General features: G+C 44.5%; 1 protein-coding gene across 1 annotated transcript; it reads left to right on the top strand.

Annotated features, from left to right (window-relative positions):
- The first annotated feature begins 31,914 nt into the window (after positions 1 to 31,914).
- HIF1AN (hypoxia inducible factor 1 subunit alpha inhibitor) lies at positions 31,915 to 66,186 on the top strand. Its single transcript, XM_040437156.1, has 8 exons — positions 31,915 to 32,181; positions 42,803 to 43,053; positions 46,941 to 47,089; positions 49,603 to 49,748; positions 60,887 to 60,993; positions 62,275 to 62,338; positions 63,419 to 63,529; positions 65,437 to 66,186. Exons 1-8 carry the CDS (start codon positions 31,996 to 31,998, stop codon positions 65,479 to 65,481), a joined length of 1,059 nt encoding a protein of 352 aa, XP_040293090.1. The 5' UTR covers positions 31,915 to 31,995; the 3' UTR covers positions 65,482 to 66,186.
- The last annotated feature ends 5,903 nt before the right edge of the window (positions 66,187 to 72,089 follow it).

The raw sequence follows: 72,089 nt of genomic DNA, 5'->3' as shown, positions 1-72,089 counted from the left end.
TGTGTGTATGTGGAGACTGGCCTGCGAGCTTCAATTGGCTGATAAGGGTCATGTGACTAGGCTTCTATTGGCTAATGCATGTTTTGGGAATATCTCAGGAACAGTACGTCCTAGAGAGCTGAGACCCATTCTAAAACCTTCCCGGACACCTGATGTACCTGTGTGCCAAATTTTGTGATTGTAAATGCGACGGTGCGGATTCCTTTAGCGGACATACATACACATACACTCAGCTTTATATATTAAATTTTCTATAGCTTCTATTGACCCATAACATTTATCAAGTATTTCCCACACCATCTTTAGGCCTTTGCCCGGATAGTTTATGTTAATGTCTCTGATTCTTTAAGCGTGTTCAGCAGACTCGCTTCCAAGCCACTTTACCAAGAGATCTACTCCTATAGGAAAGATCTAAGTCCCTTATGGCGTTCTGGAAGGAGGCTCGCCATGCCCTGTAGTTCTAGGGGCGATCGGTGAACTTTAAAAGTACTTTGGTAACCAGCTCCCGTTTAGCAAAAAACTTAGTAAAGTCCATGGCGGCCTGGTTAGCGTCAATACTACCCGGTGTCTTGTTATGCTGCATGTGTGGTGTATCACCAGACCTTTTAGTTTTTTTTTTCTGGCTTAGGGCAGTCTGTATAGTACCGTTCTGATGCAAAGGGTATCCCTTTAAGTGGAAGCGAAGGTTGTAGGGCGGTAGTTGTGGTCAGCATCGCCTTGTAGTATACCGTCCTGCTTGAGGTACTGTGGTTCAAGGTAGGAACTTTGGCACTCTGTATAAGCTGGCTGATATACTGGATCACAGTTCTCATCTGTCTTGGGATGCTGATGGACATATATTCTGAGACGAGCTGTGCTGGATCTTGTTCATCTAGGTCTGGCCCAAGTACTTGGCTGTGTTTCTCGGATTCAGGGAACTCCTTGGCTTCTAGGAACTCTGCTTTAGCCACTGCGGCTGCCGCTTCTTTCTCTGTGTCTAGTTTTTCCAGTGACGATTGCATGCATGCTGTCTCTTCTTCCAGTGCTGCTTTCAGGCGTACTCTCTCTTCTTCCTGCGCCGCTTGCAGGCATGCTCTCTCTTCTTCCCGCGCCGCTTGAAGGCATGCTCTCTCTTTTTTCCCTTAACGCTCTCTTTCTTTAGTTGCATATCTTGTGCAGAAAAGGACGACCTTAGTTTTGCAGCCTCAGCTTCTGCATGGGTGAGAGCAGCCTTTTCTTTTATTAAGGACTTGCTAGAGCAGCTTGCTTGTGATCTGGTCCTGTATGATGATGCCTGGCTAGCGGACATTGTGTGCCTTTTGCTGGCTGCTTAATGTCTCTGTGCAGAATCAGTCTATGTAGAAACGGACTTCAGCGTGGTCTGGATCGTGGTGCACTTGCTGGCGGCTGCACTCTCACTTTTTGTGACTGTATGGCAGCCACTGCAATCTTATACGCAGGACCGCGTGTCTGATGGTGGCTCAGTGTAGTCAGATCCACTATCGCTGTTGACTAGCATCTGTTTTTTCCCCTCAAATCTATTTATTGTTTTATCACAAATATAATAGATGGATACAGTTCGGCATAACTGACATCAAGGATGGAGAATCATAGATATCAAATAATAATGACATCAAGAACAAAGTCCCCTTCCCACCCCCCCGCCTAATTCAAAAACATAACACCCTGGGAGAACCTCAACTGCTAGCCAAGACTTGAATTGGTGTGCGCCCATGAAGAACTTTGTACAAATACCATGTAGTGTGCTCAAAATATGAGATGAGTTTAGATTTGATGGAGGTGGAAAGATTTTAAAAAATAAAGATTATTTTTCAAAAAAACTTTGGTCAGTTTTTCTTTATCTGATAAAGTGAATATACAATCCATATTAAACAGAAAGGTTATTTTAGCTTGAATGAAGGGGATAGAGGCTTTTTCTAGTAGCCGCCGCCCAAATGTGAAGTAAAGCTTTATCTCGTCTAGCAAAACCGTGTTGTTCTTTAGATAAGATGTTAAAAATAGCCCACTGAGGAGTAGCAGTAAAGGTTATATTGTAAGTTATCATTAAGTGAGATCGAACTTGCTCCCAAAGATCTCTTACTCGTTTGCAACCCCACAAATGATTGTATAAATCTGTATTGGGCTCATTACATTTAGAGCAGGAGTAGGTACCATCAGGAGACATCCTATTTTTAATGCTTGGTGTTATATACGGTCTATGAAATATCATAAGAGCCATATCCGTATAGCTGCTAAACGGGAGTGTATTTTCAACGTGGCCTCTAGTAATGTTTTGACTTCCAAGTGTGGGAAGTCTTTGATCCATTACCCCGGACCTGTGGTGGCTACATCCCAATCTATTAGAGGTCTGAGAAATCTGTAGATAGTACTAGTGGAGGAGATCTGAGATCGAACTCTTTTAAGGAAAGTGTTTAGGCAAGCCCCTCTCGAGTCTCCCGGAATATTCTACGAGTTTGTAGATATATAAATTGGTTATGATTAAATGCCGGGAACTGTTGGGAGGATTCCGTAAACAAGATTATAGAGTGGTTAGAGTTTAACATATCAAGGATCCAAATACTTCCCTGTGATTCTAGGGTGGTATACACTCACCTAAAGAAATATTAGGAACACCATACTAATATGGTGTTGGACCCCCTTTTGCCTTCAGAACTGCCTTAATTCTACGTGGCATTGATTCAACAAGGTGCTGATCGCATTCTTTAGAAATGTTGGCCCATATTGATAGGATAGCATCTTACAGTTGATGGAGATTTGAGGGATGCACATCCAGGGCACGAAGCTCCCGTTCCACCACATCCCAAAGATGCTCTATTGGGTTGAGATCTGGTGACTGTGGGGGCCATTTTAGTACAGTGAACTCATTGTCATGTTCAAGAAACCAATTTGAAATTATTCGAGCTATGTGACATGGTGCATTATCCTGCTAGAAGTAGCCATCAGAGGATGGATACATGTTCTCATTCTGTTTACGCCAAATTCGGACTCTACCATTTGAATGTCTCAAACAGAAATCGAGACTCATCAGACCAGGCAACATTTTTCCAGTCTTCAACAGTCCAATTTTGGTGAGCTCGTGCAAATTGTAGCCTCTTTTTCCTATTTGTAGTGGAGATGAGTGGTACCCGGTGGGGTCTTCTGCTGTTGTAGCCCATCCGCCTCAAGGTTGTGCGTGTTGTGGCTTCACAAATGCTTTGCTGCATACCTCGGTTGTAACGAATGGTTATTTCAGTCAACGTTGCTCTTCTATCAGCTTGAATCAGTCGGCCCATTCTCCTCTGACCTCTAGCATCCACAAGGCATTTTTGCCCACAGGACTGCTGCATACTGGATGTTTTTCCCTTTTCACACCATTCTTTGTAAACCCTAGAAATGGTTGTGCGTGAAAATCCCAGTAACTGAGCAGATTGTGAAATACTCAGACCGACCCGTCTCGCACCAACAACCATGTCACGCTCAAAATTGCTTAAATCACCTTTCTTTCCCATTCTGACATTCAGTTTGGAGTTCAGGAGATTGTCTTGACCAGGACCACACCCCTAAATGCATTGAAGCAACTGACATGTGATTGGTTGACTAGATAATTGCATTAATGAGAAATAGAACAGGTGTGCCTAATAATTCTTTAGGTGAGTGTATATCCTAGGTGGTTTACCCACTAGAAATCCTGGATGACCCAAAAAGGGTTAAAAGAATGTGTATGTACCATCTAATTTGCTAAATTTCCATACTTTGTGCCAGGCCTGTATAGTCTTCCATAGAACATGGAAATCTCTTATATTTGGAGGAAGCACAGCTTTGGAGTGTGCATGAGTGCCAAAAGGGAGATTTGAGGAAAAAAATTGTTTTTCCATACCTACATTAGCAAAATGGGATTTACCTCGCATCCAATCAATAACGTTTCTAAAATTGGCAGCCAAGTTGTATAGTGAAATGTCTGGGAAGTTTAGACCTCCCAATATTCGAGGTTGTTGTAGTTTGTAAAGGCTAATAGGATTTCTCAATGAAGAATTCCAAATAAATCATCTAAAAGTTCTTTGGAGAAGTTTAATATCTGATGCGTGGAGTAGTAGGGGGAGAGTTTGAATCAAATAGAGTAGTTTAGGGAAGGACACCATTTTAAGAAGGTGACAGCGACCAGAAAGGGATAGTGTAAAATGTTGCCCGGATTGATTTAAGGATGTGATTGACGCAATGAGAGGACGGTAGTTCAGCTTATATAACTGTGCTGGGTTGGCTATCAATTTCACCCCTAGGTAAGTAATGGATTCAGGATGCCATTGAAATGGGAATGAGTTAACCCAATGGTTTCTTGCAGTGCGAAAGATGGGAAGCGCTTCTGATTTATGGAAATTAACTTTAAATGCGGAGATAGCACCAAAAGATTCATGGGTTTGAGATGAATAATAGTATGTCAACAGCAAAAGCTAGTAGTTTAGTTTCAACTATTCTTGTATAAATACCATGAAAGGAAAGAAGAGATTGTAGGACTCGGATTAAAGGGTCTAGGGCTATAATAAATAGTAGTGGAGATAATGGGCATCCTTGCCGTGTTCCCCTGCCCACTTCAAATGAAGAGGAGCAAACAGAGTTGACCCAAATTGTCGAGCGAGGGTTAATACATTATCCGAACAGAAGTGCAGAACATGGGGCCAAAAAGTCGTAGCTGAAGGATTTCCTGGAGATATCCCCATGACACTCGATCAAAAGCCTTGTCACCATCCAGGCAGACTAGGATATTCTTAGTTTGTCGATGTGCTCTGCTTGATTATATCGCCCCAATTGCTGTTCGGATGTTGTAAGTAATAGATCTCCCTAACATAAAGCCAGTTTGTGAAGGATAAATGATCTCTGAGAGGATTGTTTGAAGTCTGTTAGCCAAAATTTTGTGAATATTTAAAAATCTGTATTTAAAAGCGAAATGGGACGGTAAGACTCTACCAGTAGGTGATCTTTACCCGGTTTAGGGATGACCCCGTTATGCAGGCATCATTAAATCTATCAGGAATATTGCTCGAAGTGGTAATGTGGTTATACAGTGAGCAGAGGTGTGGGCTCAGGGTTGTATTTAGTATTTTATAATATTCATTCTCAAAGCCATCGGGCCAGGCGCTTTAGAATGTTTGAAAGATTTAATAGTGGCTGTAATTTCATCGTGCTAATAGGGGCGTTTAAAATTAGTCGATGGTCATCTGACAGGGCGGGCAAAAGATTAGTGTTTAGAAAAGGGGACCCTGGAGGAATATCGTCTGAGGGTGTATAAACATTCAAAGAAAGATTTAAATTGTTCTCCAATTTCCATAGGATGAGATATTAAAGAGCCCGTATTTAACTTCAATTTGGAAATTCTGGTAGCAGTACGAAAGTGTTTGGTGAGGGAAGCTAACAATCTGCCAGGTTTATTACCCCAACAGAAACATCTTTGTTTTTGGTCATTTACATCTTCAGAGTGAAATAGGTAGGAAGGAAAGCGCCATTTTTTGGAAAGAGGGATAGGTGTAGTTAGGGTTGATTCAAAAATGACCGGTGCATGGTCTGAGATATAGATATTCATAATTCTGGCTGATTTCAAAAGGTGTAAATATGTATGTGGGATCTAGAGTTGTTGCGATACCAAATTTTTTATTCGATTTCAATACCATAAAAAAGTATTGTGATACTCAATACCATTCAATACCATGGAAAAAAAAAAGCCACGTGCATTACGCATTTTAAAAAATCGCGCAGTTTTTATTTATTCTTTTTCTGTTCCGGCGTTCACCGCATAGATTTTTTTTATATTTTAATAGTTCGGGTTGTGGCGATATGTGATATGTTTATTTATTTATTGTTTATATATTTTATATGTCAAATTGGGAAAGGGGGTGATTTATACTTGTGTGTTTTTTTTTTTTTACAGTTTATTTAATAACTATTTCCCCCCTTAGGGGCTAGAACCTGGGATCTTTTGATCCCTTGTCCTATTCACCCTAATATATCTCTATTAGTGTGAATAGGACCTCACACTCTCCCTGCTGCTCTGTGCATAGTACACACAGCAGCAGGGAGAGTCCCAGGATTACACTGCTGGGGCTCCAATCAGAAGCTGCCACTGCCACCAATGAGGGGAAGAGGAGGGGACCCTGTGGCCACTGCCACTAATGAGAAGGAGAGGGGACCCTGTGGCCACTGCCACCAATGATTTTAATACTGGGGGGGTTAAGGGGGGCGGGCGCACTGTGCCACCAATAATAATTAACCTTTAATACAGGAGGCGGGTACTGGCAGAAGATCAGAGGCAGTTAACCCCTCAGGTGCCACACCTGAGGGGTTAACCGCCGCTGATCGCAGCACCCTGTCAGAGGCAGGGTGCCGTCTATGCGATTCTGCTGCCGGCACCTGCCTCCTGTATTAAAAAGTTAAAGGCGACCTTTCATGAGTAGGCTACATAGAGCGGCGCCCAGGGATCTCCCTGCACTCACTAATATTCCTAGGCGCCGCACCGTTCGCCCGCTCTGCCACAGTTACCGTCTTCTGCTCAGTATGCTAATTATTACTATCAGAGCAATGGGCAGGAGATATCAGCTTCTCTCCTGGGCGTTCCTTCTCCCTGGCTGTAACGTTCTGCGCTGCGATTGGACATCGCTACAGTCAGGGAGAAGGAACGCCCAGGAGAGAAGCTGATGTCTCCTGCCCATTGCTCCGATAGTAATAATTAGCATACGGAGCAGGAGACGGTAACTGGGGCACAGCGGGCGAACAGAGCTGTGCCCAGATATAATAGAAAGTGCAGGGAGATCCCTGGGCGCCGCTCTATGTAGCCTGGTAACTTAAAGTCCGGACCCATTTAAAGTCCTGCTATCATTGGTGGTGTAGTGCGCCTCCTCATTGGTGGCAGCAGCAGCAGCGGCACAGGGGGAGGGAGAGACTGCTTCCTTCTCCCCTGTGCTGCTAAGGGAACATGAGCGCACTCATGTTCTGTGATACTAGACTGTGCAGCAGTGCAGTCCAGTATCGAAAAAATGGAAATCCCGGTATCGTATCGATACCGGGACAAAAGTATCGATTGGGTATCGAAATTTCGATACCCGCAACAACCCTAGTGGGATCAACCAATAATCAATTCTTGCATGGGAGTTATGGACATGTGAGTAATGCATGTAATCAGTATCTGTGGGATGTAGCAATCGCCAAGGGTCTACTAGATCTAAATAATCCATGAGTGATTGGATAGCACTAGTAACAGTAGTGGGAGAAGAGGTATGCTGCTGAGATCTATCTAGTAAAGCTTCATGAACATCATTGAAATCTCCCCCCCACTATGACGTTACTTACATCCCAGCTGGCTATAGCCATCAGCAGTGATGTAAAGGCCCTATTGGAAGTATTGGGTGCATACACATTTACCAGACAGTAAATTATACTTTCAACAATGACCTTTACTAGGAGGTACCTGCACGCTGGGTCCTCAATAGTCTCTAGTATTTTGTGTTGAATTAGAGAGCTGAATAAGATGGCCACGCCCCTCATTTTCCTAGAGAAGGAAGCTTCAAGTAGGGAATCTTTTTGTCACGACTATGACTGATCCAGACAGGTCTGGGAGGAGAAGGTCGCAGCGACTTGCTACTCGCGATAGCTTGGGAGTTTGCTCCGTGGTTCAGGGTATGTTATCGGGGTTTTGCCTTGTGCACCTTTTTGTCCTGACTGGGAGTTTGTAGGCATCATTCTCAGGTGAGTCCTGTCTGCCACTCCCAGCTACTATATTAGTTTCAGTTTCACTTACAGTCATTGCCAGATATAGTCCTTACTTCCAGTGCTATTCTGACCTTTGAAGGAGATCGTTGGATGGTATTGCTGTGGAGCTCTTGTCTGGCGTGGACTGTCGTCATTGGGATCACCTTCTTTGCTCGTGACTGGATAAGTCTATCTCTGCTATAGATTGTTTGTTTGTTTGTTTGTTTGTTGCTGTCTTCCCCTGTTGTTCTCCTAGACACGAGTGATGGTGACTAGTGCTCCCATCTGCCTTTCCCCAGTCTAGTCTTGTTAGGGTGACTGAGGGTTTAGGCATACTGCTCGCCGCACGGGTTCACACCCCGTCTAGGGTATCAGGGCAGACAGGTGCCAGCTTAGGGTTAGTCAGGGGTGGCCGTTCTATTCCCCATCCGTAGATAGGGGTCCCCCTTCCCCTCCGTCTGGTGCAACACGACTGCTGCTGGGATAGCAGTCGTGACACTTTTGTTACGTATAGGGGGATGTCCCCCTTTAACCCAGTGAATTTCCTACAAAAATACAATGTGTGATGTGAGTTTATGTAAATGGTTTAACACTTTTTTACGCTTAATTCGTGTATTGAGGCCATTAACATTCCAGGTACACCAGGTTAAGGTTGAATTAGTGCACGCAGTGACATTGGTAGTACTGGTCATTTAACCAATTCCAAGAAGCGGCCAGAATTGGTATAAATATAATGAGAAGGAGAGGGAATAACACCCGTCCCAGCAAGCAGGTATCCCCCCCCAGAAACTTATGAGGTTCCCCTAAAGTAAAGCGCATTCCCCTCTGAATGCCCAATCAAAAAACAACAAACTATCACCGCGTTGAACTTGCAGGAGCAGCACCGTGGTAACAGATAACAAAACATACAGTATTACCGACTCCATAATTGGAGTGTAGATTAGATAACTTAGATAAAACAGGCAAAATATTAACTTTGCTTCAAAAGTCCCTTATGACCCCGCTCAGGTAGGTGCGGTAGGAGAAGCAGGTATAGCTCGACCTGAGGTATGGATGTGGGCGAGAGCCTTCTGGGGGTCGTTAAACACCCACATCTTGTCGCCCATGGAGAAACGGAGGGTGGCAGGATATTGAAGGTTGAATCGAATTGATTTATCCAGTAGCAGCTTACAGACCTGATTGAAAGCCCTGCGTTTTTCTGCCACTGTTGAAGAAAAGTCCTGAAATAGGAGAAGTTTGGAATTTTTGTAGCTAAATGTAGATGCTTGGCGGAAGGCTGCCATAATTCTAATTTTATCCTGATAGTTGAGGATCTGAAAAATGACAGGTCTTGGTTTTGAGGAGTTGTCATCACGTGGGGGGCCCACTCTGTGGGCGTGTTCCACCGGTATTTTAAATGAGGAGCCTCCCAAATTAAGTTCCTGAGGTAGCCATTCAGATGTGAACCATAAGAGTTGGTTGGGATGTACAGATTCAGGAACTCCAATAAGGTGCAAATTGTTACGCTGAGATCGTCTTTCAAGGTCGTCCACCTTGTGTTGTAGGGTAACAAGCAGTTGTTCCTTTTCCTCCAGTTGTTCACAACAAGCATGGACATGTCCTCTAAGTCAAAGACTCTCTGTTCAACTTCGGATAGGTAAGTGTTATGAGCCGTTACTCGAGATACAATAAGGTCCAGAGAAGACTAGAAGGCCGCCAGCCTAGTATCAATAGTTGGCATTAGTAGTTCAGAGATAGCTTGGGCTTTCGCCTTTGAAGTATCCATAATAGGGTCTGGAGTGATATGTACTGGAGAGGACGGAGTTTGACTGAGGGTTAGAGTCCGAGAACCTTTAGTAGTAGCTGAATTTTTCCCTACGAACTTATCCATGTGTCCACAGAGTAGCGAATACTCGCTGTAGAGGTCGAGCTTTAATGTGAAAAAAATCCGGTGGAGTCGCGGGATCAATTGTATTACATGAGAAATCGAACAAAAGCCCCAAGAGCGAGAGGTTGGGGTGCTGAGTACATAATGTTAATGAATGATGCAGGTAATTCCCTCAAAAAGAGAATCTAAGAATGGGCATGGTAGTTAAGTCACTTTGATTTGTAATATGCTGATAAATAAGCCCCACTATAATGTCAGAAGGGTTTAATGTAGTTGGTTTCTAGTTTAGTGGGAGATCGTAGTGGTGCAGATTCTGCCAGTGTAGTGCCAGTATAATGTAGGTTATAGGCAACCCTTGGCTGTATATACAAATGAAAGGAATATAGAACAGGGACTATTTCTGTAGCGCTGCTGTAGATAAGAACTCCTTAAACTGCGTGCAGATGAAAAATAGCGCTAAAGTGGGAGCATGTATTTCAAACCGTCCACTTGAGTTATGAAGAGATTATAAGTCCCCACTAAACTTTGAACTCTCCTCCTGACTTGCTGTAAAGCTGTCCTGTGAGGAGGAAAATGCAGCAGCGCTGGAGAGTATGGGCAGAGACTGTTGTAAGCACCTGCTGCTGTGCGCTGCCGCCACGAGGTAATGGCGGGCGGGTCGGCGTGGGCCGCTGTAATATAGATGGCTTCTGGAGCTTCCAGGGACGAAGGAGAGCCAGGTGAGATGTTGCCCACCCTTGTCCTACCCTTATCCGGACTTGAATCGCCTCCGATGTCAGGCAGGGATAGCTTGAGGCAGTCCTCTTTAGACTGAAGGTCCGGAGCTCTGCTAAGATGCGGCCATTGCGAAGCGCCGCCTCCCGGAAGTCTCCAACTAGCTTGTGTATGTTCTGTCTTCATACACGTCCACAAAGTGTGCAGTCTGACATTCAGCATAAACCATTCCTGTCTTTCAAATAAGAGGACTGTTCTTTGTAGTCTAACTTGTTTATTGATAAAACAGGAGTATTTGATGATTGATCAATTGTGGTAAAACTATAAGAATACAAATAATATGAATAAGTATATAGCATAGCATGTACTGTAACATTTGCATAACACTGAAGCACATGGTAAAATGGCTGCCTAACATAGATTGCATGTCTAACATCTAACAGTATAACAACTTCCCTGAGACAATGATAACTGGCTGAACAGCTCTGCATAACATAATGTCCCTGAAACAAAGGTAGATCTCTCACCAGATATGCTTTTACCAGGATGGTGGAGTTTAAGAAGGAGATATGCAAGAGGACAGCTCTGTACTGTGTCCTGGAGACTTCTATTTCCCAGGATGCTTTGCACTCCCACAATGCTTTGCACCACCCACAATGCAGCAGTCTTTGAAACAAGAAAAACAAGGTACAATACAATTTAACACCGCTAGATGGTGCTATTACCACATTAATCACTACAGGAATACTAAAACCTGGCTGACGTGAAATATAATCATTTTCCCCAACTCTAAAGCGCAGGACAGTGAATAACCCTAATTTTGATAATCTTTCTGGGTGCTGTAGTCTCCCCCATTCCAGTTATTACTTTAGTTGCCCTCCTCTGAACCCTCTCCAGCTCTGCTATATCTGCCTTGTTCACAGGAACCCAGAAATGTACACAATACTCCATGTGTGGTCTGGCAGTGATTTGTAAAGTGGCAGGACTATGTTCTCATCACCTCCATCTACAGGTGAAACTCGAAAAAATAGAATAATGTGCAAAAGTTCATTTATTTCAGTAATGCAACTTAAAATGAGTTGCATTAATGCAACTTAAAATTTGAATATTGTGAAAAGGTTCAATATTCTAGGCTCAGAGTGTCACACTCTAGTCAGCTAATTAATCCATCCCCCTGAGCAAAGGGGACCTGAGATTGTGACTTTGGGGTTTCATAAGCTGTAAGCCATAATCATCCAAATTATAACAAATAAAGGCTTGAAATATCTTGCTTTGCATGTAATGAGTCTATCTCATATATTAGTTTCACCTTTTAAGTTGCATTACTGAAATAAATGAACTTTGCACAATATTAAAAATTTTCAAGTTTCACCTGTATGCCCCTTTTGATGCTACCCTTTATCTTATTGCCCTTGGCAGCAGCTGCCTGACTCTGGTTTCTACAGTTTAGTTTAGTGTTCACTAAAATTCCTAAGTCCTTTTCCATGTCAGTGTTACCCAGTGTTTTAACATTTAGTATGTATTGGTGACATGTATTTTTCCTTCCCATGTGCATAGCCTTACATTTTTCAGTGTTAACCCCTTAAGGACTCAGCCCTATTTCACCTTAAGGACCAGACCATTTTTTGCAAATCTGACCAGTGTCACTTTAAGTGCTGATAACTTTAAAAAGCTTTGACTTATCCAGGCCATTCTGAGATTGTTTTTTTCCGTCACATATTGTACTTCATGACACTGGTAAAATGAAGTCCAAAAATTTCATTTTTATTTATAAAAAAATACCAAATTTACCAAAAATTTGTAGAAAATTGCAAATTTCCAAGTTTCAATTTCTCTACTTCTATAATACATAAGGCATTGTGTCTTATGTTCACGTTGGTTCCCCCACTCCTCCCCTTGTGTGATGCGAGCACGCGTCATCCGGTGCCGCCTCACGCCCGAGCGTCCTTACGTCGGGGTCGCCCGATCATGTGCTTAGTCACATGGTGTGGGCGTGCCGGTGGGACGCCGGCCGTGGGGCGGCTGGATGCGGCTTCCTGGATTTTCGCATGCCGTCGGTCATACACACCTGGGGATGAGTAAGTATTGCTCTTATTGGTTGAGAGAAACTTCTTATACCCGATTCACAGTGATGGCGCTACCCCCTGACGAAGGTACGCTGAAACGCGCGTTGGGGTAGCGCCACCCTGGGTTTCTTTGCACTCGATTCGTCCTAGGTGAGCTCTGGTCCCCTCTCACTCCCCTCTGGCTACATGACCTTGCGGTTTATTACGCCGGGTCTCCCACTGGTTGTTTTGCAGTATATTTCCAGCTAGCATTCGCTTCTGCATACCGTCTATCGCCATGTAGGAGTGTCTGTGTTGACCACTGTCTCACCTGGCATTCATTGTTTCCATTATTCCACTGCATGGGTCGGGTACTGTACCCAATATTTTTTCCCATGTTTTATAGATACATTGTGTATATTTTTTTGAACTGTGTTCTCTTTCCCAGGGTGGCGCTTTTTCTTGTCTGTCCTCTGCTAGCATTTATTCTTGTTTCTGGCATCATATCTATTTGTCTTTTTTATTTTATGTAATTTTAATCATGCTTGAATAAATTATATTATTACTTTGGTACTATGAGCTCCTTTTCTTTGTGTTTCTACTGTCGTACTCGGGAGCTTGTGCCGAGTTATTCGCTTGGTGTTTCCCTTGGGGTTGTACTGGGTGGGCACTGTCCTTTACCCTTCCCTGGGACACGCTGGATCATTTTCTTTGTTCTCCTTCTATAATACATAGTCATACCTCCAAAAATAGTTATTACTTTACATTCCCCATATGTCTACTTCATGTTTGGATCATTTTGGGAATGATATTTTTGGGGGGATGTTACAAGGCGTAGAAGCAAATCATGAAACTTTTCAGAAATTTTCAAAAACCCAATTTTTAGGGACCAGTTCAGGTCTGAAGTCACTTTGCGAGGCTTACATAATAGAAACCACCCCAAAATGACCCCATTCTATAAACTACACCCCTCAAGGTATTCAAAACTGATTTTAAAAACTTTGTTTATCCCTTTAGGTGTTCCACAAGAATTAATGGAAAATAGAGATACAATTTAAAAATTTCACTTTTTTGGCAGATTTTCCATTTTAATAATTTTTTTCCAGTTACAAAGCAAAGGTTAACAGCCAAACCAAACTCAATATTTATGGCCCTGATTCTATAGTTTACAGAAACACCCCATATGTGGTCGTAAACCGCTGTACGGGCACACGGCAGGGCGCAGAAGGAAAGGAATGCCATACGGTTTTTGGAAGGCAGATTTTGCTGGACTGTTTTTTTTTTACACCATGTCCCATTTGAAGCCCCCCTGATGCACCCCTAGAGTAGAAACTCCAAAAAAGTGGCCCCATTTTAGAAACTATGGGATAGGGTGGCAGTATTGTTGGTACTAGTTTAGAGTACATATGATTTTTGGTTGCTCTATATTACACTTTTTGTGAGGCAAGATGTTTTGGCACCGTTTTTATTTTTTGTTATTTACAACATTCATCTGACAGGTGAGATCATGTGATATTTTTATAGACCAGGTTGTCACGGATGCGGCGATACCTAATATGTATACTTTTTATTTTATTTATGTAAGTTTTACACAATGATTTCATTTTTGAAGCAAAAAAAAATCATGTTTTAGGCCCCTTTCACACGGGCGAGTTTTCCGCACTGAATCAGGACCCATTCATTTCTATGGGGCTGTTCACATGAGCGGTGATTTTCACGCATCACTTGTGCGTTGCGTGAAAATCGCAGCAAGCTCTATTTTGTGCATTTTTCACGCAACGCAGGCCCCATAGAAGTGAATGGGGCTGCGTGAAAATCGCAAGCATCCGCAAGCAAATGCGGATGCGGTGCGATTTTCACGCACGGTTGCTAGGAGACGATTGAGATGGAGACCCGATCATTATTATTTTCCTTTATAACATGGTTATAAGGGAAAATAATAGCATTCTGAATACAGAATGCATAGTACAATAGTGCTGGAGGGGTTAAGAAAAAAAAAAAAAAAAATTAACTCACCTTAATCCACTTGCTCGCGCAGCCCGGCTTCTCTTTTGGCTTCTTTTTTGCTGTGTGCAGGAAAAGGACCTGTGGTGATGTCACTCCAGTCATCACATGGTCCGTCACATGATCTTTTACCATGGGTATGGATCATGTGATGGACCATGTGATGACCGGAGTGACGTCATCAAAGGTCCTTTTCCTGCACATAGCAAAAAAGAAGCCAGAAGAGATGCCGGGCTGCGCGAGCAAGTGGATTAAGGTGAGTTAAATAATATTTTTTTTTTTTTTAACCCCTCCAGCGCTATTGTACTATGCATTCTGTATTCAAAATGCTATTATTTTCCCTTTTAACCATGTTATAAGGGAAAATAATACAATCTACAGAACACCGATCCCAAACCCGAACTTCTGTGAAGAAGTTCGGGTTTGGGTACCAAACATGAGCGATTTTTCTCACGCGAGTGCAAATCGCGCATGTTCCCGCAACGCACCTTCACCTTTTCCAGCAACACCCGTGTAACATAGTAACATAGTACATAAGGCCGAAAAAAGACATTTGTCCATCCAGTTCGGCCTGTTATCCTGCAAGTTGATCCAGAGGAAGGCAAAAAAACAAAAACCCTGTGAGGTAGAAGCCAATTTTTCCCACTTTAGGGGAATAAAAAATTCCTTCCCGACTCCAATCAGGCAATCAGAATAACTCCCTGGATCAACGACCCCTCTCTAGTAGCTATAGCCTATAATATTATTACGCTCCAGAAATACATCCAGGCCCCTCTTGAATTCCTTTATTGTGTGAAAGAGGCCTTAGTGTTTCCATAATCTGAGAGCCATAATTTTTTCGGTTTTTGGGCGATTACCTTGGGTAGGGTATGATTTTTGCGGGATGAGATGACGGTTTTATTGGCACTATTTTGGGGTGCGTGTGACTTTTTGATCGCTTGCTATTACAATTTTTGTGATGTAAGGTGACAATAAATGGTTTATTTAGCACAGTTTTTATTTTACATTTTTTACGGTGTTCATCTGAGGGGTTAGGTCATGTGATATTTTTATAGAGCCGGTCGATACGGATGCGGCAATACCTAATATGTATACATTTTTTTTATTTATGTAAGTTTTACACAATTATATAATTTTTGAAACAAAAAAAAAAATCATGTTTTAGTGTCTCCATATTCTGAGAGCCATAGTTTTTTCAGTTTTTGGGCGATTATCTTAGGTAGGATCTCATTTTTTGATTGGCACTATTTTGGGGTGCATATGACTTTTTGATCGCTTGCTATTACACTTTTTGTGATGTAAGGTGACAAAATAAATTGTTTATTTAGCTCAGTTTTTATTTTTTACGCTGTTCATCTGAGAGGTTAGTTCATGTGATATTTTTATAGAGCCGGTCGATACGAACGTGGAGATACCAAATATGTATACTTTTTTTTATTTATGTAAGTTTTACACATTAACAGCTTTTTTCAAACAAAGAAAATTATGTTTTAGTGTCTCCATATTCTGAGCCATAGTTTTTTTATTTTTTGGGCGATTGTCTCAGGTAGGGCTCATTTTGTGCAAGATGAGGTGACGGTGAGATTGGTACAATTTGGGGGGCAAACGCCTTTTTGATCGCTTGCTGTTGTACTTTTTGTGATGTAAGGTGACAAAGAAATGGTTTATTTAGCACAGTGACCCCCCCGTATCGGCGATCGCAGAAAACTGCAGGTCAATTCAGACCTGCGGTTTGCGGTCCATTCGGAAATCACAGTCCGAACATTTGGAGAGGCGGTGCTGGCCATGGTTCTGATACCTGCTGTCCAGGGTGCTGATTGGTGCAGGGAGAGAGGCGCGAGATTCAAACTTCCTGTGCTCCTCTCTCCCCTCCTCTTCCTGTTCAGCACCTGCACCCTGCAGCACCGTCCTCACCAGGCTCCTGCGATCCCCCCCCAATCGGCACCCATCACCCTTCTGCACCCATCACCCTCCAGGTAGGTTAGGGTCAGTGAGGGAGAGGCACCGTTAGGCAGGGATAGAAGGTAAAATTTAGTTAGGAAAAAAAAAACACTTTATCTAAACTTTTTATTTTCTAGCTTTGAGACCCTAGACCCCCCTGCCACTTGACTCAGTTTCCGCCAATACATTCCCACTAAACGGGCGAGGTATGGCGTGAAGCTGTACAAAATTTGTGAGAGTACCTCAGGGTACACTTACAAATTTTGTGTGTACGAGGGGCGAGATTCCCGTATTCAACCCCGAGAATGTCCCCCCCACTCTGGGTGTTAGCGGGAAACTCGTGTGGGACCTTATGTACCCACTGCTAGATAAGGGTTACCACTTGTACGTGGATAACTTTTATACTAGCATTCACTTGTTCAGGTCCCTTGCCGCCAGATCCACGTTCGCTTGTGGGACCGTGCGGAAAAATCTGCGCGGCCTCCCTGCCCACCCCCTCCAGGTACCTATCCCCAGGGGTGAGACCCGTGCCCTTACTAGTGGAAATCTGTTGCTGTTCAGGTATGACAAGAGGGATGTCCTTGTACTGTCCACAATCCACGGTAACAGCACCACCCCCGTCTCTGTGCGAGGTACAAGCCATATAATGCCATGCGCAAAACCCGGGCATGGTACAAAAAAGTTGCGGTCTACTTGGTACAGGTTGCCTTGTACAACTCTTTTGTACTATCCCGAAACGCTGGCAGCACAGGGACATTCCTCCAATTCTATGAGGCCGTCCTCAAAGACCAGATTTTTTCAGACCAGCAAAGAGCAGGCCGGAGTACCTCGGGAATTGGAGGCGCCCGGATCGTCCCTGGCCAACATTTTCTAGGTGTGGTCCCCCATACTGGAAAGAAGGGACGAACCCAAAAAAGATGCAGAGTGTGTCACAGGAGGGGGATACGGAAGGACACCACCACTCAATGTGACCCTTTCCCCATGATCATCCGGGCCTCTGCGTTATCGATTGCTTCAGGGAGTATCACACTTCCATGGAGTACAACATTTTTATAATCCCCAACAGTCCCCTAGAGAACATAAAAAACTATGGCTCTCAGACTTTGGAGACACGGAAACAATTTTTTTCCCCCAAAAAATATTAGTTTTAGTGCAGGCATCCTCAAACTGCGGCCCTCCAGATGTTGTAAAACTATAACTCCAAGCATGCCCAGACAACATACAGCCATCAGCAGGGCATGGTGGGAATTGTAGTTTTACAACATCTGGAGGGCCGCAGTTTGAGGATGCCTGCTTAGTGTCTCCAAAGTCTGATAGCCATACATATTGGGCATCGCCGCGTCCATAAAAATCTTCTCTATAAAAATAACATTTAACCCAACCCCCCCGGATGAACAGCGTTAAAAAAAGAAAAAAAAACGTGTAATAAAAAGCCATTTTTCGTCACCTAACATCACAAAAAGTGTAATAGCGAGCGATCAAAATGTCATATGCACCCCCAATTAGTGCCAATAAAACCGCCATCTTATCCCGCAAAAAATGAGCCCCTACATTAGATAGTCGCCCAACCAAAAAAAAAAAACTGTAGCTCCCAGGCTATGGAGATACTAAAATAATTTTTTGGGGTTCCTAAAATGATAATATAGTGTAAAATCAAAATAAATTTTAAAATGTAGACATATTAGGTATCGCCGCGTCCTTAAGAATCTTCCCTATAAAAATAACATTTGACCAAACCCCTCGGATGAACAGCGTTAAAAATATAAAATAAAAACTGTGCCAAAACACCCATTTTTTGCCAAAATTTCCATTTGAATCCTTTTTTTCCGGTAATAAAGCAAGGGTTAACAGCCAAACAAAACTAAATATTTATTGCCCTGATTCTGTCGTTTGCAGAAACACCCCATATGTGGTCGTAAATGGCTATATAGCCACACGGCAGGGCATAGAACGAAGGGAACGCCATATGGTTTCTGGAAGGCAGATTTTGATGGACTGTTTTTTTTTACACCATGTCCCATTAGAAGCCCCCCCTGATGTAGCCTAGACTAGAAACTCCAAAAAAGTGACCCCCATCTAAGAAGCTACACCCCTCAAGGTATTCAAAAGTTACTTTACAAACTTTGTTAACCCTTTAGGTGTTCCACAAAACTAAATAGCGAATGTAGAAACAATTTTAGAATTTAAATTTTTTGTTACCTTGCCTCAAAAAAGTGTAATATAGAGCAACCAAAAATCATATTTACCCTAAAATAGTCCCAAAACAACAACCACCTTATCCCGTAGTTTCCTAGATGGGGTCACTTTTATGGAGTTTCTACTCTAGGGGTGCATCAGGGGGCTTGAAAGGGTACATGGTGTAAATAAACCAATCTGCCTTCCAAAAACCATATGGTGTTCCCCTTCTTCTATGTCCTCCCGTTTGGCCAAACAGTAGTTTACGACCACATATGGGGTGTTTCTGCAAACGACAGAATCAGGGCAACCCATATTGAGTTTTGTTTGGCTGTTAACCCATTTTTTCCAGTAATAAAGTAAGGGTTAAAATGGAAAATTTTCCAAAAAATAGAAATTCCAAAATTGTTTCTCCATCTGCCATTAACTCTTGTGGAACACCTAAAGGGTTAATAAAGTTTGTAAACCCAGTTTTGAATACCTTGAGGAGTGTACTTTCTTAGATGGAGTCACTTTTTTGGAATTTCTATTCTAGGGGTGCAACGGGGGGCTTGAAATGGGATATGGTATAAACAAAACCAGTCCTGCAAAATCTGCCTTCCAAAACCCATATGGCGTTCCCCTCTTTCTATGTCCTCCCGTTTGGCCAAACAGTAGTTTACGACCACATATGGGGTGTTTTTGCAAACTACAGAATCAGGGCAACCCATATTGAGTTTTGTTTGGCAGTTAACCCTTACTTTATTACTGGAAAAAATGGGTTAAAATGGAAAATTTTCCCCAAAATTTAAATTTCTAAATTGTTTCTCCATCTGCCATTAACTCTTGTGGAACACCTAAAGGGTTAAAAAAAACTTTGTAAACCCAGTTTTGAATACCTTGAGGTGTGTACTTTCTTAGATGGAGTCACTTTTTTGGAATTTCTATTCTAGGGGTGCAAGGGGGGGGGCTTGAAATGGGACATTGTATAAACAAAACGAGTCCTGCAAAATCTGCCTTGCAAAAACAATATGGCGTTCCCCTCCTTCTATGTCCTCCCGTTTGGCCAAACAGTAGTTTACGACCACATATGGGGTGTTTCTGCAAACTACAGAATCAGGGCAACCCATATTGAGTTTTGTTTTGCAGTTAACCCTTGCTTTTTTCCTGGAAATAATTGATTATATTGGAAAGGTTTCCAAAAAATCGAAATTCTTAAATTTTATGTCCATTTGCCTTAAAGTCTTGTGGAAGACCTAAAGGGTTAACAAAGTTTGTAAAATCCGTTTTGAATACCTTGAGGTGTGTAGTCTCTATTTTTGGATGGTTTATATTATGCAAGCCTCACAAAGTGACTTCAGACCTGAACTGGTCCATAAAAAGTGGGATTTGGAAAATTTCTGAAAAATTTCAAAATTTGCTTCTAAACTTCTAAGCTATGTAACATCCCCAAAAAATAAAATATCATTCCCAAAATGATACAAACATGAAGTAGACATATGGGGAATGTAAAGTCATCACAATTTTTGGGGGTATTACAGAAGTAGAGAAACTGAAACTTTGAAATTTGCAAATTTTTCCAAATTTTTGGTAAATTTGGTATTTTTTTATGCTAAAAAAATTAACTTTTTTGACCCAATTTTAGCAGTGTCATGAAGTACAATATGTGACGAAAAAACAATCTCAGAACGGCCTGGGTAAGTAAAAGCGTTTTAAAGTTATCAGCACTTAAAGTGACACTGGTCAGATTTGCAAAAAATGGCCAAGTCCTTAAGGTGAAATAGGGGTTAAGGACTCGGGAAACATGCCGTACCGGTACGTCATGTGTCCCTAAGGCTGGGTTAACACCTGAGCGTTTTACAGAGCGTTCCTACGTGCTGTAAAACGCTCAACAGGCAAGAACCAATGATTCCCTATGGGAATGGTTCTCACCTGAGCGTTTTACAGCGCGTACGAACGCGCTGTAAAACGCCCTACGCCCCAAGAAGTACAGGAGCTTCTTTGGGGCGTAGTGTTGCGCGTTCCCGTACATAGACTTCCGGGAACGCGCGACAATGGGTGTTCGCTTACTTCCGGAGCCACGTATGTAAGGACGCCCGTAGAATCGTGCATACAGAGCGCAACAATGTACGCTCATGTGTGAATCCAGCGTAAGGGGTTAAACCTCATCTGCCACTTCTCTGCCCAAGCCTCCAATCTATCCAGATCCCTCTGTAGCAGTATACTGTACTCTTACATGTTAATTACTTTACACAGTTTAGTGTTATCTGCAAAAATTTATATTTTACTGGTGCATGCCTTCTACAAGATCATTAATAATTATATGGAAGAGAATAGGGCCCAATACTGACCCCTATGGTACCCCACTAGTGACAGTGACCCAATCTGAGTGAGTACTGTTAATAACCACCCTTCGTTTTCTATCACTGAGGCAGTTACTTACCCACATACAGACATTTTCTCCCAGTCTAAGCATTCACATTTTATATACTAACCTTTCATGTGGCACAGTATCAAATGCTTTGGTGAAGTCAAGATATCTGACATCCATTGATTCGCTGCGGTCAAGTATAGAACTTACCTCCTCATAGAAACTGATTAAAGTAGTTTGACATGACTGATCCTTCATAAAGCCATGCTGATATGGCGTTATTTGCTTATTTTCATTGAGGTACTCCAAGATAGCATCTCTTAGAAAACCCTAAAATGTTTACCCATGCAGATGTTAAACTCCACAGCCTACAGTTTCCGGGCTCTGTTTTTGACCCTTTTTTGAATAATAGCACCACATCTACTCCTGTAGAACGCTCCCTGTCATTATAGAGTCCTTAAATATTAGAAATACGGGTCTGTCTATTGCATTACTTCATTCTCTTAGGATGCTGGAGTGTATGCCATCTGGATCCGGTGATTTGTCTATTTTAATCTTTTTAAGACACTGCTACACGTCTTCCTGGGTCAGACTGGAGACTTTTTCATGGGGAATTTACTATCATTTGACAGTTTGTTTTCCTTAGTGAATACAGTGGAGAAAAAGATATTTAATATATTTGCTTTCTCCTCATCGTTCTCTACAGCTCCTCCGTCATCACTCTGTAAAGGGCCAATACTTTAAGGTTTAACATTTTTACCATTTATATAATTGAAGAACATTTTAGGGTTAGTTTTACTCTCTTTAGCAATGAATCTCTCTGTCTCCAGTGTGGCTGCTTTTATTTGTCTTTTACATATTCTATTTTTTTCCCTTATATTTTTTCAACATTCCTTACTACCTTCCTTTTATAGTGATTTAAATGTTTTCTTTTTGTCATTTATAGCTCCCTTGACATTTCTATTTATTCACAATGTTTTTCTTCTTTCTCACACTCTTATTACCATAAGGTAATTAGAGGTTAAGATGCTTTAAAAATATCACATTTGGTGGCTATATTTTAGTTTTTGAGGACATTGTCCCAGTTAGTGAGGTTTGAAGTTTGGTAATTTTGTGCCTCCCTGAAGCAACACTCTTTTGAATGACAATTAGAAAGTTATTATTTTATGGTCACTATTTCCCAGGTGACTCCCTACCTGTACATCTGTTGCTCTGTCAGGTTCTAGTTCACTAGTGTCCTACAAAGGTGTGTTGTTTCTACATTAGTCTGCCCGTGTACTGACATCTGTTTCCCAAATTAGGATACACTAGGATTAGGGTACTCTATCTGTACTGACCTCAGTCTGTTCCTGATTATGGTGTTGCCTGAAGTGCTCAGGATCGGTATCTCTTGACCCTTGTGGGCCATATTTCACTTGAACAGAGACTACTGCAAGAGGTAGACTAGTGGTTCCCCTGCAGTGGAGTACAGATCTCTGTATAGGGGTTAACGGCTGAAGACCAGGTGGGCCACTTAGATAACGCCCTTAGGAGTAGCCCCAAGCCAAATATGTTCAAGTGACACAGTGGATCCATATCTACTTCAACATGGTGTAAGGGGGAGGTTTCTACTCCTACTGTGCCCTAATGGAGAACTACAAGAACCCTAAAAGGCCTAGCAACAGAGCCTCTGGTCTGATACGGATTACCCTGTCTAGTACCTGGCGTTATGGTAGTTTGCCTTGGTCTCGTTCAGGGGTTCTGTCTCAATTTTCATTGAGTATTCACACTGCTATTTCCATTAAGGCCTACGGCATTAGGCTGTCTCTCCCTCTGTTATGCAGAGTCTGTGACAAACAATTTCTCCTCCTGTAAAGCAGCTCTTGGATCATGATGTCTCTCTCTCACACAGACTGGACAGCTGCACACCACATGCATCAGTGTCCCCCAGAAAGCACTCTTTATACATCTACCTGAACAGGAACAGCTCTATTGTCCTCCTGTGACCTGAGGACCTCACAGCGGGCATGTGACCATATATCCTCATCAGCTTCTGCTTACTTCTGTAGTTACAATTGGACAAGCCAGGGTCTGAATGGGAAAGTTATGCAAGTTGCTGCAGACATGGTTACTATTCTGCACTGTGCTTCTTAAAGTCTTAACTCATATCCTTATTTTTAAGATATCAAAAAATAGTGTCAGGGTGGATGATGAATCATACAGATGACAGAAAACCACAATCCTTGCTAATCTGCAATGAGTGCTACCATATGACAGGTGATTTTTGTTGGCATAGGGACCACAGGAGCATTGGTGCTTTAGTGTCAGGGAATTTAATAGGTAAATAAAATATGTTTTAACTATTGTGACACAATGAGAGGTTTGGTCTGGGAAAACAGGTATTTTCCTCCCAGCATGTGCTGCTTGGCTGATTTACAGCCAGGTGAGGTCAAATACCGGACCGGTCCTTAAATAGGCAGCTGGGCTCGGAAGCCATGTCTCTGTGTTGGGATCTGGGACCCTTGTGTCTGGATGAAGGCTTGCTACCTGTTTGGTTTGATAACAGGTTGGTGCTGCTATCAGCAAGGACTCTTTGAGGCAGAATTGCCGCATGGTGTGAATTACCACCAACACCAACTACCTGCTTGTTTTGTCACTTCCCTAAAGTGTGAATAAAACACTGAACTGTTTGATCCAAAGAACTTGTTGTTGCCTCTATACTGCGTCCGCTAATCCTGTCTACCAGAGCGAGTCCCCACACTATTGAAACACCCCTTTAAAAGTAACCTGCTTTCATGAAAACACAGTACAATACAATCTGAAGGCACAATGATGTATAGCTTGTGGGGATTTGCTCTGGTAGACAGGTTAGCGGACACAGTATAGAGGCAAGGAACCAGGTTGTAAATCAAACTTTAGTGTTTTATTTACACTCAGCAAAACATAACAGTTTTGGTGCTTGTTCATACACAGCAAAACAAAGCAGTGTTCTCCTGGAATCCTAGGTGTCAGTTCACACCCGGCTGAATGCTCAGCCACAGAAAGGTTAACTGGCAGTCTTCCAGGCGGCCTGCACACCTGTTTGCAGTCTTCAGCCTTCAGCACAGAGGCTCCACAGCTTCACTGTCAGATGGAGGTAAAATCCACACCACCTGATAGTGCTGACTGCTTTTAAAGCCTGCCAAGACCCGGCCTGGAACGTGGGGAGTAGCCACCCACCCAGCACTTTGGCTACCCCTGTAAGAGCCGTCCCGGATCAGCCTTACAGCCATACTAAACAGCTGAAGTGTCAGACTGCAATCTGCAATACTGACACTTCAGAAAAAAAACTGCTCTTACCTCACCGAGGCCAGGAACCTCGGTGACACATACCGACCATCAATGAGGGACCCTTGTTCCTTCCTACAAGCTTTATAGGATTCAGTATAATTGCAATGTATGCATTTAAACCTCTGCTACTTCTATGCTGAGCAGTCATATGGGCAGTCCCAATTCTGCATGACTAAGCACAGAGATTTAGCTATCCTAGTGATATGCCCCCATTATCTGAGATTGGAATACACCTTTAAATAAGTTTCTGGCCTCCCATAGCTGTGCTAATATCTCTGGATTGGGTAGTCACTTATGGAGCTCCTCTGGTTCTTTAATCTGGGCTAAGAGTTTCTCAATAGCGTGAGAACACTCTTTTTTTAAAGCAAGTACCTTGTTGGATGAACTACCCCCCCCCCCCCCCCCCCCCCCCAAGGACACATTTTAAGGCCTCCCACTGAGTGGGCAAGGAAGTAGGAACAATACAGTCATGAAGCACGAAATCCTGAATGGACCATTTAATAAGCTGCTATGCTAACCAAGTCGAGTAGAAGGTTGGAGTTTAGGGATCATGTGCAATCTCTAGCAGCTAAGTAAAGAATGTCTATAAAAGCAAAGACAGGTGCATTGCCTGACCAAACCAATTGGCCTATGTCCGAAGTCAGGTACCAAGACAGTAAAGAATTACTAAATAGAAAGAAATCAATGTGGCTATATGTATTGTGTACAGTGGAATAACACGTGTAGTTGTGATCTCTAGGATGCATAGTTCTCCATACATCAACTAGTTTCATGTCAAAGAGTGTGGAACGGAGTAGGTGTAAGATTTTTAATTATTTTGTATTTGTGTTATTTATTTCACTTTGTAAATATTCACATCTATTGTAATGTCTCAGCTTTTGACCTCTAGTTATAAAGATACATTCCTCTCCAAACCAGTTAGGGCAAGTCAGTGATATCAAGATAGGGTCAAACACCATTAACATATCAAAGGTAACACCAACTACAACTGTCTCTTAGTCAAATAAGTCCTAAACATTCAGGTGGAAACTGCTAGAAACATCACGTTCTAGTTTCTTCCATCAGTCATGCCAGGAACTACCTGGAAGGTGCTAGAGAGCTAACACAAACAACCAATCAGAACCTGCCAGGGTATATCATAGTAGGTTCTGGAACTAGCTCTTAAACATATAAATAGCAAAGTTTGGCAAACTCATAGGGTGAGTAAGTTCAGAAACAAGCCTCCAAATACAGGAAAAGTGGTTCTGCTCACCTGTTATTGTTGCACCTAAGATTCGGTGCAACTGTAATGGAGGCGGGTAAGAGTGATTGAGTTTGGCTGGTTGGTGCTGCCGATTCCGTCCGTGTTCACCTTTGGCGGGGGCCAAGCCGCCGTCTGGGTCAGTGTAGGTGGTAAGTTTCCACTGGACTTAGAGGTCGAGTGGAAGGATGGACAATAGGGGCAAAAACGCAACCAGAGTTTTGCAAACCAATAGGTTTTTATTGTTAATGTGACAACGCGTTTCGGGGTTCAGCAGACCCCTTTTTCAAGTCGGTGGAGATGCGGCTGGTGGAGAGAGCCCTGCTCCCAGCTTCTGGCACGGAGCATCTGGACGCCGCACGTGCCAGAAGCTGGGAGCAGGGCTCTCTCCACCAGCCGCATCTCCACCGACTTGAAAAAGGGGTCCGCTGAACCCCGAAACGCGTTGTCACATTAACAATAAAAACCTATTGGTTTGCAAAACTCTGGTTGCATTTTTGCGCCTATTGTCCATCCTTCCACTCGACCTCCAAGTCCAGTGGAAACTTACCACAAACATATAAATAGTCAGAGGGGGAGGCAAGGAAGGGAACAGCAAGGAACATAAGAGGAAGAAGAGACTGAATGTACTAGAGGGAAAACACCAAGGGGATACCAGCGAGTCTATCACATAGAAGTCCCAGACCTTTTGCGCAACATCACTCTGCTCCAACCAAATCAGAAGGGGGAAAGCGCTACCAAATCCAGAAAGGAGAGGTATACTATGTATCTTTGTTTCTTGAAGTTCAAAGGCTGTCGACAATTGGGTTATGTTGTACGGTGTGACTCTTTTGATTAGCGGGTATTAGTAACATCTTCTCAATGTATTGGAGTAGCTTGCTTATTTTTGTGTGTATTTAAGGTGGTGGCCTTTTGTAACAAGTGATTTTCTAATTATATAAATATTTGTCATAAAATACAATTTGTTGGTCTGTTATTTCTTTGTCACATTATCCCAGAACTTCTACCAAATATTCATAATAATAATTTCTTACGTAGGGACATTTGGTAGAGAGGAATAGAAGACAGACAATGCCTTGTCTATAATTAGATTGAAGTCACAATTATCAACATACCTTTGGAGAAGTCGGTGAGCTTCCTCAGATAACCTGGAGAGACCACACCAGATCCTAGTTGAGAAGATAGAAATTAGCAACAGTGAACAATTTCCCGTTAAAATGAAAACATACTACTCAGTCCTACACTGAACAGTCATTACAGCCAAACCTGAGCTTGACGAGCAGCCATCTGGAAAGCAGGCCATGTGCCCATTGGAGCGTAGGCTTCTTATGCGTTAGAGTCTATAACAGAAGATGGTGGAAGCTCTCTATGGGGGTCTTCCTCTGTCAGAGGCATCAGACGCCTGCCTCTGCAGGCACCTCTCCATAGGAGAGGGAGCACAAATGGCCATAGATGGGAGCTCCAAAGAGGTCAGTAAATACAGCAGGTCAGTTAGCGTTCTCCAACTGTAGGTAGCGGAACCTGCTAGGTTGCGCACATGCAGCTGGAATGGGTATACCCAAGAATAAGAAAGGTGGCACTCATTGAGCAATTCCAACAAAGGACGGAAGACTCTCCTTTTGGCCAGGATAGTGCTGGAGAGATCTGTTAGGAGTTGGATTTTAAAACCATTAAACTCAATGTCATTTTTAATCCTGGCCTGATGCATTATGACCTCCTTGATGAGGTAATAAAGAATGCGGAAAACGATGCCCCTGGGTCTCGTTAAGTCCATGCTGCGATGGCCCAGTGTTCAGTGGGCCCGGTCGAGCACCACAGGAGAATCCGGAGGATTGTTTAGGAGGGTGTTGAACGTAGATTGTAGGATAGGAAGTCATCAGTGGAGAGGGTGACCACGTTGAAGGACTTGGAGAAGAAAGCTCCTGAAGCTGCGGGTGAGCAGCGTGTGAGGACACCATTACAGGCCTCGTAGACCGAGCGCTGTTGGAGGACTGGTCCGTCAGAAAAGGAATAATAGCACCTCTGGATCTAGTTGAAGTGGGTATATGGGAGGTCTGAGGTCTCAGACAGGGTTTCTTCCTCATAGAGGCAGGTGTTAATTAAGGCTTTAGGTCGCTAGATCGGTAGACGGGAGAGCTCACTGCATGCGTCTGCTCGGAGCCATGTCCAGACCATGCCCCATTTATTTATTTTTTTAAATAACAGTTAGCACCTGATTCCCCATTTTTTTTATTTTTTTTATTGGTATTTCCCAGACCAGACATGTTTGTGTGAAATGGGATAAATAATCAGTGCTGTCATTGGGTAGCAGCATCACCTCCTTCTCACAAAGAGACACATTGGGAGATAGGAGCCGGTAGGAAGTGAATATTCTATGTTAGGGAGTGTTTTTCACTTATTGGTGGACAGGGGCTTAGCAACGACTCATGGGGCCCATAGCAAAGCTTGTAATGGGGCCTAAAGCACAGGGATAATGCCCACAGTGATGTCACAGTACTGGGATACTGTGCACAATGAAGTTACAGCGCAAGCATAATGTGCACACTGATGTCATAGTACAGCTGTAAGACTCACCATGATATCACAATAGTATGATAATACAGTGATGTACAGAAATAAATCAGTCATAGTATGGTGATTCAGTGGGCAGCGTTGGGGTCCTAGGTTTTAAACCAACCAAGGACAACATCTGCATGGAGTTTGTATGTTCTCCCCGTGTTTGCGCAGGTTTCCTCTGGGTACTCCGGTTTCCTCACACACTCCAAACACATACTGATAGAGAACTTAGGACTCATGCACACAAAAGTATTTTTTGCTGGTCGGATGCAGACCCAATCACTTCAATGGGGCCTCAAAAGATGCGGTGTGCTGCCTACATCCATATGTCCATTCCGTGGCATCCGCAAAAATATAGAAGGTGTCCTATTCTTGTCTGCATTATGGACAGGGATAGGACTGTTCTGTTATGGGCTGGACATTCTGTTCTGCAAAATGCAGAAAGCACACACCCGGTATCCGTGTTTTGTGTAATCGCAATTTGAGGACCACAAAACAGGCTACGGTGATGTGCATGAGCCCTTAGATTGGGAGCTCCATTGGAGACAGCAAGCAATGATAATGTCTGTAAAGCGCTGTGGAATATGTCAATACTATATAAATGAGTAAAATAAATGAAATCATCTTCTGTTGTCCATATGTATCACTAAGGCTACTTTCACATCTGCGTTTTGCTATACCGTTTTGAGATCCGTCACAGGATCTCAAAACCACAGCAAAAAGCTTCAGTTTTCTCCCCATTCACTTTCAATAGGGACAAAACGGAAAGAACTTGAACAGAGTGCATCTGAATTCACCCCGTTTCATTCCTATGGCGCACTGCGCGGTATAGAGGGGCATGTGGCTGACATTTATTGGGGTACCATATGTGGTAGGTGCCGTGCATGAGGGCATGAGGCTGGGTCAAGCACATGGGTGGATCATATGGCTGGAATAGCAAATACTGCACTGTATGTAGTGTCCCACTACGTAAAGGTGGGCTCTACTAAGGGTTATGTTGCTCCCACCTCCTGTGGGAGAAATTGTAATGCCATGTTAACTCCTGTGTACCAGGCCTGTTAGGAGTGTAGTTTCTCCTCCCAAGCTGTAGAGGGAGCTAGGGCACCCCCTAGTATAAATAGTTAGGCCCAGACAGGAAAGAGTCAGTCAGAGAGTGAGTGGTCAGAAGCAAAGAGTCACCTTAGCCAGAGAGGAGCTGAGGAGCAGCCTCTGACATGCAGCTAGACAGCCCAGGCTTCTAGCTTGCCACCAGGAGAAGACTCTGCTTCCTGAGAAACCAAGTTCCCATAAAAGTACAGTGCAGAGCCAAGCTTGTTCCAGCCAAAAAGAGAGCTGAAGGGCAGAAGGATATATTTAAAGCAAGGAGTCATATACGAGAGGAAGTTTTCCCTAACCAAGGATAAAGCCAGCAATAGGGCATACGGGCCTTGGGATAAAGACAGACAGGATCTGAGGAGAAGTGCAGCCTGATCTGTAAGTGTTTTAACCCTTTGAGTATCTTGCAAGAACATTGTGCCTGCCATTTGATGTAAAGCCTGCCTGTCACCATCTCATACATGTGGAACTGACCAAAGACTGTAAATAGTTAACCTGTTCAGTAAAAGGAAGTGTTGGTTCACTGCAACGTGTGTTCCTCCATTATTACTGCACTGGCGTCACGAACTTTAAGGGATCTTGCCACAGGCACACTAAACCTACAACACCCAGGGCACCTCACCCACCATCTGGCCTGGTCCCTATACACAGAGAGTGCCCCAGAGGATCCATGTGCCAGCCTCTCCATCACTGCTGTACGCCTGCCCAGGATATACAAAAACTGTGAGTACCAAGAGCAACCCTCGTTTTGCCTATTAACCGTGACCTCACAATCGCTCACCCTGCAGGGCTGCGTACTGCATGTATATGGGAGCTTGTGACCTCCCTGTGTATACGGCGCACGTGGCTGACACGTATGTAGTAGACCAGTGGTCAGCAACCTTTGGCACGCCAGCTGCTGTGAAACTACAACTCCCAGCATGCACACTTGCTTGGCTCCCACAGAAGTGGAAGGAGGATTCTGGGAGATGTAGTTTCAGAACAGCTGGAGTGCCGGAGGTTTCTGATCCCTGTAGTAGACCGGCTGTTTGGTTGGGAATCGGATCTACTGCAGTGTTACACAGGGATGGACTGGGACAATAAAGTGGCCCTGGACTTCAGCCAGACCGGCCCACTTTATTTTTCCCAAACACACTCAAAAAAAAACATGTGAATGGCGCTGTTATGGAGGGGATCTGTGAATGGCACTTTTATGGAGGGGATCTGTGGATGGCACTGTTATGGAGGGGATCTGTGGATGGCACTGTTATGGAGGGGATCTGTGGATGGCACTGTTATGGAGGGGATCTGTGGATGGCACTGTTATGGAGAGGATCTGTGGATGGCACTGTTATGGAGGGGATCTGTGGATGGCACTGTTATGGGGGGATCTGTGGATGACACATACCGTATATAGCATCTTATGCTATGTGTCATCCACAGATACCCCTCCATAACAGTGCCATTCACAGATACCCTCCATAACAGTGCCATCCACAGATCCCCCCCATAACAGTCATCCACAGATCCCCCCATAATAGTGTCATCCACAGATCCCCCCATAACAGTGTCATCCACAGATCCCCCATAACAGTGTCATCCACAGATCCCCCCATAACAGTGTCATCCACAGATCCCCCCCATAACAGTGTCATCCACAGATCCCCCCCCATAATAGTGTCATCCACAGATCCCCCCCATAATAGTGTCATCCACAGAACACTGTTATGGAGGGGGATCTGTGGATGACATTGTCATGGGGTGGATCTGTGGATGACACATATAGCATAAGATGTTATATACGGTATGTATCATCCACAGATTCCCCATAACGGTGCCATCCACAGATCCCCCTCCATAACGGTGCCATCCACAGATCCCCTTCCATAACGGTGCCATCCACAGATCCCCCTCCATAACAGTGTCATCCACAGATCCCCCTCCATAAGTGTCATCCACAGATCCCCCTCCATAACAGTGTCATCCACAGATCCCCCTCCATAATGGTGCCATCCACAGATCCCCCCCATAAGTGTCATCCACAGACCCCCCCCCCATAAGTGTCATCCACATGACAGACCCCCCCCCATAACAGTGCCATCCACGGATCCCCCTCCCTATAACAGTGCCGTCATCCATAGATCCCCCTCCCCGCCACTCACAGTAGTATACATTAATAAATCGGTATCCTGCAGGCTGCAGACAGTAACTTTAATTTTAACACAGCGCTCATCTCTTTACTACCTTACATTCAGCTCCCTCCAGCCTCCAGTAACAAGTGCGGGCGGCAGCGCTCACTCACTGACGTCACGCGCCTGCGCCGCCTAGTGGGAGGAGCAGGCGTGTGACGTCAGTGAGTGAGCGCCGCCCCCACACTGCCTGCTGTTACTGGAGCTGAGTCAGTGTAAGATAGTAAAGAGATGAGCGCTGATTTTAAAGTTAACACACTGACAGCAAAAAAATTAAAATGGCTCGGGACCGGCCGGGCCCCTTACTGGGGTATCGGCTTTACTTTACCCCCCTGATGGCGGCCCTGGCCGGCCCATAATTCGATCGGCCCACCGGGATTCTCCCGGTACTCCCGATGGCCAGTCCATCGCTGGTGTTACATGACATGAAGCCATAACGTTAGTGTGAACAGAGCCTAATCCAATTGAAGAACATAAGAATAACCCTATTCCCATTCTGAAATCGCAGATATTTCCAAATAGGGACCCAATTGATGAATCAGCCTCTAGCCTCTCTTGCCCACTCAGACATTGCTTTCTACTCCAGGCACGTCGGACTTTGTGCCCCACAAACCTTATTCTCTGCCATCTGTACAAGGTTACTTTTGACAGATGGCGCTACGCGCAATATCCCAGACTACCGCTAGGTGTCGCTGTGGTGTGTGGCAGGACCTTGCCGCTCTAGGCCGCCAGCGCTAGTCTCTGTGCTCCGTTCCTGGCCGGGCTGTTGTTTAGGTCGGTGTTTGTTGTTGCGGGTCGCGTTGTTACGCCGCCCGGGGATGGCGGAGGCCGGGGTATCGGCGGCTGAGGTGGTGACTGAAACGAGGAGAGCAGGCGAAGAAGAGACCAAGCTTCTGCCCCCCGGCTGGAGCGAGTCTCAGTTACGTTCATATCAGTTTCAGACCCGTCAGATCCCACGAATGCACCATTCAGATCCCAGGGCGGAAGAGCTCATAGATAATGAGGTGAGGACAGTGGCTGTGAAGGGAGGAAGTACATGGAGCCGCTGCCAGTCATGCAAGACTTCTGGATTGTTGGTTTCAAATTGAGTGGAATGGCCATTGGGAGGCTAGGGCGACCAGGTGGATGCTCTGCCATGCCCCGATCACCCAGGTGGATGCTCTGCCATGCCCCGATCACCCAGGTGGATGCTCTGCCATGCCCCGATCACCCAGGTGGATGCTCTGCCATGCCCCGATCACCCAGGTGGATGCTCTGCCATGCCCCGATCACCCAGGTGGATGCTCTGCCATGCCCCGATCACCCAGGTGGATGCTCTGCCATGCCCCGATCACCCAGGTGGATGCTCTGCCATGCCCCGATCACCCAGGTGGATGCTCTGCCATGCCCCGATCACCCAGGTGGATGCTCTGCCATGCCCCGATCACCCAGGTGGATGCTCTGCCATGCCCCGATCACTCAGGTGGATGCTCTGCCACATCCGGGTCACTCAGGTGGATGCTCTGCCACATCCGGGTACCCCAGGTGGATGCTCTGCCACATCGGGGTACCCCAGGTGGATGCTCTGCCACATCGGGGTACCCCAGGTGGATGCTCTGCCACATCGGGGTACCCCAGGTGGATGCTCTGCCACATCGGGGTACCACAGGTGGATGCTCTGCCACATCGGGGTACCCCAGGTGGATGCTCTGCCACATCGGGGTACCCCAGGTGGATGCTCTGCCACATCGGGGTACCCCAGGTGGATGCTCTGCCACATCGGGGTACCCCAGGTGGATGCTCTGCCACATCGGGGTACCCCAGGTGGATGCTCTGCCACATCGGGGTACCCCAGGTGGATGCTCTGCCACATCGGGGTACCCCAGGTGGATGCTCTGCCAAGTGCCAAGAATATACAGGCTCATTCTTGATATGGTTACTGTGCGGACCCCTCACAAAGCCTCAGCCGTAAACTGCTCACAGTTTAGCTCCTAGAACCCACGTTAGAAGCCACAGCGCAGCGGTTTCTGCTGTGGGATGCACAGTGGTTTTTGTGGTGGTAATGCCTGCTTCCCTGGTGGTGTAGAGCAGTGGTGGCGTTTATTACTGGTTTCCTCTTTATGAGTGAGAGTCAGAGAGAAACTCTATATGCTACTTTGGGTTTCTGAGCAATATATATATATATATATATATATGTGTTGTCTGGAGGGGTACTGTTTCTTATTAGAGCGCCTGGTATGCGCAGTATGTATGTATTGTAGGCCTGGCAATACTCCTCTGGGTTTCTGGGAAAGATATTCAAATTAGTGTTCTTCAAAAAGGAAAAGACAGCTAACCCTATCTGATGCCAGTGTATGCCAGATATTTTTCCCAGAAACCCATAGGCTTACACTCCTCATGTATACTGGGCACCCTCCATAATATGCCGAGTTAGACCTTCCGCAGCAATTGGCCTATAATGGGAGAATGTCATTGTGATAGACAAGCAAGAATAAAATAAGTGATGTTACTATGGTGTAGATAATTGTAAAAACCTAAACAGTGTCCATGTGATAAACTGGACGTCCACGATATTCCAGCATGGTAAGTACATTAGTCATACATGAGAAATGATATGGAAGGAGTCTACAGACATGCAGGAGTCGGAATTAGATGTGTCTTGATGTATGACATAATATCCATGGGTATGTCAAGCCAGTATATAGCTGAGAGGAGGACACGCCCGCACTGAGGTATATATGGAATACAGGGATAGAGGGGCAAAGTGGGATAACTTTCTGAGCGGCCCATGTGCAGTCTGGGGTGGCGGTAAGTTGGGGACAAGTGTGTCTGCACTGGGTGTCTTATGGCAGTTAGTGATTCCAGCCTCCATCGTAGCCAACACAATGCTGGCAGTGCTGGCCAGGAGAGGAGGCCTGACGCTCACCACTCTCATATATAGAGCGATAGTGAGCCAGGTGTCCAAATAATGACACGCTGCGCCATAGCACCTGTAGCATACGTGAAATATGGAATGTAACCAGTGATAATAGCAAGGAGGGAAAATGTTTCTTTTGAACTAGTTTTGATAAATTTGCCTCCTTGTGTTATGCCTAATGCAGGGTCTAATGGAGCAATGCATGACTTACACCCTGATTGAAGTATTACACGGTCTATCAGATTTACCACAGAGTGCGTCCACAAAGGATGTCAAAAGAGTGGCATGAAGATTTTGGTATTTCAAATCTAACTTTTCATTATATAAAAAATATGCTACTCCTAACTCAACCCCTTAAAGGGGTATTCCCATCACATACAATGGGGGCATATCGCTAGGATATGCCCCCATTGTCTAAAAGGTGCGGGTCCCACCTCTGGGACCCGCACCTACAACGTGAACGGAGCGGGGAGAGCTGTGGCTGGAGGACCCCGGATTTCCCGGGGTCCATCCACCACCAAGCGCTGCTCCCATAAAAGCGAATGGGAGCACACCACGCACACGCGGCCCATGCTCCCATTCGTTTCTATGGGGCAGACGGAAAAAGCGCCCCCATAGAAATGAATGGAGGGCGGCTGTGCATGCACAGTGCGCCCTCCGTTCATTTCCCTGCTCCGTTCTCATTGTAGGTGCGGGTCCCAGAGGTGGGACCTGCACATATCAGACAATGGGGGCATATCGCTCGCGATATGCCCCCATTGTCTGTGATGGGAATACCCCTTTAATGCTGGCTGATAATCCCTGAGCCGTATAGCCTGAAAAGTGTGGTCCCCTGGATCTGGAGCAGGAATCTATCCCTGACTTGGCCAAAGTGCCCTATAAGCTAATGCCTGGTCTCCAACGCATTTCACCAGCGTCATGCGCTGGATTGTCGGGGAGAGACCTGGCAGCAGGGCTAGCGATGTAATGGAGAAATGGTGCTGGCTCCGGCTGTTAGGCTATATTGGGGACGAGCCTCTAGAAGGAATACTGTAGGGGGTATAACTCTTCATGTCCATACTTGATAGATAGCCAGGACCTGGGGGCGAGCTACTGCCTCCCCTGTGATGTATCTGTATATAATCTCATTATGGTAGGGCATGGTACGGTAATATGGCCAAATTATCTTACATCAGTCGCTCCCCACAAATTACCCGCTCTCTTATGTAATATATTTTAGTCTATCTTGTCCCCTCGTACCCATACGTTCTTCTTGTCCAAGACCCTAAAACACGACTCCCATTATCTTGACTGCATAATGCGACAGGTTCGCTGTGTGTTGGGGATACGACATAGTGATTACCGGAGGATCTCCCCCAATATAGCCTATCACATACCTTGTTTCTCACACTTACCTCCTCTCTGATTGGCTGGTAGGTGGGACCATCTATGTTTGAAGGCGGAGCTTGTGCTTTGAAAGCCAGCACGGTGCCACCGCCATTTCTCCATTACATCGCTAGCCCTGCTGCCAGGTCTCTCCCCAACCATCCAGTGCATGACGCCTAGGGTCCTGCTCCGGATCCAGGGGTCGCCCCACTCACTGTGGCTTAGGGACTAGCATTATCAGCCTCTCATTGCTAACTGCGACCCCTGGTCCCACGTTGTAAAGCGTCTGTCAGCGCCACGGTCCGCATATCGCACTGACGTAAATTAAAATTGCCGGGCTGTGTTCAGCACAGAATGCTATATTTTTTATGTAATGAAATACAAGTTATATTTGACTTCTCATTCCCCTGTCCTAATTAGTTTCTTTGCCATGGATTTCACATTGTGTATTGTAAACGGGGGGAAGCCGGAGTATAAATTTACTTGCTGCAGATTTTAAATTTGCACCGCACATCAATTTATCAGTTTATTTTTAGGAGGTTGTGAAGGAGATTGAAACCTCATCCCCTCTGCTGCTTCTGTCAAATAGGAAAATGCGCAGTTTTTGTGCCGCGTGTTGTCAGTGCTGAGGACAGAAGAGTCATTTTGTTTGCGCCACGTCGCTCTTCTCTTAGCGGTCAGACATGGCACATTAAGGGTCTGTTACACAGCCCGATGTACGGGCTGAACAAGGGCCGACCGATGATAAATGCGCCATAGTTGCCTGTATGAGCCATTTTACTCTTTGCAAAGAGTTTCATGCGGGTTTCTCCACTTTCCCTGCTCAAGGGGCACTCCGACCAGCACAGCGATACTGCCTGTGCCAGAAATGGCCAATAATAACACTCCTTACTGGCAGCCAATGGTAGACGGCGAGTAAGGATCTTGTTACTAACCCTTTATTGCAAAATTATGTAACTGTGTGTAAGGCTACTTTCACACTGGCTTTCCGTTTGTGAGATACGTTCAGGGCTCTCACAAGCGGTCCAAAACGGATCCGTTTTGCCCTAATGCATTCTGAATGGAAAAGGATCCGCTCAGAATGCATCAGTTTGCCTCCGATCAGTCACCATTCCGCTCAGGAGGCGGACACCAAAACGCTGCCTGCAATGTTTTGCTGTCCGCCTGACGAAGCGGACCTGACTCACAATGTAAGTCAATGGGGACGGATCCGTTTTCTCTGCCACAATAGAAAACGGATCCGTCCTCCATTGACTTTCAATGGTGTTCAAGACGGATCAGTCATGGCTATAGAAGACATAATACAACCAGATCCGTTCATGACGGATGTATGCGGTTGTATTATTGTAACGGAAGCGTTTTTGCAGATCCATGACTGATCCGCAAAAAACGCTAGTGTGAAAGTAGCCTAAAGAATGTGTAGTACATCTGACACCTTGCCCCAATGACCAGGATTGGAGATAACTGAGATGCTGGTAATTGTAAGGTGTCCAGCGTTTAAGTGATTGCCTGTCCTCAGGAAAGGCTATCACTAGCTGATCAGTCTGACACCCACACCACCGCTGATCAGCTTTTCTGTGTAGCTGTATCGCTGGGCTCTGCTTCCATTGACTTCATTGGGAACAGCGCAGCAGTGACTAGCGCTGAGCGTCCTTCCCTTAAGTATTTTCACATTTTAGAAAAATCGAGCTAATGAGAGTAAACGTGAAAAAAATGATAAATCCCCTGCTACACTTTGTTAGTTTTCCTGCAGTGGTCACATGCCGTACATTTATGTGACTCCTGCAGCCAATCACCGACTGTAGTGGTCACGTGCGTGTACGACATGTCATCCCCATAGATGGTTAGAGACGGTGCTGAATCGGCAGGACATTAGTTTTATTTTTCGATTCTCAGAAACCCCCCTTTAATAACCCTTTAAATGTCCCCAAGTAATCATTAGAAAAATCTATTGTATATATAAAAAAAAAAGTTACTGCTTTCAAGTGAGCAAACCCAGACAGGGGTTAAATTGCATGGGGCCATAAAACTCCCCAAGTTCCCCCCCGTATTTAGGTGATTAGGAATGACGTAATGGAGTAATGTTTACACTGGCGGATAGCTTTGAAATAACACTGTGCACTTAGTGTAGGTAGAGCAAAACATTACCACGGAATTGACATGTTGGCTTTGATCCTCCTGGACGTGTGGTAAATGTGTAACAGGCGAGTCTCCTCTCTGTAGGCCACACTTATCAGATAAGGTGCATTCTTGGATCCTGGTTAATGAACCACTACCTGCCTCATTCACGGAGCTCAGCTCCCAGGTTAATGTGGGTGTTGTGCGATACCGGAGCTCAGGCAGCGCCATGATCATTCACAGCACATAGATCGGGGCCTCACTTGTAGGCAAGCCCCGGGTCTGGTCTGGGCCTAATTTACCTTATAAGTGTATTGTAACCATGTTCTGACTGGGTACTGCACCAAAGTCAGAGACCATCCTGCCGCCTAGTCTATTTCCTCTCAAAATGGCCGTGCAGGTTGTTCATTTTTAAGTGTGGAAGCCTATATTTATCAGAAAACCCAACAGAAACAACCAGCTCTACAAAACGAGACTCCTAACAATCATACAAAGCATTGGTAGACCGCCAAACATAAACTGTGCTAAAGCTTTCATCTCTCATATACAGAAGGACATTCATGCGTCTGCCAAAAAGTTACCATATATATTAGATGTGTATAGCAGCTGCAGCCAGCCAGGAAGCTGAGGTAGAAAAAGGATGTTGTCTGAATCCAGAACGTGACTGAAGTAAGTGTGAGCGCTGCTCTCTGTCACGTAACTGTGAAGTGATTGACACTTCCTCATCCCTGAGGAATGGAGTGTTGGCTGGGGTCGGTTTTAAAACGGATTGTGGTCATATGTATGTAGTGTATGTGAAATATACACAGACGAGTCACATTATTATGGCCACCAGCCAATGTCAAGAGTAACCTCTGTGTGCAGCATGGACAGCAGCTAGATGGGCTCGGAGTGACTCAGTAAGGTCCTGGTAGGTTGTCACAGGTATCTGCAACCATGCTGACTGCAGTGTATCCCACAGCTGCTGGAGGGTGTGTGGGCGAGGATCCATAGAGTGAACACCACAATCGAGGTGGTTCCATAGATGATCAGATAGTTCCAGAGTACTGCTTGGAGGTCTTCCAATCAAGGTTGGGCATTTCTAGCCATTTCACATTGTCTTGCTGGAAGACCCCTCCGCACCAGGGAGGCCAGTCAGCATGTATGGTTGTATACAAGGATGGATTCATACCTAAATCACTTGAGACTTCCACATGGATGATCAGGCCCAGAGAATGCCACGAAAACATCCCCCAGACCAGAGGTCACACTACGTTTTTTGCAGAAGAGTAAACATACTCCGTTGCCCATTTTTGAGGAGTATTTTTACCCGAGGAGGAGTACGAAAGTTTCAGTAATTCAAATACATAATACATAGGCCTACACTTGTTCAAATCTGCCTTGGAGGCTGCGTTTGGAGCCTCTGTTGCAGATTCTGTCGAAAGACCAGACAAAAAAACCTTATATGCAGCACTTTTTTCTCCGGTAAAAAGACAGATCCTGAACAGAAACTGAACGGATACCATCATAGTCGGTGGAGTCTGTTCAGCTTCTTCCCTGTGGGATGACAGGACGAGGGGGGAGCAGGGTCACTAGTGGGGTGGCAGGATTAGGGGGGAGCAGGGTCACTAATGGGGTGACAGGAGGAAGGGGGAGCAGGGTCACTAGTGGGGAGGATCCTATTAGATTTTGTATCTCCCCTTCTTGTATTTCTGTAGGTCATGTCCTCATCATAACTATTCTGCACACCTAGAGACTACGCTCCTCATTCTCCTGCAGCCGGAGGGGGGTGCTAGTTATGGGGTGATAGGAAGGTGGACAGAACAACAACTCTCCCACCCACCAGCCCGCTCTACCCGGTGGCCGGGGGGAACACATGCCTGGGGGCAGCTCTTCTCTCAGACTGGGGAGCAGTCACATGAGTCCGCAACTCCTTACCTCTCCAGCGGCCCTGTCATGTTTCCCTGGGTCCTCGGGAAGCGCACCCCGCTCTCCTTACAACATCCACCCCCGGAGCCGGCCCCTCCTCCTTTTAGCTCCTGCCGGCTTCCCCTGCTGCAGGACCTATACCAACTAATAACAATGCTTTGCTGTAAGGAGCTTTGCTATTGGTTATTTAAGGCACAGGCAGCATCTCTGCGTTGTTTGCGCCGTTCACAGCGCTCACTGCGCTGATGAATGTGGGGGAAAAGTCTAAGGTGTATTGGTACGCCCTAGACTTTTTTCAGTGAGTAAAATGGCCTGAACAGACATCTGTGACACTTGTACAGGCGTTATTGTGACCTCTGTTAGTATATATGTTATTATAGTTTTTTTTTTTTTACAATGGAACTCTATGGTGATGGATACCACAGTATGGCATCTGTCTGAGGCATCCATTAACATACAGGTTTTTTTATATACTTTAAACATGTGACAAAAATCTAACACTTCAATTATTTTTATTGTTCTGCTCATCTAACGGAGCAGAACAACAGAAATAAATAGTGGTGGTGTGAACGGGGCCTAAGAGGTGGGTATTTATGCAGGGAACCATTACTGGTCTTAGGGTACTTTCACACTTGCGGCAGAGTGATCCGGCAATCTGCATGCAAATGGACAGCATTTGTAGACTGATCTGAATGCGGATCTGTCTCACAAATGCGTTGCAAGAACGGATCAGTTTCTATTTTCTTTTTCACATTTTTACCGGTCTGCACATGCGCAGACCGGAAGGACGGATCCGGCATTCCGGTATTTTTAATGCCGGATCCGGAACGAATACATTCCTATGGAAAAAGGCATTCAGGCAAGTGTTCAGTTTTTTTGGCTGGAGATAAAACCGTAGCATGCTGCGGTATTATCTCCGTCCTGATCATTCAAAAAGACCGAACTGAAGACATCCTGATGCATCCTGAACGGATTTCTCTCCATTCAGAATGCTTGGGGATAAAACTGATCAGTTCTTTTCCGGTATAGAGCCCCTAGGACGGAACTCAATGCCGGAAAAGAATAACGCTAGTGTGAAAGTACCCTAAATAACATGAAGCAATTATGGCAAAGTGATAAAGTCCAGTCCAATATGGCGGATCTTCCCTGTACTTTATCACTTGGCTATAATAGCCTGTCTGCATTCACTAGACACTGCAGCACATACATCAGTGTGATGTATGGGGTGCAGTGCGTGATGTATTGGGTGCAGTGCGTAGATCACACCCTGCACTACATACATTACACATATGGATACATTGCTGCACTTTCACCTTGCGGTGCAGGTCAGACTGGATCTCCGGGCTTCCCTGCAGTGGTCCAGGACTCCATTCCTCTTCAGCTCCACACCAGCGTTGCCTCTGCCCTCCTCATACAACGGGACTTGGGAGATGTATGTGGTGCAGGTCAGACTGGATCTCCGGGCTTCTCTGCAGTGGTGGTCCAGCACTCCATTCCTCTTCAGCTCCACACCAGCGTTGCCTCTGCCCTCCTCATACAACGGGACTTGGGAGATGTATGTGGTGCAGGTCAGACTGGATCTCCGGGCTTCTCTGCAGTGGTGGTCCAGCACTCCATTCCTCTTCAGCTCCACACCAGCGTTGCCTCTGCTCTCCTCATTCAACGGGACTTGGGGGCCGGCCCCTCCTCCTTTCAGCTCCCGTCGGCTTCCCCTGCTGCAGGGCGCTGCATCGCTCCGGCGCCCGTTCAATCTAACCAATAGCAAAGCTCCTTACTGTATGGAGCTTTGCTATTGGTTATTTCAGGCACAGGCAGCATCGCTGCACTGCCTGTGCCGTTCACAGCGCTGCTGAATGTAGGGGAAAAGTCTAAGGCGTATTGGTATGCCTTAGACTTTTTTCAGAGAGTAATACAGCCTGAACAGGCGTCTATGACGCTTGTACTGGCGTTATTGCGACCTCTGCCCCAGACTATAACGCTGCCACCACCAGCTTGTGGTCTTCCACCAATGGTTGCAGGGTCTTTGTTCTCTGATGTTCCTCGCCTGACACGCCAATTTTCATTCGTTCGATGAAAAACATGACTTATCAGAGAAGGCAACTCTTTGCCAATCACTAGTGTTGAACGAGGCGAACTTCGGCAGCTTCATCCGAAGTCGCTTCGTACAAAACTTCTGAATAAATACTGTACAGCATATTAGCAGCGCAGTAAGTTTAAATCCATAGCATGCTCATTCTGTTGTGGAAATGCCTTGTAAGGCCTCGTTTAGACCGTGTTACCATGTGCGTTGCGAACTCTGGCACTCTGATCTGGAATAGGCTGAACAAAAAATTCTAAAAGCCGGCGTTATAGTGAATCGGGATTCGGCGCTGCACAGTGGTATCTGGACATGCCGGATACACTGAACTCCAGCAGTCTGTTCCGCTGCTGGATGTGAAGCTGTGTTGCTGTCTATAACAGCGGATTGGTTCCACGTGGATTTCCAGACTGGGCCAGGAAAGGACATGTCCTTTCTTGGCACAAACACCGCTGGAAGCCATAGCGCTTGTCCACTTGAATGAGGCTGAAGCTGCGGGCAAACCTTCCACTTTTGCCACCGGATTTCCAGCAGTGGATTTGCATGTGTGCAAATCGGCAGTGTTTCATGTCACCATCAAAGTGCGGTCCAAAAATCTATGTAAGGCCCCATGCACACGACCGCAAACCGCAGGTCTGCAAAATATGGAAGCAGTCCATGTGCGTCCACGTTTTTGTTGTGGACCAATTTTACTTCAGTGGGTCGGAGGTCCACATTTTGCAGATAAGCATAGGACATGCTCCATCTTTTATATAACGAACATAGAGATGCGGAAAAAACACGAAAGTCATCTGTGGGCTTTCCGCATCTGTATATCCATTCAGCAAAAGATAGAGCATGTCCTACACTTGTCCGCAAAATGTGGACCCGTTAAATTATAGTCATGTGAATGAGGCCTACATTTAAAGTGGATTGAACCCTTTCAGTGCATGGGGTGAAATCTGTGTCGAATCTGCAGCAAAATCCACGACAAACCCACTCTGTGTGGCCATATCCTATCACGTACAGAGTGAGATGTGTGGACCCAGCCTAAATATACACATTATGGGGGAGGTTTATCCAACTGGTGTAAAGTAGGACTGGCTTAGTTGCCCATAGCAACCAGTCAGATTCCAAAGGAATGAAAGGTGGAATCTGATTGGTTGCTATGGGCAACTAAGCCAGTTCTACTTTACAGCAGTTTGATAAATCCCCTCCTGTGTGTACTAGACGATAACGCTTTACTTCAACTAACAAACCTTTCTCTTCTCTATTGGACCAGGAGCCGGTGGTTCTGACGGATACAAATCTTGTGCACCCAGCACTAAAATGGGATTTGGATTATCTGAAAGAAAACATTGGGAACGGGGACTTTTCTGTGTACAGTGCCAACAGCCACAAATTTCTCTATTACGATGAGAAGAAAATGGCTAACTTTAAGACTTTCAAGCCCAAGTCTGTTAGGCAAGAGATGAAGTTTCCGGAGTTTGTAGAGAAGCTCAGAGACATAGAGCAAAGAGGTGCCGATGAAAGGTAAGGTCACTTTTTAAAATTCCTGCAAGTGTCCTCCCAATATTTATCAGCAGTTTGAGGGGGGGAAAAAAAGCAAAAAATCCTCAAAAACCAATGTTGCTTTTCCCCAACTTGGTTATTGAAGTGTGTGCAGCTATTTGTGTGTATATTTCTAGGTGTCTGAGACTTTGTGCATTACAAGCCACCGCCTGTTCATGGCGCCTTCCATTTCATTGTGCGTGAATACCCCTTTAAAAAGCTGACGTGACCATCAGTTACGGAATCGAAACGGACATTTTAGAGGACCGGCAGATTTTGTCCAGTTCGTCTGAATGAGTCTTGCAGAAATCCGTGTACTTGCTGCCAAAACAACTCGATTCTGATGGATGGAACTGGAAAATGTGCCGTGTGTGAAGGCGCCCCGAGTGACCCGGTTCATTAACGTAGAAATGTCCAGACCTGCTTCATAGACTTTTGCAGTGGACATCTATTAATAATTTTAGTAGTGATCACCTTCCCTAATTTTGTGGCTTAGCGATTATTTAAATATATTTTTTTAACATTATCAGGAAACGCAACTATGTAAGGGAATATATATATAATAGCGACACATGCCAGTATGGTGCCTGTTACTTGCGTCTACTGTCTGTGTGTTGTTTTTTTTTTTTTGTGTAAATGTGCGCTAGCCATCTAATAGCGCAGTAGTGTCCAGGCTTGACATGCAGTGGACGGCATTATGGGGCCCCATGTATCTCGGTGATTTCTCGAAGTCTATCTACAAATGAGTATAACTGCAGGAGATGCTTTAAAGTTCAGCCACAAGGGGGCGATGTAAATGTCTTCATTATGGTATTCCCATCTGGGCATTTATGACATATGCTCAGGATATGCCATGAATGTCTGATGGTTCCGGGTTACACCTCTGGGACCTGGTCCTATCTCGGCAACGGGGCCCTGTCTCGTGCCTCGTGAATTGAGAGGTAGCTGCGTGTTCCCTGCTCTCGCCATTCACTTCTGTGGGAGTTCAGAAAATAGCCAAGTAAGCGAACGTCTCATAGAAGTGAATATAGAGAGCCGCGTGTGTGCAGCTATCTCTCCATGGTGACAGAAGCGGGATCTTTCAGATATTTATGCCATGTCCTTAAAGGGGTTGTGCAACTTTGAACAGACTTCTTCAGAGTGGCCAGACTCGCGGTGGTGATCATACTAAGGCTACTTTCACATTCACGTTTTGGCTTTCCACTCGTGAGATCCGTCATGGGCTCTCACAAGCGGTCCAAAACGGATCAGTTTTGCCCTAATGCATTCTGAGTGGAAAAGGATCCGCTCAGAATGCATCAGTTTGCTTGCAGCGTTTTGTTGAGCCAAACAGATCCGTTCTGACACACAATGTAAGTCAATGGGGAGGGATCCGTTTTCACTGACACAATAGAAAACGGATCCGTCCCCCATTGACATTCAATGGTGTTCATGACTCTTGGCTATGTTACAGATAATACAAACGGATCCGTTCATGACGGATGCATGCGGTTGTATTATTGGAACGGATTCGTTTTTGCAGATCCATGACAGGTCCGCCCAAAACGCGAGTGTGAAAGTAGCCTTACCTGGTTCCCGCTGTTGGGTTCTGGCTTCATCGCTCCACAGCTGCCTCTGCGGGTCCCGGGTTTCTTGGAATCAGCATCCTGTTGACAAAGGGCACGTGAACACTACAGCCAATCACTGGCCGCAGCGGTGACTTGTCACCCATGCGGAACGTGTTCCAGAGACTCACTGCTGCGGCCAGTGATTGGCAGCAGCTGTCACATAACCTCTGTCAACAGGATGTTGATTCTGAGCGACCCGGGACTTGTGGAGGCGGCTATGGCGCTGGAACCCTTAATGATATGACAACCCTTTTAGGAATTACTTTGTCGCATGTTTTCTTGGTGAGAGGCCTGTTACACAGTATTTTGCTATAATCGGGCCAATGTGTTAATAATATAATATGCTAATAATAATATTTTTTTGGACACTTTTAAGTTCTATCTGGCTTCTCAGTGGAGGGTTTTGCTGCTTCCATACTATGTATTGCGTGTAATACAGACCAGGAAGGGGTGGTACATAGAACATAGTGACTTCCCGTATACCATTCCGCCAGTGACTGGCCCGAGACTGCTGAGGCCAGTGATTTGCTGTAGCGGTATACAGGATGTCACTGGCTGCGGCCTGGAAAGAGGAAGGCGCAGCAGAGCTGGATCGGAGGGTTCTCTTATTATTTTACCAGCCCCACAGCAGATTACATTTAGCTGTAATAACCCCTTCAGGGTCACATAACAGGTCAGTCAGCCGTCAGAAGAGGATTCTCTTACATATTCATAGTTATGCTTTTTAAGAAACCCATTGAACTTGGATAGGATTACAGTGTTGCTCAGATCTCTTGAGGCGTGTTCTAGAAAATACATTCCCCGTGGAATTCCAATGTTAACTCCGTGTTGCGCTGTTCCTCTTGTATTCCCCCTGGACATGTATGAATAAATTGACAACTGGATGTTCTCATTTCCCTTGTCAGTTCGGCATGTCCCTTCACAGTGTGACACCGATGACAGTGTCCTACCGTGTGGGGACATTCTCTGTGGATGCCAAGTTGCTGATTTAGTATGGATTACAGAGGAACGCTCCAGAACGGTCACTTCTTGCGGCGTACTGGTATTTACTACACGACTGCTTACACAGAGCAATAAGGACTGAAATCTAAATAGTCAAGATTTCTATTAGGCCTCATGCACACGACCATATACGTTTTGCGGATCCGCAGAACATGAATACCAGCTGTGTGCATCCCGCGTTTTCCTGTTATGCCGTACTGTCCTATGTTAAAAATGTTTATTGTCCCCAAACGGACAAGAATAGGGCATGTTCTATCTTTTTTGTGGGGCGGCAGAACGGACTTACCATGGCCTCATTGAAATAAATGGGTCCACATCCGATCCGCACCAAAAATACAGTCGTGTGCATGGGGCCTTATTCTAGCATATGCAGCTTGCTAGACTGAGTACAATTATAGGGGTTTTCTGGGAATTAAATCTTGATGACCCATCCTCAGGGTATTTCACCAATATCTGGGTGGTGGGGGTCCAACTCCCTGTGCCCCCACCAACCCGCTGTTTCTAAGGGCTTCTTCACAGTATACCAAGCACAGTGCTGTCCTTTATATAGTGGCTGTGCTTGGTATTGCAGCTCAGTCCCATTCACTGGGATGGGCTTGAGCTGAGCCTAGGCCACGTGACTGATGGACTCACCCGAGCACTGCGGCCTCTTCACACAGCTGATTGGTGGGTGTGCTGGGAGCTGGACCCCCACCGATCAGATAGTAATAACCTGTTGTGAGGATATCTCATCACTATGGAAGGCCTGGAAAGCCCCTTTAAACCAGTTGTGATGACCTGATGTCCGAGGTGCTAGATGTCTCGGATTTCGCTAGCTCCATCTCAGTTTGACTATTTGGGATCTGTTGACATCTGGTGCCATTTGGATTAGAGATGAGCGAATTTCAGGTTATGAAATTAGTTCACGCTTCATTTACTGGTAAAAGGTGAATTGCGTTATGGATTCCGTTACCACGGACCAAAACGCAATTCCTTTAGAGGCATTCCGTTATTCATTCCGTCACAGTAGAAGTCTACGGGCTGCAAAATGGATCCGTCCCGTTTCCGTTATTCAGGAGAGGACTCCCCTGCATAACGGAAACGGGACAGGATGCGTTATGGTCCATGGTAACCCATTTCCCCTTACCAGTAAGCGAAGCGTGAGCGAATTTCAAAATATGAAATTCGCTCATCTCTAATTTGGATCTAATGACTCTATTACATTGACACACATTTTAAATTGTATTCCAGTTCATCTTTTTTGCTGTTTCCCTCGATTAGGTTGTATCTGCAGCAGACGCTCAATGATACCGTAGGCCGTAAAATTGTGGTCGATTTCTTGGGTTTTAACTGGAACTGGATTAACAAACAGCAAACGAAGCATGGCTGGGGCCAGCTCACCTCCAACCTTCTGCTGATCGGCATGGAAGGTAAATCCTTAGCAATCTTCTGAAGTAGCACCACGTATAAATCTGGATATGATATCTGTGGAATGTCTACGGGTGGCACCTAGTTATTCATTGCCTAAAGCAGTGTGTGAATTGTGAGCCATAAAAGTTACTTTTTCCATATGCTTTTGTCTCAGACACAGTGGAGAATGGTTACTGACATTACAACTTCAGACAGTTGCTAGATGAAGAACTTATACGAGGTGTCACCTGGAGGCCTTCTGCTGGGTTAAAGGGATTGTCCAGTCATTGAAAAGTAAAAAAAAAACAACACACACAGAATGGTCACTAAAAAAGTGTTCTGTTTGTTCCCAAGTTTATGATTTTTTTTTTTCTTGAACTGCAGGGCCACTTAAAAGGGTTGTGTCACTTCAGTAAGTGGCATTTATCTTGTAGAGAAAGTTATTACAAGCCACTTACTAATGTATTGTGATTGTCCATATTGCTTCCTTTGTTGGCTTGATTCATTTTTCCATCACAGTATACGCTGATCGTTTCCAGGGATTATGACCACCTCTGCAGCGCAGATACAAGGCGGAGGGGAGCTGCTGTCATGCGTGCCTATGAGCATTCCACTAGAGAGGCCAGCACTTTTTCTTAAAGTCTGCAACCATGACCACCTATGCTAGATTACAGGGTGGTCGTAACACCTGTATACGAGCAGTGTATAATGTGATGGAAAAATGAGTCCAGCCAGCAAAGGAGGCAATATGGGAAATCACAGTAGACACATCTGTAGCCCTAGTCTAAACTTAAAGGGGTTCTCTGGGAATTTAGAAAATGAAAATACTTAAATATTACTTTATTATAAATATATTCATATATACCTTTTATTAATTATAATGGCTCATTTTGTTTAGGGAGCAATTAGGAGAAAGAAAATGGCCGCCATCCTATTAGGACACACAAAACCTGTCCTAATCACACAGGAGGACAAGTTACTTCACAACACTGAGCTAAAGAGCTGCCTCATCCTCCTCTCTACTGTGCTTGTCAGTATACAGCTGATAAGATCTTCAGCTGAATCTCTGTAGGAATGGAGTTCATGAGGAGACATAAGGTGCAGAGAAGACGAACAGGACAGACTGTGGTAAGTGAGACTGCATACAAGGGCTGCTGCTTATTAGTCACATCCCTCTCACCCTCCTCTCTGTACTTCATGTCTCCTCATGAACTCCATATTCCTATAGAGATTCAGCTGAAGATCTTATCAACTGTATTCAGGATCATAAAGGAGGATTAGGCAGCTCTTTAGCTTAGTGTATTGAAGTAACTTCTGAAGTCCTCCTGTGTGATTAGGACAGGTTTTGTGTGTACTAATAGGACGGCGGCCATTTTATTTCCCATGAGGATTGCTCCCCAGACAACGAGCCATTAAAACTAATGAAAAGTATTTGGAAATATATTTATAATAAAGTAATATTTCCGTATTTTCATTTTCTTAATTCCTGAAGAACCCCTTTAATGTGATTTTCTGAGATTTTAATACTAATTACCTATCCTCAGGATATGTCTTCAGTATCTGATCGTTGGGGGTCTGAAACCTGGGACCCCTGGCGATCAGCTATTAGAGAAGGCAGCGGCGCTCACAGTAGAGCCACGGCCTTCTCTCAGCTTTCCCTAGGCAATGTGACGACATGTTCATGTGTGACGTGGCCTAGGCTTAGCTCAGCTCCATAGGGGCTGGTGAGCTGTGAGGAGGCTTCGTAGCTCACAGGAGCGCTGGTGCCACCCCAAACAGCTGATTGGTGGAGGCCCCAGTGGTCAGATACTGATCAGTTGTAAAAATCTCAGAAAACCCAAATTCCTTATCCTTATGTTTGGTTAAAAAAATAAAAAATAAATGAAGTTTAGAAGAATGAGAATAAAATCCGAGCGGTTATTTTCGTCTGCACCCATAATTTCAGGGTCTCGTTCGGCATTCATTTCCTAGACCGCAGTCTCTTTAGATCGAGCAGCATGCTGCAGTTCTTTCCCCCATGTGATGTCAGTGTACAGATACCAATGGGTTAACTAGGAGACTGATCGAGAATGGACATGCGTTCGTATTCTCTCTCCCTGCTTGGAAGTAGATACTCCCCGATCCTGGGCTTGGGAAGGAGTGATGTCATGGGAAATATGTACTTCATATAGCAATGCACTTGATGCTGATGAATGGGTAGTGGAGAGAAGGCAGGTGATGGACAGATGCCAAAAATACAATACACAGGGTTTTTTGCTGCAGATTTTAGTGCCTATTAGTCCTTTTAGAAATCCACGTTGTAGTTCATATTTGGAATCAACATTATGGGGGGGAAAAAGGACGAGCATGTCCTTTCTTGGTTTTATAAGATGGGGCTAAATCCACTACTAGATCCTCAGCATGTAAAACTGAAAATCACATTATTAAAGTTGTGAAGTCACTAGTTGGGAAGTGGTTCATTGGGGATTTCTGTTATCAGGATGTCTGACTTGTCTGTGTACGTGTCTGAACTCACGTTGCTGTTTGTGTGCAGGGAATGTGACTCCGGCGCACTATGACGAGCAGCAGAACTTCTTTGCCCAGATTAAGGGCTACAAGCGCTGTATCCTCTTTCCACCCAAGCAGTTTGAATGCCTCTATCCTTACCCTGTTCACCATCCCTGTGACAGACAGAGCCAGGTGAGTCATATTTTGGTCGCGCTGCCAGCATACTGTCCCACTCTGATTTTTCAGATGCCTGAACGTGTCGGATGTTCTGGGAACCATGAGCAGATTTTTCCAAGGCTGCTGCTAGTGTTAATGGGTGATGTAAACCTTCTTGAAATGTCTGTGCTGTTTAGATTATCCCAGGTTTTAATTTGGTGTTTTGCTCTTGGCGGTGCCCTCGCACGCATTAAATGCCCCTTCTATCTTCAGCTGGGGCACGCAGGACTAAATAGCTGTTCTGTATCTCAACATTTCTTACCACCACGGGTGCTTGCTGTGGGTGTTCCTTTAGGGTGCACCATAAAGAATTTTCATTTTTTCACTTTTGTTTTTTATTCCCGGTCTTCCAAGAGCTGTAACTTTTCCCTTAACATAGCCATATGAGGGCTTTATTTAAATGGGTTTTCTGGGAGTTTTATATATGATCAGTAGGGGTCTGACACCCGGGCCCCTGCTGATTAGCTGGTTGAGAATGAACCGGTGCTCACAGGAGCACCGTGGCCTTCTCCCTGCCCACCATCGCCAGCGTTGTGCTTGGTATTGTGCTCAACCCCTATTCTTTCCCTTGGAGCTGAACTGCACCTAGGCTCCGTGATCGATGAACATGACGTCACATGGTCTAGGCAGTGAGAAGGCCACTGCACTACTGCGAGCGCCGCTGCCTTCTCAAACAGCTGATCGGAGCCCCACTGAGCAGATACTGATGACCTATTCAGAGGATAGGTCATCAGTTTAAAACTCTCGGAAAACCCCTTGTATTTAATACAATTTAATTGCACCATTTAGGCCAGGGATGGCAAACCTGTGGAAAAACTGTTGGAAATCTCCGCCCTAAAATACTCGCTTGTTTTCTGTGACTTGTCGCTGTGTAGCCGTAGCCTTAAAGCGGTTGTCTCACTTCAGCAAATGACATTTTATCATGTAGACAAAAGTTATTACAAGGCACTTACTAATGTGTTGTTATTATCCATATTGCTTCCTTCCTAGATTCATTTTCCATCAGATTATACACTGCTCATTTCTATGGTTATGACCACCCTGCAATCTATTAGCGGTGGCTATAGGAAAAAGTGCTGACCTATGCGTACTCTCACGGTCCCAGCCACCAGAGAGAGCTGCACTTTTTCATACAGTGTGCAAGCACGACCACCACTGCTGGATTGCAGGGTGGTCGTAACCATGGAAACAAGCAGTGTATAATGTGATGGAAAAATGAATCCAGCCAGCAAAGAAGGTAATATGAACAACCAAGATACATTAGTAAGTGCCTTGTATTCACTTTCTTTACATGATAAATGCCATTTGCTGAAGTGACACAACTTACCATATCTTGTATTAAAAAAAAAAAAAAAAAAAATTCTTAGTGGTGTGATATTGAAAAAAATTGTCTTGTTTTATAGTGTTCACTGTTGCCTTTATTGTAGGATTACAGCGATACCAAATTTCTTATGCTTTGCTACTTTAAAAAAAAAATATATAAAAACTTAACAAAAACTATTTGGCTTGTGTTGCCATATTCTGACACTCCTAGCTTTTATATATTTCCATCTCCAGAGCTTTGTGAGTGCTTGTTTCTGCAGAGGGAATGTAGTTTTTATTGGTACCATTGGAGTACATATGATTTTTTTTTTTCTGTGAAAACATGACCAAAAAAATGGCAGTTCAGGCGTCTTGATTTATTTTTTTTGTCTGCTATGGCATTCAACTTGCAGTATAAACATTTTTATGTTTTAGTAGTTCAGACATTTTCAGATGCTACAGTACCAATTATGTTTATTTCTATGTTGTTTTTTATGTATAATTGGGAAAGGGGGTGATTTGAATTTTTAACCGTTGTTTACTTTTTTAGTTGTCCCCTCAGGGGACTTGAACATGTAGCTTTTAATACTATAGTACTGCAGTGTTTGATGCTTGTGACTTTTTCCTGTTAAGCCCTGTAACAAGCAGTACCTTACTGACCAAGCGTTTTTCTTCCTTTTTTCATCGTCACTTTCCAAGAGCTATAATTTTTTATTTTTTTTCCATCTATATAGCTTTATGAGGGCTTGTTTTTTGCAGGACAAGTTGGCGCCATTTTGTGGTACACATAACGTTCTGATTAACTTTTATTAAAGGGGTTGTCCGGGTTCAGAGCTGAACCCGGACATACCCTTATTTTCACCCAGGCAGCCCCCCTGAGGCTAGCATCGGAGCATCTCATGCCCCGATGCGCTCCCTTGCCCTGCGCTAAATCGCGCAGGGCATGGGCTCTTTTGTTTATCATAACACACTGCCGGGCGGAAGCTTCCGCCCGGCAGTGTGTTTGGTGACGTCAACGGCTCTGATGGGCAGGCTTTAGCGCTGCCCTAGCCGTTTTACTGGATCTCCAAAAAATGCTTTTGCTCTGTGCGATTTAGCGCAGGGCAAAGGAGAGCATCGGAGCATGAACTGCTCCGATGCTCAAGTCAGGGGGGCTGCCTGGGTGAAAATGGAGGGATGTCGGGGTAAACAGCAATACTGCCACTGCGTTTTTACGTTATAAATTTTACGACGTTCATTTTTCGGTGTATAAATAACATAATATCTTTATTCTCTGGGTCAGTATGATTACAATGATACCGAATACATATAGTTTTTTTTTAAGTTTTACAGCTTTTTTTCCAATAAAACGCTTTTTCTTTTAAAAGAAAAAAATGTTTTTGCATTGCCGCTTCCCAAGACCCATAACTTTTTTTATTTTTCTTTCTATGGAGTTGCGTGAGGGCTTGATTTTTGCGGAACGGCTTGTATTTTTCATTGATATCATTTTGGAGTGAATGGCGCTTTTTAAACGCTTGTTATTAATTTTTTTCGGTGACAACTAAGAATAAATTCGCAATTCAGTTTTTATTTTATTTTTTACATTTCCGGCGTTCACAGTAGGGGATAATTTATGTGATATTTATGTAGTCCAGGCGATACCAAACATATGGGGGAGATTTTTTTTTGCAATTTTTTTCATTAAAAAGCGTATTTTCAATGGAAAAAAAAGCTTAATTTTTTTTTTCATGGAATATTTTTTTTATTTTATGTGCTTTTTTTTAACCACTTAATAGTACCACAAGGGGACTATAACAGTATTTTGATTGCTTTTAAAATGCAATACACTATCCCTATAGTGCATTGCATTTTAATGGCGCCAGAAAGGCGCAGCCTGCTGGAAATTACTAAAGGCTGGTCTGGGGCCTACATCAGACCCCTGCCAGCCTTCACACACATTGGCACCCCGCGATCGCATTTGCAGGATGCCAATGGGAGACAGAGGGAGTCCGCTCCCTCTGTCAGCACTTTACATGCCGCGGGCGCCATTGCCCGCAGCATGTAAAGTGTTAAACAGCCCAGATTGGCACTCCTGCTGGTCCGGGCTGTTAGAGCAGGTCCGCAGCTCTCATGTGAGAGCCGGTTCCCCGCTGCACGGGACACCCGTGAAGCGCTTAGACTGGGCCGCCGTAAAAAAGCCTAAGGCCCCTTAGTGACCGCCGTAAAAAGGCGTATGGGTGGTCACCAAGGGGTTAATAGGAAGATGACAATGGCCGGTCTGGAAGCCTTCAAAAGGCCACAGGGACAGGGGGGCTAATCATGGGTCAGAGAGAACCCCCTCCCTCTCACTAAATGCTCAGGTGCTTTGGTCCCTATTGACTTTGGCATCTGAGGGGTTTAACACAGCAGTCACCCACTGGCCGTGGCGGAAAAAATGTAGTGCAGTCTGCAATCATCATGTTATAGAGCAGGAGGAGCTGAGCAGATTGATGTATAGTTTTCTGGGAAATGATTTAATATAACCTGTATTCATTTATTCATGTTCCTGCACATTCTGGACTTTGAAGTCAAGAAGACAGTCCTATCAGTGACTGACAGCCATCTCTGTATACAAAGTTATAGAGTGAAGGCTGTCAATAACCTATAGGACCACCTCCTTGATTTAAAAGCCCAGAATGAGCAGAATTCCCTGAAACTTGTCTATCAGTCTACTTCGCTCCCCCATCTCTATAACGTGATTCCTGCAGCTCAGACACCATGACACTGTGGACCACCCCTAGACTATAAATGCGCATTTAACTCTGCAAGGTCGTTTCTAAACATCCTTCCAAAGTTAGAAGCTGCACAGAGATTGTACAGCTGTGGGAGCTGGGAGCCAGTTGCCAATGAAAGTTCTCCACAGAGAAGGCACAGATTTTTCATTTTACTCCCCCTACTTCCCCATCACTATGTACTCATATTCAATGGCCGCTGTGTATTTACCATTTACTGCTCCGATTGATGTGATCATTGGGTTCTATGTGACTGCCCAAGTTGCTAGGTCTTAGCAGACCCAGATCAGCTGTGCAGTGAGCTACTTCAGCCCCAGTTACAAGAGAAATCAACAATAAAAGAAAAAAAAGTTATGACCAAAAAAAAGCCACCACTAGCCCACACAGCAGCTTCTAGCCTTGCTTCTGCAATGTAAACTATATTTCTCTTATATCAAAATAACTGCAATGAAAAGGTAATATAAAAAGTGTTCTTGTACTTTGTGATGTAAAATAAAAAACATGAAACAGACTATATTTTACCTCCTTTTTAAAATTTACCGGGTATGAAAAATAGAAACAAAAAATATTAAAATAAAAATTTCATAAAAAAATAAAGCCTGATGTACAGAAAAGCATGGCTTTCAAAAACGGATGTTAAAAAAATATAAATAAATAAATATATATATATATATATATATATATATCAATCATCTATTTCATTTGATGTTTGTGGGTGTCGTTAAAATCGACAGTATGCACTATAACAGTGACATCTACAGTACCCCGCCCCTTTAACAGTGACCTCCACAGCGGCTTGCCCCCTTAACAGTAACATCCACAGCGCCCTCCCCCTTAAAGGGGTATTCCCATCTCAGACAATGGGGGCATAAGCCCCCATTGTCTGATAGGTGCGGGTCCCACTTCTGGGACCCGCACCTACAATGAGAATGGAGCCGGGAGAGCTGTGGCTGGAGGACCCCTGATTTCCCCGCTGCTCCCATAGAAGTGAATGGAAGCGCACAAGCAGCCCCTGCTCCTATTCATTTCTACGGGGCAGGCGGAAATAGCCGAGCCAGCGCTCGGCTATTTTCGGCAGCCCCATAGAAATGAATGGAGGGCGGCTGCACATGCGCAGTGCGCCCACCCTTCATTTTACCGCTCCGTTCATATTGTAGGTGCAGGTCCCAGAGGTGGGACCCGCTCCTATCAGACATGGGGGTATATCATAGCAATATGCCCCCATTGTCTAAGATGGCAAAACCCCTTTAACAGTGACCTCCACAGCGGTCGCCCCTTTATTAGTGACCTCCACAGTACCCCGTCTCGTTAACAATGATTTCCAGAATAACCCGCCCCCTTAAATGGAGAAGCGCGCCAGGCAGGGAATAAAACAACGTTTTCAGTACTTTTGCTGCATCTGCCTTCAGGAAGAAAGGCATCATCAGAAACACACTGCTGGCTACACGCAGGTACTGCTGACGGCTTGGGATGGTTTTGGGAGGTGACAGGTTCCCTTTAACAGTGTCCTCTGCAGCAACCTGCACCTTAACACTGACCTCCATAGCGGACTGTCCCCTTAATTGTGACCTCCACAGCAGCCTGCACCTAGGGTGGCCAGAGGTCTGGTTTTAGGCAGGACAGTCCGGCTTTCAGACTCCCTGTCCTCCGTCTGGCGCAGGGCCTGGACGGACACAGGGATGTCTTTTTTAACAGCTCACTCTCAGACAGCAGCACTTTGCTGCAGGGAGAAAGTCACCCTCCCTTCCACCCCTCCAGCTATCAGAAGTAGATTTTTACCTTCAATTTTTCAACCCCTATTGGCTGCGGAAGGGCGTGCGTGGCCTAACCCGGCCGAGGGCGTGTCTTAGCGGGACCTGGGGGTGGGGTTTTTAAGTCCGTCTTTTGAGGGTGGCCTCAATGGCCACCCTACCTGCCTCCTGAACTGTGACCTCCACAGCACTCCGCTCTCTTAACAGTGTCAACCACAGCGCCCTGCCCCTTAAAGGAAATCTGTCACCAGGATAATCGCAGATGTGCCTTTGTTCCAGCAATAGATGTTTTCTATCTTCTGTAAATCCAGTTTATTTGGAATGCAAATGAGCCAGTAAGGTGCCCAGAGGGGCGTCACTCTTGCAGGAAGGAGCCCAGGCACGCCTGCTGCTAGTGCCCAAGCCCACCCTCATGCTGGGAGCAGGGAATGGCTTGAATGTGATGTAGGAGGGATGGGTGCACACATTGTGGCAGGAGGCGTGCCTGGGCTCCTTCCTGCAAGAGTGACGCCCCTCTGGGCACCTTACTGGCTCATTTGCATTCCAAATAAACTGGATTTACAGAAGATAGAAAACATCTATTGCTGGAACAAAGGCACATCTGGAAATAAGGTACTAAGTGCTATTAGACTATGGCTTTACTTCAATAGCGATTATCCTGGTGACAGAGTTCCTTTAAAGCTGACCTACAGCAGTGAAGAAAAATGGCTGGGTTGTTATGGAAACCTGGAGTAAAAATGTGTATTTGGAGGCTGGAGGACCTGCAAGCTTCTATTGGCTGATAAGGGTCATGTGAACAAGCTTCTATTGGCTAATGCATTTTTTGGGAATATCTCACGAACGGTACGTCCTAGAGAGCTGAGACCTGGTCTAAAATCTTCCCGGACACCAGATGTACCTGTGTGCCAAATTTTGTGATTGTAAATACGACGGTACGGATTCCTTTAGCGGACATACATACACACACACACATACACTCACATACATACACTCACTCAGCTTTATATATTAGATATACGGAAAAGGTGTCTGGTCAGGGAGGAGGCCAAATAACCTGGTCTTAAACTGGCAAGTTTAAAAAAATGATCGGCATATCTAACGTATGTGACACCTTGAATGGACAATCTGGGCTGGTTGGCGTCACTTGGCAGGCAGTGTAAGTATATGGTACCTGCAGCGTCTACATGTAGCCAGCACTCATCTCCTCTCATGTTTCAGAATGCCAATGTTTACATAGCCTACGACTGTGGCATCCCGTTATAGTGACAGGAGTGAAGAGCTGCCTGGCATTTTTGTTCTAAAGTGACAGCGTGTTAACCAACTTTACATCTAAGATCATAAAACGGAGAATGCTAGGTGTCAATCTTGTAAAACTGTGTTTCCTCAATGTTGGTAAGTTAAAGGTAACCTCAGGCGTGTATTGTATGGAGTCACTTCTACAGCTGATGGCTGGGAGGAATTTGATTTCCATAAATCCATTATCGGATTCCTCCCTCTCATGAGTGGGTTTAATGATATGCATTCTGGCACTGCTAGTTATGGTTTGCCCACAAAAAGCAAATCTGGGCTTTTCAAGAGCGAGACACTTACTCCCCTGCCTGAGCAGAAGCATTTTCCATTTCTTTAGAACATGCATCTTGGAAAGCCATAACTTTTATATGGTGCACACCTAAACAATTGCCTTTTTACGGCGGTGCGAGTCAGGCCGGACGCGGGTGTCCCGTACATTCCGTACAGGGTGGAGCGGGTGTCTAGCTGTACATAACATAAGTAGTACAGTAGTTACAACAGAGCAGCGCTCACTTGCATAGATAACTTGAGAAGCACAGACACACCCTGGACTCGGATGGGAAAACTTGAAGAAAAAGGTGAAGTCCGGCTTCTCAAATGTTGAATTTTATTTCATGCGGTTAAAACTTTCCATAAACAAGATGTGGTCCGAAACGCGTAGAACGTGTACCCTATCTTGTTTATGGAAAGTTTTAACCGCATGAAATAAAATTTAACATTTTAGAAGCCGAACTTCACCTTTTTCTATAAGTAGTACAGTGTATTATGGAAGCAATCAAATGATTGCATGTCAAATCCACCTTTTTCCCTGAAAATGTTTTAAAATGGAAAAATAAAAATATTTGGTATCACAGCATCTATAACGACCTGAACTATACAATGATCGTGTGATTTACCCCACACCGTAAACGCCATAAACAAAACCAATTCCAGACTTGCCATTTTTTGCTTATATGCCAGAACAAAAATGGATTCGAATGCAATAAAAATTTCTTATGTATCCCAAAATAGTACCAATGAATACTGCAAGTCATCCCACAAAAATAAAGCCCTTGCATAGCTTCCGTCAAGAGAACAATAAAACAAAAGTTATGGATTTTGGGATGCAGCAATGCAGAAACATTTTCTTTTCTCCCCCCCACCCTTTTTTTTTTTTTTCTTTTATTAAGCAAAAGTAGCAAAATGTAAAAAAAAACTATAGTATCGCACTAACCGTACTCAGAGTAAAGTACTGCTGAGTAAAGTGAACATCGCAAAATGTAAAAAGTCAATGGCAGAAGAGCCTTCTTTTTGTCTATTCCATCCCCAGAAAGTTAATACAAGTTAATCATTGAGTTACTGTGTATGTACCCCAAAATGGTGCCAGTAAAATCTACAACTTGTCCCACAGAAAACATGCACATCAATAGAAAAATAAAAAAAAGTTATAGCTCTTGAAATGCAGTGGTTTTAAAAATAAAAATACTTGGTCACAAGGCCCAAAACAGGCCGGTCACTAAGGGGTTAATTCATTTTTTATTCTTGTTTTCAGTGATTCACAGAGCTTTATTTATATATTTTTTTCTTTGTTTTTGTTTTTAATTCCCGGGAATGTGTAAAAAAAAATAATTAAATTTTAATAGCACAAAGTGCAACTAATATACTTTTTAAATCATCCCCTAAGTTTTTAGTTGCCGTTGGAGGGGCTAAAAGCTGCAGTTTGGGCTTCTGAATGCCTTTTTAAAACAATTTTTTGACATTTTTATATATCTTTTTGTTATTGTTTAATTTTATACTTTTTGCCCCATAAGGTCATACAAGAGCTTTGGGAGGCATTTTAACATTACTTTTTGTTTTCTTATTGTTGATATCTACTGTAACTAGGGGCTCACATATTAGCCCCAGTTACAGGGGGCATACAGCCCCCCTGAAGCTGTTTGAGGCTCACTGCAGAGGTAATCGCCAGCATTGCCAACTCCTGATCTGTATACACAACAGGCAGGGACAGTATAAAATAGCCTCTTCCTTCTCTATGGGGACCTGGCTGTCACTGACAGCTGGCTCCCTGCTCCTACAGCTGCTAATTCTGCAAGATCGTTCAGAAAAGTCCTTGCAAAGGTAATTGCTGGACCTCCAAGGGGTGGTCCAAAACTGGTTTATATACTGTATGTATGCATTCTAGGATCACTCTCCTCTTTAAGCCCCCCTCACCCCCACACACACTAATGTGTTTTAGGGTACAGTCACACAGTGCACCTTAATAGTGGCTGTGATGCCATGAGAACCATACAACCCTGCAAGCTGTACCAGTATTCAAGTAAGGCTACTTTCACATCTGCGCTTTCCCTTTCCGCTATTGAGATCCGTCATAGGGTCTCAATAGCAGGGGAAAACACTTCAGTTTTATCCCCATTCATTGTCAATGGGAACAAAACTGAACTGAAGGGAATGGTGTGCACCAGAATGCATTCCGTTCCGCGTCGTTTCGTTCCCATGACGCACACAAAAGTGCTGCAAGCAGCGTTTTTGAGTGCGTCCTGGGATGTGGAGCAAGACGATCCGTCATGACACACAATGTAAGTCAGTGGAGACGGATCCGTCATGGCTATTTGAGAGGGAATACAACCGGATCCGTTCAGAACGGATGCAGACGGTTGTATTATCATGATGGAAGCGTTTTTGCTGATCCATGACGGATCCAGCAAAAACGCAGATGTGAAAGAAGCCTTACTCATTATAAACGGATAGCTTTTTCACTGTGCTTTGCTACCAGCCGTGTAGTATCTGTGCGGCCATTAACAATGCATTATGAAAAACCAGTCGGTTTTCAATGAGTTACTTGAATAGCAGTAGGCCTGTGGTTCATGCCACGCAGGGCTCTACCGTGTGGCTTTACCCTTACAGGGACTATGGATGGGAGCTGCGAACAGCACCCTTAACTCTGGCTCATAGGCCTCTCATAGATGCCTTTCTTAAAGGGGTTCTTTGGGAATGATTTTAAGATGACCGCCAACAAACTCTCCTACAATGTGTAAAGGACTGGTTGCCTCCACTTGCAGAGCTGCCTATGGTGGTGAGGGGATGGGACCCGTCTACATATTACTCTCTGGCACTTGCATATACTACATAATGATGAGTTTTCTGTCAGGCTTCTCAGCTCTGATGACATATCATTGGCAGGATTACTTCATTACCATCTATTGTTCAGCAGTGTAGAGTGTAGGGAGGTCCTGCCGTCTCACGCCCCCAGGCAGCTCTGCAAGCGGTGGCAACCAGTCCTCCTCACATTCTAGGACAGGTTGCTGGCGGCCATTTTAAATCATTCCTGCAAAATCGTTTTTAAAGTGTTGACCAGTGAGGAATCATTTTTTAGGATAGGCCTCATAGTGGGTTAAAAACGTGAGACTACTCACCTCAACGTTCCCCTGGTTCCTGGTCCCATTTCAACACCCATGAGATGCTTGTCAGCCAGCCATTGGCCATAGCGGCGACCCATTCCTTGGCATTTCCTTTATATTGAGATGGGTAGTAGAGGTAGTAGTTAATAGAGACTAGCGGGTACCCAGTAAGCATTGGCACCGGATGGGCAACTCGAGACGCTTTTTTTTTTTTTTCACCCACTCTATGCCATTTCCTAAAATTATTCCTAGGACAAAAACTTTAAAAGCAGCTGGGGTTAATTTTTTTTTTTACGTATTTACCTTGCCTTTTTTTCATATTTGTGTTGCCCGCTGCTTCAAAATGCTGTGAAGGGGTAGGTGCTGGTCAGTGACATCACTTATTTATTCTGTACTGCCATCTGCTATAGGCCTCCACACAGTCTTCTACTTCTTCAACTAATATCGTCACTGGGGTCTGAAAGTCACAGTAACATCCATCATCAAGGGTACTGTGATCAAGCCTGCCGTCATATCTAAAGTGTCTGTTCCACCAGTCTCGCATGCACTTGCTATGCCCTTTTGTACCATTTGTGGCTGTTGGAGGGATAGGTGCACATTCCAGCCTTTAATATGTACATGCATTTCTTTTCTCTACATGATAGGTGGACTTTGAGAACCCTGATCTAGAGCGGTTTCCTAACTTCAGAAATGTGCATGGCTACGAGATCGTTGTGGGGCCTGGCGATGTTCTGTATATCCCAATGTATTGGTAAGAGGTTTGCTTTAAAGGGAATATCTCAACGTATTTCATTTTAGTTTCAATAGGTAGATTTTACCATGTGTTTTAAAGGGATCTGCTCGGAATGTATCAAAATGGCCTCCAGAAATCCAGCCTGCCAACATACCTTCTCATTTACGGTCACTGCAGTACTACCTATTCTAGAGTAGGAACTCTGCTCTACGATAGATAGTAGTGATGCGATCCTTTGTCATGGCTGAGCAACCTGACAGGGACCAGGATGAAAGGCATTTAAGGGTACTTTCACACTAGCGTTAGTGTGATCCGGCAAGCAGTTCCGTCATCGGAGCTGCCTGCCGGATCCGCCGATCAGTGTGACAACTTACAGTATTTGTAGACTGATCCGTCTACAAATGTATTGCAAGAACGGATCCGTCTCTCCGCTTGTCATGCGGGAGGACTGATCCGTTTTGCAGTCTTTTTCACAGCTCTCCTGGTCTGCGCATGCGCAGACCGGAAGGACAGATACGTCCTTCAGTTGTTTTGCAATGCTGAATCTGGCACTAATACAAGTCAATGGGAATTAATGCCGCATGCTGCGGTATTATGTCCGGCCAAAACGCCTGACAGTGACTGAACGGAAGGCATACTGATACAAACTGAACGGATTTCTATCCATTCAGAATGCATTGGGATATGCCTGATCAGTTCTTTTCCGGCATAGAGCCCTTCTGATGGAACTCTATGCCAGAGAAGAATAACGCTAGTGTGAAAGTGCCCTAAGTCAAGAGTATTCCCGCATACCTTCGCCAGAGGGCTCAAATAATGTGACTACAGTCAACGCTATGTATAAAAAAAGGGTAATTGATGATATTCAAACAACAATTTTATATCCATCCCACCCCATCAGAAATGGCAAATAATGTCAATGATCAGTTTCAAGGACCTTCATAGATACAGTGTCATGCAAAAGTTTGGGCACCCATGGCCTTCACAGTCCTCTGATCTGACCATCGTTGAAAATTTGTGGATAAACCTTAAAAGAGCAATGCATGCAAGATGGCCTTTTGCTTCAGGCCCCTTTTCTTTCTTTTTTTTGTTATTTTGAAAATGTAAAATGATGAAAAAAATAATAGTTTTTCCTTCAATTTGCTTAACTGTTCACAGTAACAGTCATTTTGACCAGGGGTGCCCAAACTTTTGCATGCTCCTGTACACTACGATGTCCAGATTTTAGCTCGCTTAGCTTATGTAATTAAAGTTAAAGCATTCCTTTTTATGTTGAGTTGTGAAATACGGTTACCATTACAGGTGGCACCATATAGAGTCACTCATGGACGGAGGGACAACAATTACAGTCAATTTTTGGTACAAGGTATGTTTTATGGATATTTAATGTACTCATCTACACTTAGCTGACAATTCATTAGTTGTTGTTGGGCAGTGTTTATTAAAGGGCTTGTCCACAACCTATGCCCAGAATGTGCCATAAATGCCTAGGGCCTAGACCTATGTCTAGAATGGGGCTTCCCCAACCCCTTTCCATTTGTACGTCGCAGGCAGAGGATTACAGAAACAACTGAGCTCATGACTCACCTCTATAAGGCTACTTTCACATCTGTGTTTTTCCTTTCCGGTATTGAGATCCAGCAGAGGATCTCATTACCAGAGAAAAACGCTTCCGTTTTGTCCCCATTTATTGTCAATGGGGAGAAAACTGAACGGAGTGCACCAGAATGCTTTCCTTTCCATTTGGCTGCGTTCCAAACAGCGTAGCACAGCAATCTGTGCAGTGTCTGAGTTAGGGGAACAGCATCGCTTGCTGTGCCACTCTGTTTCAGTAGCTCTCATACACCGCAATGGGAGCTAGTGAAACAGCAGGTGCCTGAGCACTGCTGTTTCCCGGCCGGCTGGTGATCGGGACTGTCTTTCATCTCGCCTTAGTAACAGTGAGATCCTACAAACCCTTTTAAGTATAATATAGTGTTAAAATCTGCAAATGACATGAGCTTTGCCATATAGTTGCTGGTTTCCAGACCTACCTAAGGCTGATTTCACACTTTACCATCTCCGGCAGGCTGTTGCTGCAGGGAGCAGCCTGCCGGAGATGTCGTGATGCTACCTGACACTCGCCGGCCCCATTGACTATAATAGGGATCGGTGGAGATCCGGCCACAACTCCGCAAACGCCCGGCAGATTTTTGGCTTATTTGCCAGGTTGCGGCTGGATCTCCACAAGTCTCCATTATAGTCTAAGGGGCGAGATGGTGATGCGGTAGCTTCCTGCAGTGCCAGATCCAAGCATTTCCAACAGGCTGCTCCCTGCCAGAGATAGTAAACGCTAATGTGAAACCAGCTTCACATCTACCAGGGCCTGACTTTAAAGTAACAACCAATACATTTATTCTTTTTGTCTTTTTAAACTTTTATTTCACTTTGATCCCGATGTAAATAGGGTGCGCCGACTCCAAAAAGAATAGAATACCCACTGAAAGCACACCAGAAGGTGGCAATAATGAGAAACATTGAAAAAATGCTAGGAGAAGCCCTTGGAAACCCACAGGAGGTAAGTGACATTATATAGGGATTATGCAAATTAGCATTATTTATTCAATAAGGTGCTTATTCAGACAACCCTATATTTGTGTCCGCATCCGTTCCTTGGATAGAACATGTCCTGTTCTTGTCCACAATTGGACAGTGTGGACGCCTAAATCATCGTTTGCCGACAGCAGATCGTGCCGTCTAAACAGCGTCTGCTGCTGGCAAACAATGATTCTATATGGGGATGAGTGATAGCATTAGCGATCTCTCCTCCCCATACTGTGGAGGAGATCGCTCCATGTAAATACAGCTTTCTCCTCCACTGACGAGCAAGTGATTGTCAGGAAAGAACAGTTCTGTCCCGACAATCGCTTGCTACGTTGGGCCATGTAAAGGGACCTTAAAGGATAACTGTCACATTTAGACCCTAATTTCAATTTTCATATATGTAGTTACTAATAACATGATATTCCAGAATCAGTTACTATTAGACTGACTTACCCCATATTTAATAAGATTCAGCCCTTAGCAACCAGTCTGCATAAAACTGTAATTTCACTATTCAGTTAAGATGGCCGCCACTGCCCTCACCCTGAGGCTAATCCCACCTGCCCTCACTAGCCAGTAACAATAGCCCCCCAAAAGTGTCAGTAACCAGAGCCCTCCCCCTAAAGGGTTAATCTCCTGCATCCCAAAGGGGTCCTCTTACCACATGTTGCTTTCATTTATACACTGAGCAGATGGCAGATCTCCCTTCCCTGGTCTGCGCTGCTTCAACCCTGCATTCTTCAGCTCTGCTGAGTGAGGGAGCGCCTGCAAAGCACAGGGACAGGGAGAAGTGCACACAGCCCAGGCACTGTTATCAGCTGCTGAGGAGGACCTGGCTTTAGTCATTTACTTACAGTCCCTGGCTGTCTGTAATCTGACCTTGCACGCAGCCTGCTTCTGCACACCATGCCTAGCAACCCTATTTTAGGCAGAGGTAAAAGTAGGCAGTAGAGGGAACTAAAATGTGGAATTAAGGGGTAATTGAATACACAGTGAAAAGTTGAAATAGGGCCACCAAGGAGATATTAATCACCACAATCCATTACTCAAAAAAAATAAAATACGACAGTTTATACGACATACTTTAAGACTATGACTAAAATTCTGCAGTTTTCGCGCTGGCCATTGAGCCTAATAATATGCTGACAATTCCTGTTCTGTAAGCTCTGAAAAGCATAATGCAGCATACACTCCATGACTCCCCAGAAACAAGTGGTCATGTAATGTGCCATGTGACTCCAAATGGAGCTGTGCCCCCTAGTGGGGGCAACAGGCAGTAGAGATTTACATTAGTATGTTGGTGGCAGAACAGGATAAGGTGCTTTGTATGGAATTCAGCCCCCTAGCCTTATCGATGTAACCGGAAACAATTAAAATCGTATAGGCTGCTGATTTTCTGAAAAATAAAATGTATTTATATTATAGAAAACGTTCAATTTGTTCCAAAATGTCATCCCAAGATAAGAGGAAATGAAGATTTTAAGAAAAATTAGCAGATAACTAAGATCGATATTGCAAGTCCTTACATATAATAAGTAATAGTAATAGATGCTGGAAACTTTCTGTGATGAGGACAGGAGCTTCCTCACGATCTTGTAGTACACGGTGTCCCAGAAAAATGAAATGGAGCCGCCCCCACCTAATGCCCAAAGGAGCAGCTCCCCCTGGCCTGACAGAGGGCAGTAGTACAGGAGATGTAGTACCGCGCTGTATTGTAAGGAGGAGAAACTAGACAACCAATACAAATGACCATGTTGATTGGTTGGACCTGAGTCTGGTTTCAACTTACAATGGCCCAGGAAAGACCGGAAAATATTGTATTACAGTTGCAATCTGCAAAATATCCTCCTTTCACTTTAAGAATCTGTCACTTTTTTCCAGGTTGGTCCTTTGTTAAACATGATGATAAAGGGCCGCTACGACTAATGCTGGCATACCGAGGAGTCACAATGTGTCTACGTGACTGCTGCCGCTGTCTTGAGTCACTTCTGAAACGACTGACAAGAAAAACTGCAGATTGAAAGCACTTACTTGGCCACCTTTTCTCCTGTACATTGGTTTACACCACTCACTACTGTGTTTTTATAAATTTTCTCCAGTTTTTTTTAATATTTTGTCGGCAAAGAGGAAGAAAATAATCAACAAAACAATGCAATACGTAAGTTTGTTGTTTGCACTCTGTACAGGCAGTGAACATTTGGGCCATGGTCACCCACCCTGTCTGCCTGCAAAACCTGTTTACTTCATCCATTCACTGCATCCAGTCCAGTATCCAAAGACCTAATAAGCTGAGCTTTCTTGGTCTCCTGTCCGGTTCTGGTTTTATAGAACATGGTCACGAACATGGTCCTGGTTTTAGAGCGAAACTTGCGCCCTACAGACGTCATGAAGAGGAAACTGTTTTGAAGAAGGCAAGAGGACTACTCAGGCAAATGTTTTCCTTGCAACACAACTAGATAACGGTCACCTTTAGCAAGCAGCGGCTACTCTACTGATTTCTAGGACCTATTACTTTGAGTCTAATGTGGAATCGGTGTTTCAGAATTCAAAATTAATAATTTTTTTTTTATCAGCTTGTAAATTATAAAAACTGTTGCAGAATGCTAATGAAATTCTACTTTTTACCTCTCATTGCTGCTTTTGAGGAGTTTGTATATCCGAATATGAGTAGATAAAACCAAATTGAGGAACCTCCCAGTGCCTATAACAGTAAATCCTCCAGGCAATCAAGATGCACATTACTTGTCAAGATGCCCCTAGTCCCACCCACAAGGAGCGCTGATAGGGCAGACACTATGAGCAGTTATGATGGTGAACGTTGTTGGGTACACTTATACGATCAGTCAGTGGGATGGCTTAGTGCATTAACACATTGGTGGCTTTTACGTAGGCTTGGAAAACCAGCTTATCGCTTGAGCAAATCTGAGACCGTTAGGCACTGGTTACCACGAACAGACTCGTGGATTCTGGTCCGGAATTATACCTGTTAGTTGGGAATTGTCTCTGTGATCACATTAGCGTTGGTCCACATTAGCGTTGCCATGATTGATGTAAAAAATGACAAACAAACATCATATAGTACATGCCAATCTCTTCTGAACGCATCTAGAACCAGCCCTGTACCTCACATGGATCCAGGGATCTCCCCATTCATTGCTCCAGATGTTCTGCTAGATTCTTTTCAGACTGGCTCTTAAGGGGGCATGTCTTTTCTGCAGTAGCTCTTTCCCTGTAACTGCCACAGCTTCCAACAGTAGATATGGCTGGTGCCAAATGAAGATTTGAACTGAGCACGTGCGACCACCTCAGTGAGGTGGACAAGAAAAAAGGAAAAGAACAAACTGCAGGTGGCGCTATACAGATACATTTCATTGAATAGCTCAGTGGCTATTGTAAATGTTTAATTACTTGCAATTACTAATGTATGCAGATCCAGGTGCTGGTTTGAAAAATGTAGAATGTATTTAGAGGCATAACCCCTCTAAAGAAGCTCGCTGCCTGAAGTGTATTTCAGCAGTAAGGGTCCATTCACACGTCCGCAAATGGGTCCGCATCCGTTCCGCAATATCAGGAACGGGTGCGGACCCATTCATTCTCTATGGGGCCGGAAGAGATGCGGAGAACAAACTATGTGCTCCCCGCATCCGCATTTCCAGAGAGCGGCCCCGAACTTCTGGGCCGCGGCTCCGCAAAAAAATAGAACATGTTCTATGGGGAGTGCCGGCCGGGTGTATTGAAGATCCGCAATACACCACAGACATGTGAATGGGACACCAAGAGATAGAAAAAGTAATTGTTTGTGTCCTACCAACCTTTCTTGTGCATCCTCCATTCACTAGCAACTCTGCCCTTAGCTGAACATTAGAGAGTAATTAGAGAGAGAGACTGGTTGCTAGGGACATGCTGTCTGACAATTCCATGCAATTTCACACAAGAGGATGAGGTTGTCAGGCAGTTTTTCCCTAACAACTGGATTGTAGCAGGCTGACAGTAGCCATATCACGCCATTTACGGCTGCAAATGAATCCGATTTTTCTAACAAATATGGTACCGCCGGAGGTCTCTGCCAAATCTTTTTAACGTAAACTCAATTTGTAATTAATAATGATCTCTATGTGCCCGAGTCGCCCCGTGTGCTAGGCTTTCTGTACATTGCTGTTTTGTACTTTCTGATTCTTAGCATTTTTCTTGTAACCTCACCTGGTTTCGTTCTTCCGGATACAGTGCATATTGAATGGTATACAGATATCATTACTGAGAAATAACGGGGGCTTTAGTTTGCCGTGTATGTTGATGGACTTTTGGCTCCGACCCGGTTAGGAACGTGCGTGATTCTGTATAGTGTGAAAAGCCGCCAGAAATAAATTCCTCTATTTTATAGCGATTGAACAGTTATGCTGTGAATGAGTTGCTTAACGAATCGTTGGTTCCTCACGATGTATATATTTTTTTTAATTGAAGTTTTGCTGCCACATGAAGATACAGGGGTGATTTTAGAACCTGAAATGATTACCTCGGTGACAATGCTAAAGTCAAAAGTGACATTAATAAGTGATGCTTCATTATATTCCTCCTCATCGTCTCCATTATCTGCTATCGTAGCAGATCAGTCAGCCGAATCGATCAGTATATGTAGGTGGCGCTTAATCCCTCGTTAAAGTAGTCATTTGTGGTGATGATGATGATACAGATGGATGGGATTCCTGTTAAAGCAAACTTCCTCTTTCAATTTCTCCATTGCCTCATAAGCCGTGTATATAAAGGGGTCCATACATACACTTACAATAGCTGTCATACACATGCATGCCTGGTTTGGCCGAGCGTGCATGTGTTTTCAGTGGGGGGATAAACCACTGTCAGACACCTCACCCAGCAGGTAAGGGTACTTTCACACTAGCGTTTGGTGCGGATCCGTCATATATGGATCCGTTCTGAGCGGATCCGTTTGTATTAACTAACATAGCCAAGACGGATCAGTCTTGAACACCATTGAAGGTCAATAGAGGACGGATACGTTTTCTATTTTGCCATATTGTGTCCGTCCCCATTGACTTACATTGTGTGCCCGGACGGATCCGTTTGGCTCAGTTTCGTCAGACGGACACCAAAATGCTGCAGGCAGCGTTTTGGTGTCCGCCTCCAAAGCGGAATGGAGACGGAACGGAGGCAAACTGATGCATTCTGAGCGGATCCTTTTCCATTCAGAATACATTAGGGCAAAACTGATCCGTTTTGGACCGCTTGTGAGAGCCCTGAATGGATCTCACAAACGGAAATCCAAAACGCGAGTGTGAAAGTAGCCTTATCTATCGTGAGAACAAAAGATTGTTCATGTTAAAATTCAGCTTGCCTGATCCTACAGATGATGAAAGTACACAGCATACATATAGGATAGGTGGCCAGTCCTGCCGAAACCACGGGCTTCGGCCAGCTTTGATTTTGTGTGTACGGACACCTTTAAGGAACAATGATGGAGCAGTTGTAAAATGTTAACAGCCTTCAACCAGATCTTCGTTTCCTGTAACCCTGTTGAGTGTGCCTTGAAAGATATTGAATGATCAGTGTTAGAGGAGTCTTCCCATCATAGACAAACCCTTTAATTAATATGGGAGTCAATGTGCCAATTGTCAGGGGTAGCCACAGCCAGCCAAACAATTCACAGGGAACATGCAGTATGATGTGGTGGCCATTCATATGAGGGTCCATCCACTTAATACATAGAGAGACACAACTTGTTAGAGGCTGTCTGCCCTGGACCATAGATGGAGGTCTTGGAGAGAGGATGCTAATCTATGACAACCATTGTGTACGTTCCCATTTAGCACATGTAGATGTCCGGATGGCACAACCCCTTCAACTGCAGTTGAACATCCCCCACAGGCCTTTCAGGCAGACCCACTGATGTGGCCATACCACACCAACATCCGTTTTGACACAGGTCACGTGGCCACTGCAGCCAGTGACTGACCATAGTGGCAATACGTCCCCCATGCATTATGTCACTGGGTCACGTGACGCATTAGGGTCACCACTGCAGAGGCCACATGACCAGCGTCAAACCATAATTTTGACATGGGGAGACTAGAGAGCTGCAGGGGTGCCAAAGATCTGGAACCCAGCTGTGGATTCTCAGCTGGTCCGGCCACCCTGAGGTCTGCCAAAAAGGCCCCCGATGGGAACAACTGCTCCATTGTTTGCAAGAAAACCCTACCACTGGAGCTTCAGCCTGTGACTCGGTGCGTGTGACCTTGCCACAATTGCTGCCAAGATTATGGGATGGGGACAGTTGTGGAGCAGTATGGCAACTTTTCTTTGTTTTCTATGGAAAGAACACAAGTCACATGACCCATTTGCACTGGGCTGCGCCGTGTAGCCCAGGCCTGAAGGAGAGTAGCTACATAACTAGGCATTCAGTCTGTACACTTTATCCTAAGGGGTTCTCAGGATTTCTTTTTTTTTTTCTTCTAAAAACAGTGCCACACTAGTCCACAGGTCATGTGTGGTATTGCAGCCCTTCTCCATTAACCTCAATGGAGCTGTGCACCATTACCAGATATGACCCATGCCCAGTTGTGGTGCCGTTTCTGGAAGAAACCCCTTTAAGTCTAAATACCATTGCTGCTAGAAGGGATTCCTGGCGGTAATCTGAGGCAGGTACTCATTCTGATACCTATGGTATATTGCATTTATCAGGTATGTTGTGTAAGTAAAGCTGGTACCAGAACTGTAATATGGTGTACGATTGCTCTAGAATCCTGCCCTAATTGCTGCGGCTCCGTGTCAGGGCCTGCTCTCGTTGACCTGCACCTCCTAATTCCGTTGATTTAATGTGCACATTTATTTAATGTACGTTTTGTAGTTAGATTTTCAGCCCGCAGCTTTTTAATGTATTTTGGATTATTAAATGATTAAAACAATTACCCATACTCTTTGTAACTGGAGGGAAATATTTTGTTGCCTTTTATATCTCCATGTGGAATGCATTTCTACCTCCTATAATAAAATGTTTGCAATGTATATATTTTTTTTTTTTGTGCATTCAGTTTTAAAGAATGGTGTATGTAGTTCTTTATGCATACCAAATGTTTAAAAAGAATGAAGGATTGCTCTACTTCCCATCATACATAGGGTTCAAGTATAATGAATGAATTAACTGCAAACGGGAACAACTGTTCATTAGTGAGAAGTGTTCTTTCCCCCGAGGACAGGGTATTCTCTAGGCTGACCCCGAATTCTCCATCCGTCTTGTGCGCAGTCAGTGGGAAACCTCTTCTAACACGCATATCAATGAAGCCGGGGCAACCTCACGCATCATCACTGGGCATGCTACAGAGCCAGAAGACATAGACGGATATGCACAATTCCAGATGGGCCTGAGGTTATATACCTTGTCCTGAGGTCCTTCCAGCAAGCTAAGGGGCTTTGAGGATTGGTCACAGAATGGTCTCAAGCTGTTCCACCTCCTTGACTCCTGAAGGTTAATTTACATCCAGCACATGGAGAGAGAAAAATGCATTTAATCAATCATGCAGCTAATTTTACATATCGAGACTCCTGTAGAAAGGAAAAGTAACAGGTAGTGGTGATTTAGGACCACCTGACAAATTTTCTGAGATTTTGATACTTATGACCTATCCTCTGGGACCCCTACCGATCAACTGTTTGAGAAGGCACTGCGGCCTTCTCGCAGCTTACCAAGCACTTCAGTGAATGCGATACAAACAGCTGATCGTCTGGGGTCCCAGGTGTCAGACCCCTAACGATCAGATACCAATGACCTGTTCTGAGGATAGATCATTAGAATCTCAGATTACCCCTTTAATTATCACCATATGGATCTTCCATAATCTGAGGTTGATCTATAGGTGGAAATCGGTAGTCGGTCCAAAAATTAGTATAAGGCCTTATGCACCTGACTGTATGTATTTTGTGGTTCCCAAACTGCGGATCCATAAAATATGAATACTGGCCTTGTTCATCCCGCAATTTCCTTGGGCCCCATTCTCAAAATGTCTATTCTTGTCTGCAAAATGGACAAGAATAGGACATGTTCTATTTTTTGTGGGCTGAACATATGGATGGGGATAGCACATGATGTAATGTCTGCATTTTTTTTGTGGGCCCAGATGAAATGAATCTGCATCCAATCCACAAAAAATGCAGATTGTAGGCGGGGAAAAAAATACAGTTGTGTGCATGAGGCCTAATCTTGGTAAAAAAAGAGTCATAATTCCACCAAGCATCTACCCAATCATATTACAACCTTAGGGGAGAGGCAGATGGGCTGCTGTCTTTGTATATGAGGTCTCGTTTGGGTCTATTGACAGGAAATCACAATGAATGAAGAACTAAATTGTGTATCGTGTTTAAAAAAAAAAAAAAAGGACGTGATAAAAGTAAAATACGTTTTTCTTTACACCAATAATAACTTGGTTTTAATGTGGGAGAATTTAAAAACATGAAGGATCATGAAAAATTACCTGACATGATTATTCCCCTAACTGCCCACCATTCCCTGGTCCAGGCTCAACATG

The sequence above is a fragment of the Bufo bufo genome, chromosome 6 (genome assembly GCF_905171765.1).
Source record: "Bufo bufo chromosome 6, aBufBuf1.1, whole genome shotgun sequence".
Taxonomy (NCBI): domain Eukaryota; kingdom Metazoa; phylum Chordata; class Amphibia; order Anura; family Bufonidae; genus Bufo; species Bufo bufo.
Note: the sequence above shows the minus strand (reverse complement) of the source record. Positions and strands in the feature narration are given on the sequence as shown.

Excerpts from the sequence above, each read along its gene's own strand:
- HIF1AN (XM_040437156.1), top strand. The coding sequence starts at position 31,996 with ATGGCGGAGGCCGGGGTATCGGCGGCTGAGGTGGTGACTGAAACGAGG. Across the intron at positions 60,994-62,274 it reads CTGTATATCCCAATGTATTG|GTGGCACCATATAGAGTCAC; the intron begins GTAAGAGGTTTG and ends TTACCATTACAG. Across the intron at positions 63,530-65,436 it reads CCCTTGGAAACCCACAGGAG|GTTGGTCCTTTGTTAAACAT; the intron begins GTAAGTGACATT and ends ACTTTTTTCCAG.